Source organism: Malus domestica, chromosome 16, assembly GCF_042453785.1.
Source record: "Malus domestica chromosome 16, GDT2T_hap1".
NCBI lineage: Eukaryota > Viridiplantae > Streptophyta > Magnoliopsida > Rosales > Rosaceae > Malus > Malus domestica.
In genome coordinates this window covers 35,268,829-35,340,917 of record NC_091676.1, presented here as the reverse complement: position 1 = coordinate 35,340,917, position 72,089 = coordinate 35,268,829, and the positions used below count along the sequence as shown (strand labels likewise).

General features: G+C 37.6%; 2 protein-coding genes across 8 annotated transcripts; both read left to right on the top strand.

The window, feature by feature from the left end:
• The first annotated feature begins 21,224 nt into the window (after nucleotides 1–21,224).
• Nucleotides 21,225–48,005, top strand: LOC103440245 (AT-hook motif nuclear-localized protein 23-like). The gene is made up of 2 exons (XM_008378910.4): nucleotides 21,225–22,586; nucleotides 47,787–48,005. The coding sequence occupies exon 1, from the start codon at nucleotides 21,577–21,579 to the stop codon at nucleotides 22,456–22,458; it is 882 nt and encodes a 293-aa protein (XP_008377132.2). The 5' UTR covers nucleotides 21,225–21,576; the 3' UTR covers nucleotides 22,459–22,586; nucleotides 47,787–48,005.
• Nucleotides 48,006–56,831: 8,826 nt separating this feature from the next.
• On the top strand, nucleotides 56,832–61,801 carry LOC108170061 (uncharacterized). 7 transcript variants are annotated; one of them, XM_070815502.1, is made up of 9 exons: nucleotides 56,832–57,048; nucleotides 57,135–57,215; nucleotides 58,002–58,208; nucleotides 59,796–60,069; nucleotides 60,261–60,499; nucleotides 60,627–60,845; nucleotides 60,958–61,053; nucleotides 61,123–61,200; nucleotides 61,306–61,801. In XM_070815502.1, exons 4-9 carry the CDS (start codon nucleotides 59,796–59,798, stop codon nucleotides 61,693–61,695), a joined length of 1,296 nt encoding a protein of 431 aa, XP_070671603.1. In that variant the 5' UTR covers nucleotides 56,832–57,048; nucleotides 57,135–57,215; nucleotides 58,002–58,208; the 3' UTR covers nucleotides 61,696–61,801. The 7 variants fall into 7 exon arrangements, with proteins under 7 accessions (XP_070671603.1, XP_070671602.1, XP_070671598.1 ...); XM_070815501.1 differs by having other exon boundaries at nucleotides 59,789–60,069; XM_070815497.1 differs by having other exon boundaries at nucleotides 59,789–60,069; nucleotides 61,120–61,200.
• The last annotated feature ends 10,288 nt before the right edge of the window (nucleotides 61,802–72,089 follow it).

Sequence of the window (72,089 nt, the reverse complement as noted above, 5' to 3'; positions counted from 1 at the left end):
ACAATTACTTTAGTACCAATTAGATATGATCTAAACTTATCTAAAGCAAAAACAACGGCAAGAAGTTCTTTTTCTGTAGTGGAATAGTTCAATTGTGCATCATTCAACGTCCGTGAGGCATAGTAGATGACGTGTGGCTTTTTGTCCTTCCTTTGTCCCAAAACAGCCCCTAAAGCGTAGTCGGACGCATCGCACATAAGCTCGAAAGGTAGGCTCCAATCTGGTGGAACAATGATGGGTGCCGTGGTTAACAACTCCTTGAGTTGATTTAATGATGCCGTGCACTCCTTGGTGAATTCAAACGCCACTTCTTTTTGTAGGAGACGGCAAAGAGGTTGTGCTATCGTCGAAAAATCTTTGATAAACCTACGATAAAATCCTGCATGACCAAGAAACGAACGAACCTCTCTAACCGAAGTCGGAGAGTGACGTACTAGATCTATTTTGGATTTATCCACCTCAATGCCGTTTTCAGAGATAATATGCCCTAAAACTATGCCTTGTTTTACCATAAAGTGACACTTTTCCCAATTTAAAACGAGGTTAGTTTCCATGCATCGTTTTAAGATTAATGTGAGATTTTCCAAGCAACCATCAAACGAATCGCCAAAGACACTAAAATCATCCATGAATACCTCAATAATCTTCTCAATAAAATCTGAAAAAATACTTACCATGCATCGTTGGAACGTGGCCGGTGCATTGCATAAACCGAATGGCATGCGGCGGTAAGCAAAAGTACCAAATGGGCACGTGAAGGTGGTCTTTTCTTGGTCTTCCGGAGCTATGACAATTTGATTATATCCCGAATAACCGTCAAGAAAACAATAAAAAGAATGACCGGCTAACCTTTCTAGCATTTGATCGATGAATGGTAGTGGAAAGTGGTCCTTCCTTGTGGTGTTGTTGAGCTTCCTATAGTCAATGCATACTCTCCAACCTGTTTGAATACGGGTTGGCACAAGCTCGTCCTCGGCATTCTTCACCACAGTGACTCCGGACTTCTTTGGGACAACTTGAACCGGTGAGACCCAACGGCTATCCGAAATTGGATAAATCACCCCACAATCGAGAAGCTTTATAATCTCCTTTTTCACGACTTCCATCATTGGAGGGTTGAGTCGGCGTTGAGCCTCTCGAGTTGGTTTAGCCCCCTCCTCTAGAAAGATGCGATGCATGCACGTTGTAGGGCTAATTCCCTTAATATCGGCCAATGTCCATCCGATGGCTGTTTTGTGCTCTTTCAACACCCGAATCAACTTTTCTTCCTCTAATGCCGTAAGTGATGAAGAGACAATGATGGGCAACGTCTCTTCCTCTCCCAAGAATGCATACTTTAAATGATCTGGCAACGGTTTAAGCTCAAGAACGGGGGCCTGAATCACAGAAGGTAATAACGTATTAGTGGAAACGGGAATTGGAATTGGGTTAGACGGCTTACCATGATGTTTTGGCAATGATTCCAAGGCAGCCACAAGCTCGGCATGTTCATCATTTGGTACGACCATGTTGGGTTTTGTGCCAAATCCTTGTGCAATTGTCGTTTCGAGTGGATCGTCTTCCAACATATCAAGATAATCCTGCGCCAATTCATCCAATATATCAATAGAAAAACAAGAATGATCATCTTTAGGAAATTTCATAGCTTTAGAAATGTTAAAGTTAATAATCTCCCCATCAAATTCCATTGTCAACGTCCCTTTGAACACATCGATCTTGGTGCGTGCTGTTTTCATGAATGGCCTCCCAAGTAGAATTGGCAATGGGGTGACATTTGGTGAGTCCTCCATCTCTAAAACGTAGAAATCCGCTGGAAATATCAAGTTATCCACCTGCACCAATACATCCTCCAAAACTCCTTTCGGATATGCATTAGAACGATCGGCTAATTGAATTATAACACCATCGTTTTTAAGTTCTCCTAAGTTCATTGATGCATAAATTGAGTATGGCATGACGTTAATTGAGGCTCCTAGATCTAACATAGCATGTTCAAATTTAGTATTGCCTATAACACATGGAATTGTAAAACTTCCCGGATCTTTGCATTTAGGAGGTAATTTTCTTTGCAAAACAGCGGAAACATTCTCACTTACCTGGACAACCTCTTTGTTTGAAATTCTCTTTCTTGTTGTACATAGTTCCTTCAAAAACTTGGCGTACCTAGGTACTTGCTTAATTGCGTCAAGGAGAGGTATATTGACTTGCACTTTCCGGAACGTCTCTAGAATGTCCTTTTCAGCTTCTTCTTTCTTTGTTTGCTTGAACCTACTAGGAAAGGGGACATTCAAAGGAAAATCATTAGTAGGAATGGAATTGGACACGGTTGTACCTTTATTTGGCAGATTGGATGGCTTAGGAGCCATGGAGACTTGCGGCAAAGGAACCTCTTTCCTTGCCGTGGCCAACCCTTGTTCCTCCTCTTCAATTATCACTTCCTCCACCTTGTTTGGGGCTGATTTGGATGGTGGTGGGGCTGTTCCAACTTGTTTCCCGCTTCTTAACATGATTGCCTTGGCAGATTCAAAGCCTCCTTTTGGATTTGCAATCGTTGAGCTAGGCAACCTGCCTTGCTCTCGAAACTGCCCCATGAACTCGGCAATTTGCCCTACTTGTTTCTCCAACTCGTCCACCTTTTTGTCCCTATTTTGCATTCCCTGCGCCATAGAAGTTAGTAAATTAAAAATTTGATCATTATCAATAGACGAACCTGATTTTTGGGCAGGTTGTGCTTGGGGTTGAGTTGGTGCAAATGGCTTTTGATAGAAACCCGGGGGTTGTTGCCTAAATCCGCTTTGTTGTTGGCCTTGTTGGGGTTCTCGCCATTTGAAATTTGGATGATCACGCCAACCGGGATTGTAAGTATTGGAAAAGGGGTCATTCCTTGGTTGGTATTGGTTGCCAAATCCCACGGCATTGAGGGTCTCCCACCCTCCATTTTCTATCAACTGTGGGCACTTGTCCGTAAGGTGGCCTTGCATGGAACACACGCCACAAGCTGCCACGTTTTGCACTTTTGGACCTTCCACTACCTGAGAAAGCAAAGTAGTAAGGTTAGCCATTTGATTTTGAAGTTCGGTTATGGCACTTACCTCATTGACTTGATGTGGTCGTGGGTTACTCCTTTGTCCAACGCCTTCGTATTGTTGAGCATTCAACGCACGGTTGGAAATTAAAGTCTTTGCTGCCGTGGGGGTCTTGTCCACCAAGGCTCCTCCCGCCGAGGCATCTAGCATTTGACGTTCGATAGGTAGTAGCCCCTCGTAGAAGTATTGCAAAAGAAGTTCCTCCTTCATCTGATGCTGTGGACAAGAAGCAACAAGAGATTTAAAACGTTCATAATAAGTAGGAAAAGATTCACCTTCCTCTTGTTGAATTCCACTTATCCTTTTTCGTAGGAGGATGACTCGAGAAGTTGGGAAAAACTTCTCCAAGAATGCCCGTTTCATGCTTTCCCATGATGTGACGGTTCCGGGCGCCAATTCGTACAACCAATCTTTCGCCTTTTCCAAGAGAGAAAAAGGGAAGGCTTTCATCTTCAAAATACTCCCATCGACATTGACGGGGGTCATGCTCGAACACACCACCTCGAATTCTTTCAAGTGTTTGTTAGGATCTTCCATGGACAACCCATGGTACTTCGGAATGTGGTGTAACAAGCTTGACTTCAATTCAAATTCTTCTGTCTTTCCTCGGGCTGCTGCGGGGTATTGGATACATAGAGGCGCGGCATTGTCCAATCCCGAGGCTGAAAGTTCTTTGATTGTTCGATTGTCCACCTCCATGTCTTTTTCTGCCTCCTCCTTTTCTTCAAATTCGGATTCAGAACTAGAACTAGGTGGACTAGGTTCTGGTACTTTCCTTTTTCTTCTCAAAGTTCGTTCAAAATTGTCGTCAAACTCCGATATATGTGCACGAACTGGTTGAGAACTACGAGTCATAAACTAGTACCTGAAATAAATAAAATCAAATAAAATTAAAACTAAAATTAAAACACACATAAAAGAAATAAAAAAGAAACAATGGGGATTTAGCAAAGTTGCTAATCCCCGGCAACGGCGCCAAAATTTGATGCGAATAATATAAGCACACAAATTAAACCCTCTTTTGACAATTGTAGCAAAGTATGTAAGTATGGATCGTTCTAAACCGGGGATTAGGAGGGCTTGCTAAAACCTCTAAACTGACTCAAAAACAAAAAGAAACAAAGTTAAAAATGTAAACAAAAGATTTTAAAACAAGAAAGTAAAAGGGGGATTTGAGTTTGGTGAAGTTGAAAGTAAAAACGAATAAACTAAAAACTTAAATAGATTTTAAACAAATTTGGGTTGAATGGATAATGGAAGGCTAGCTAAGGGGTTCTTCTCCACACATGTCTTGCTTGCATACAAAATGATTTCCAATTGCATTTCAATAACTTATTAATTCTCAACGCCCCAAATTAACCATGAATTGCATAAATTAATTCTCAGATTTCCCTAGGTTCATTGAATTGAATGGAATACGCATTACAACCAAATTATTCTTATCAAGGACCCTAACTCTGGAATACGCATGATAGAGACACATATCAAAGATCATTAAGTTCAATGGAAATCATAAGCATTGACGAGGCATTCATAACTATGGAATACGCATGTTACTCTTGCCAAGGATTTACTTAACACAATCGTGACTAGCGACTTTTACTACTTATGAATATAAGTTCATAACGATTAGGTGAAATTCCCTTATACTCTAGCATCATATTTATGCATGCAAACAAAGTATGCATCCCTAATCAACATACATAAACATGTTATCAATCAAATAGATAAGTAAATCGAATTCATAACTTATGAAACGCAATTAAAAGTAATCAAATCATATTGCAAACATTAACATGGTTTCGAATCCCCCCCTAGCCAAGGGGGGGTTTAGTTCCTCATTATTACAAAACAAAGATAAACAAATTTAACCATTGAAAAACAAAGGGAAGAAAGCACCTAAACGTTCCAACGATCCATGTTGGATAGCAAGCGCGTCCAAGGACTTTTCTCCTTCTCCTTGCCGCAACAACAAGGTTGGAATGATGTTGAAGGGTTGGTTATTTGGAGGAATGGATAGGAAGGGGTTTAGATATGTAGGAGAGGCAAGGAAAGGCTTGGAGAATGGTTAATTTCTGGATGAATTGAATGAGGTTGCTGCATGGTATTTATAGGGAGAGGATGGACTTGTTTAAGCACAAATTTCTGGTGGAATGGGTAGGTAAACTCACGGCAATGGTGGAGAATTGTTGTTGGGGTAGGTTTTGAGTCATCCACTCACATGTCATGGTGAGCTAAGCATTGCATCATCCACTCACATGTCATGGTGAGTTAAGCATTGCATCATCCACTCAAATTTCTGGTTGCTTTGAAGTAAAAGCCACGGCATTGAGGTTTTTTGAGTGAAGTTTTGGCCAATCCTTCCAGAAACCTATCCCTTCTTGCACTTTGTATTTGTTTCACCACATTTTTAGCATGTTCCTAGCCTCATTTGACTTCAAATTCGTCCATCCTCATGTCTCCATGTTTACACCATCCAATCTTGGCCCAAAAATGCTCCAAAATGCTCCAAAATGCATCTTCTTGCATCCTTGGCCCATAGAACCTACAAACACCCAAAAATGGCTTAAACTACTAACATAACTAAGAACTAAGAACATAAATGCACGAAAACAAACATACTAAGTCGCATAAATATGCTCCTATCACCTAGACACCTTGCCCTTATTCTTACCAACCAGGTGATGAAATGTGAAGAAAGAACTCATCTTCATACCACCAACCAGGTGATGAAATTTACAACCTATACTCTCCTTCATGCCACCAACCAGGTGATGAAATGTACAACCCGTACTCTAATATCATTTGGCAACTTGCCACTCATGCAACCAACCAGGTGAAGAAGGAACTCATCTTCATGCCACCAACCAGGTGATGAAATGTACAACCTGTATTCTCCCCCATGCCACCAACCAAGTGATGAAATGTACAACCCGTACTCTAATATCATTTGGCAACTTGCCATTCATGCCACCAACTAGGTGATGAAATGTACAACCTGTACTCTAATATCATTTGGCAACTTGCCACTCATGCCACCAACCAGGTGAAGAAGGAACTCATCTTCATGCCACCAACCAGGTGATGAAATGTACAACCCGTACTCTAATATCATTTGGTAACTTGCCATTCATGCCACCAACTAGGTGAAAAAGGAACTCATCCTCGTGCCACTAACCAGGTGATGAAATGTGATGAAAGGTGATGAAGGAACTCACCTTCGTACCACCAACCAAGTGATGAAAGCAACTCACTATTCATTCTACCTACCAGAAGACGAGTGGTACAAATTGTACATATGAACTCCTAGCATTCACAAATAATCAAAATGGTACAACTTGTACATATGAACTCCTAGCATTCATAAATAATCAAAAACCTTAAAGCTTGACAACTTAACTAAGGGAGCACTTATGCCCAACAAGAGTTATAGTCACCAACAAAGTCTTATTGCAAGCCAACAACAACTTTAGTGCATGGCATACGAATATCAAGTTATTCAACCCTCTTGCATCTGCTTCAGACATTTCTCCTCTGTAACAATGCAAACACTACAACTCGTAGAAAGCTTCACACACTCTTGATCAAGATAGTATGAAGCAAAACCAATTTATGGTGCTAACAAGAGCTTCATCAATGGAGGGTAACCACAATTCTGAAAAGCTTCACACACTCTTGATCAAGATAGTGTGAAGCAAAACCAATTTATGGTGCCAACAAGAGCTTCATCAAAGGGTTAAACCATAATTCTCAAAAGTTTCACACACTCTTGATCAAAACAGTGTGAAACAAAACCAATTTATGGTGCCAACAAGAGCTTCATCAAATGAGTTCAACCACAATTCTCAAAAGTTTCACACACTCTTGATCAAGACAGTGTGAAGCAAAACCAATTTATGGTGCCAACAAGAGCTTCATCAATGGAGGGCAACCACAATTCTCAAAAGCTTCACACACCCTTGATCAAGACAGTGTGAAGCAAAACCAATTTATGGTGCCAACAAGAGCTTCATCAAAGAAGTTCAACCACAATTCTCAAAAGCTTCACACACTCTTGATCAAGACAGTGTGAAGTAAAACCAATTTATGGTGCCAACAAAAGCTTCATCAATGAAGGACAACTACAACTCGTAGAAAGCTTCACACACTCTTGCTCAAGATTGTTCGAAGCAAATTCAATTTATATGGTTCATCCAAACCTTCGACTACTATAAGGTGTGGCTTGCATCACAATCTCTTGCTCAACAGTGTGGAAGCAAAATTTGTATATGTTGTCTCTCCCACATTTTCAAACTTCTAGTTTCCCGAAAGAAAAAAATAAGGAGGGAAATTAGGAAATTCAACAAATTTCTAGTTTTCCCAAACAAAAAAAATAATTGGGAAATTCAACAAAGCTTCATCAATGGAGGACAACTACAAATTCTCAAAAGCTTCACACTATCTTGACCAAGATAGTGTGAAGCAAAATCAATTCATGGTACCCAACAAAAGCTTCAACTCTAAAGCTTCATCTACAAAGCTTCAACTCCAAAGCTTCACCTACAAAAGTTTCACCCACAATAGCTTCACCTACAAAAGCTTCACCCATAAAAGCTTCACCAACAAAAGCTTCACCCACAAAAGCTTCAACTCCAAGGCTTCACCTACAAAAGCTTCACCCATGAAAGCTTCACCAACAAAAGCTTCACCCACAAAAGCTTTCCCCACCATAAAAGCTTCACCCACCACAAAAGCTTCACCCACAAAAGCTTCCCTCACAAAAGCTTCAACTCCAAAGCTTCACCTACAAAAGCTTCACCCATAAAAGCTTCACCAACAAAAGCTTCACCCATAAAAGCTTCACCAACAAAAGCTTCACCCACAAAAGCTTCACCCACCACAAAAGCTTCCCCCACCACAAAAGCTTCCCCCACAAAAGCTTCACCCACCACAAAAGCTTCACCCACAAAAACTTCACCTACAAAAGCTTCAACACAAAAGCTTCACCTACAAAAGCTTCACACTATCTTGATCAAGATAGTGTGAAGAAAAATCAATTCATGGTACCCAGAAAAGCTTCAACCTCAAAGCTTCACCTATAAAGCTTAAAATATATATTTATGGGTAATAGACTGTTTACTACCCTCATGTTTCGTGGTTTTCAACATTTAGTACATCAAGTTTTTTTCGTCCTAGAGTCATACCTAAAGTGTTTTGGGACAGTCTCATACATCCGTTAGTCAAACTGTTAAGTATGCCGTTAACTGATGACGTGGCGCCTATATGGACAATGACTAGGGTGCCATGTGTCATTAAGGGATCCACGTGGAAATTAAAAATTAATTATTAAAAAAAATTCAAAAAAAAAAAACAAACAAACAAAAAAAAAAACTAGAATCCCTTCGTCTTCCTCACCCCCACCCGACATCCCTCCATCCCTAGAACCCCATTATCTTCCCCACCTGACACCCTCTATCCCTGCTTCCTCAATTTCCTTGTTATGGTTGTCGTCTGTAAATCACCATCTACATCTTCGTCCAGCAGTTGAAGACCTCGCCTCATTGTCGTTGCTCGAAGAGCAGGTGAAGCAGGATGAGCTCGACCACAACGTGGCACCGAATGACGACGTATCGTTAATAAAAGAGACGTATAAGGAGAGGAACGAGGCCATTTTCAATTACTAATCTAATTTGCAAGAGTGCTACTCGGAGGTGGAAGAATCCGAAACGATGAAGCGGAGAAAATCGAGAAGCGCCGCCTGTGCGCCGATGTCGGCGGTAGCTGATGGAGTCAAAATAGGTAAGCCGGGAGTCGAATCGGGTCACCATTGGCGGCTATAGGTCAAGGACAGGTCAAAAGCATGGTGGGACGAGTGCAACCAGCCAGATTTTCTGAAATCAGAATTCAAACCGTCCTACCAGATCTAATCGATGACGCAGCCTGTCTGTCCGTCCCTCACTCCCTCATTTCTTCTCCCTCCCTTCTCTCCTCTGCACGAACCCACTAAACCATCCTACCAAGTCCAGTCGATGACGCAGTCTGACTTGGGATGCTGCTACGAGCTATCTCGTCCTCTACGTCCAGATCCTGGACCCACCGCCTCTTCTCTGCCCTTCTGTCTCTTCTTCTTCCCTTCTTCTTCCTTTTTTCCTTTTGATTTTCCTTTTTTTATTTCCGTTTTATTTTCATCTCGAAAGAGACCCCAATTTTTCTGGGTTCACAAAAGAAACCCAATATTAGTTGATCTGAATATTTTTTTTCTTTTAACTTTATAATTTTCTGGAAAATTAGGAGGATTTGGGTTTCCTCCACCCGCTTCGAGTTTGCATTTTTTGGTCCAATTCGAAATGGCCTAGAGGAGGAAGAATTTGATTTAATGGTTTATGCCCCAGATCTCGTCAAGATTATTGAAACCTCAATCCACACTTTTCAGCTTTTCCTGAAGATGGAAGTCACTTGTTTCTTAATTTGCTTTAATTAAACTTCTTGTTTCGTTATTTGAGAATTGTGATAGATGTAGAGAGATTGAGTAGCGAGAGAGAGGTGGGTAAGATGGATTGAAGAACGATTCTAATTTAACTTCTTCTCTTTTCATGGAATAGGGGTCGCGAGAGAGGCTTTTTCTGGGTTTTTCTCCTTGGTTCACAAAGAGAAGATCCATACTTGAAAATACCAAATTCTTGTTGAAATAGAATTTCTTTGGGTGGGATTTTGTTGGGTTGGGTGTGCGGAGATGATGGGTACGGGTTGTAGAGGAGAGAAGGGAGGGTAGTGCAGGTGCAGAAAAGAGAATGGAGGGAAGGGGTGCGGGTTGCAGAAGAGAGAAGGGAGGGAGAGGGTGCGAGGGATGAGGGAGGAGACAGATGTTTGTTCTTTTCTTTTTTTTTTTTCTTTTTTTTGTATTTTTATTTTTTTAATTTTTTTAATATTGAAGTGGGCCCAAATTGACACGTGGTGCCCAATAATTGTCCACGTGGGCGCCACGTCATCAATTAACAGAAGTTCTAACAGAAAACTTAATGGATGTATGAGACTGTCCCAAAATTAACACTTTAGGTATGACTCTGGGATGAAAAAAAATTGATGTACTAAATGTTGAAAACCACGAAACTTGAGGGTAGTAAATAGTCTTTTACCCTATATATATATATATATATATATATATTTTCGGAAATTCGAAAATTCAGAAATTCAAAAATTCGAAAATTCGAAAATTCAAAAAATAAAAAATCGAAAATTAAAAAAAAAAATTGCGTAGGCCTCCTCTTCTTTGGGCCTAACAACTTTCATAACAAATATATATGAAGGGGGAGTTTTGGGCTACCACTTAGAAAGGAAAACAGTGAAGTTTTGTTCCCTTGGAAACTTGGCTACTAGCAAGACACCTCATTCGTCCACTCCCTCGACCGGAGACTTAGGGGACTCCTACCATATGGTACTGCACCTTGATACTCGGAAGTCTCACGACCACTCAGTGACTTGGATTTTTTCAAGTCTCCAACCGAGAAGTTTTCCTCACCCAGGAAATTAAGGGAGCACTACATCAACCTACATGCTTCACTCACAAAGCTTCAACATACAAGCTTCAACAAATGGAAAAATTCAAAGAACTTAGTGAAGAAGGCCTTGGTGTATTTAACACAATATGTTGAAATGAAGCAAAGCTTGTTTATTGATATCTCCGATAAGTTACAAATATGTATATATACATGAATCAAAATAAACAAACAAGAGGGAGCCTTCACAAAGGTTGCTCAGGAGAAGTCTTAGCAGTCAGCAGAGCCCTAGAAAGAGAAAGCACTAGAGGGTGATTATTCGGAGCCTCAGTACTAGGTAGAACCCCAGAAGGAGGAGGCACCGAAGGTTGATCATTTGGAGCTTCATTACGCTGTACAGCCCTAGAAGACGAAGGCAATAAATGACTTTGGAACAAACCCACAAACCTCTGATGATCAAGTAAAATCTGACCATCAGATTCCTGCAACTAGTCGAGCTTCCTCTTCATGTTTGTAACATAGTCATCTACGAGCCTGTGCAACTGTTTATTCTCATGCTTGAGCCCTCTGATCTCCTGTTTGAGACTTATCACTTCAGCCGCCAATGATTCAACTTGGCGGGTTCGAGCAAATAGGCGTTGGGCCATATTAGACACAAAACCTGCACACTGAACACTGAGAGCCAGAGAATCCTTAGCAGCCAACTCATCAGACCATTTGGAAAGTAGTCTGTTATTTTTTGGAGTGAGAAGGTTCATGGCCACCACCGCAGCGGTCATATCATTCTTCATCACAGAGTCCCCAACAGTAAGAGGACCAGTACGGGATAAGAAGGATGGGCGCCATATGTTGTCTTGAGAAGGCATGGCTGCCTCTTCACCAAAGTTCAAGTCAAAACGACGGTCGGATGGGCCAGACATTCACATAAATGATGAAGGAGAAATGAGGTGCAATAAATCTCTGAAGTAAGGGGAAAATTCCTACAAGCAATAACTCTCTGAATGTACTTCTTGCACTCAATTGGTGCTCTTATAAAAGAAAGGGCAACAGGGTCGTTGGTTCAAAAATCGAAAAGGCACCACTCTCCGGATTCCAAAGAGGCACCACTTTCCACATGCAATATCAGCTCCTCGGGTACCACAGATAACTTTGCCAAAGATCTCTGACAAAGTTTAGACACATAAATTTTGAACGTCCAGCTACCCTACTATTACCCATAAGGGTAAAGGAACAGCACCACTGCTTGATAACCAGAAAGTCCCAATGTGTGTCAACCTCCGTGCTCTGTGGCAAGGCAGACTGGCAAAAATGCCTAACCTTTACTCACATTCGAGAAAACACTCCCAACAAGATTGCTTGCTCAAAAATCGAAGAGGCACCGCCTTCCGAATCTTGAAAGCCAAACTCCCAACATGATTACTTTGTCAAAAATTGAAGAGACACTGTTATCCGAATCTTGAGAGCCAGACTCCCAACAAGATTACTTTCTCAAAAATCGAAGAGACACTGCTCTCCGAATCTCAAGAGTCAGACTCCCAACAGGATTGCTTTCTCAAAATTGAAGAGGCACCGTTTTCTGAATCTCGAGAGCCAGATTCTCGACATGATTGCTTGTTCGAAAACCGAAGAGGCACCGCTCTCCGAACTTTCTAAAGCCAGATTTTCTTGGATAAAGCTTGTATGCAATCTTCACATGCAACATCAGTTTTCCAGATACCACAGTGCACTTTTTCAAAGTGCTCTGACAAAATTAAAACACGTGAAACTTGCAGCTCCCACTACATTGCTATGACCAAGAAGGGTAAAGGAATAGCACTACTACTTGTTGTTAGGGAGACTCCTATATATGTCGACCTCCATCCTCCACAGCCAGGCAGACCTGCAAATAAAAAAAATGCTCAACTTTTCTTCACATCCAAGAGGGCACTCTCAGCAGAGTCTCTCGAAATACTCAGCTTCTTTTCCTCCTGATAATAGCTCTGCAAACAAGCCACACCAGAGCAAGAGTATCTCATATCATCAGGGTTAAAAGCAAGAGTATCCCATATCATGCTTTTTCCCTGTCTTTTCCTTTGGCCTTGTTCTTACCTGCAAAACAAGAAGAAAATGAGCAATCAGTCAACACTTGGAATCAAGCTTCCAATCAAGAACTGACTGCCTGGAACCCCTAGCCTGATTACTTACCTGGCATTCCTCTCGAGTACTCATCTTCAACATCTTATGCTTCCAGAGAAGATACCACATCTGCGTGAGGAACAAATAGGGCAAGTGAGAAGGATACAAGGAAGCATGTGGAGACAACTTTAACAGAACAGGTGCCGATACATCCACTACTTTGTCAACAACAAAAGTATCCCATATCATCAGGGTCGAACATACTCTAGATTTGATAGACTTGTTTTAACCCTCAAATTCTTGAGTCGGCCTTATACTCTGGAGGAAACCAGAAAACCCTTCAGCCCAGTTTAAGAATAAGCCTGTGGAAAGTTACTTCTTCAAAAGCAAAAGTATCTCATATCATCTCTTCTCCATTTGCTTCTCCTTATCCTTGTTGTTGTTTACGACACAAGGAGAAGGAGAACAATCAACCAGAAGCCGAAGTCGAACCTCCGATCCAGGTTGCTTGCTTGGAAGTCTGATTGCTTACCTTGTCTGTTACCTCATTCGGCAAATCTCCTAGCTCGGCGACTTAGGGGACTCCTACTACATGGTTTGTATCGCGCTTGACCAAGCCTGAAACTACAAATAAGCTTCAAGTGAAATTGATACATTACCTTGTGCATCTCCACCGGTTAAAGATACCACCCCTGGATGGAGGAAAAGTACTTCCAGAGAAGATGCCACATCTACAGATGAGACAGATAAGGCAAGTGAAAATGATACCACACTTCGGTACTTAGAAGTTTCGTGATTACTCAATGGCTTGGATCTTGCAAGTCCCCAACCGAGGAGCTTCCCTTACTCGGGAACTTAGGGGAGCACTATTTGTACCATACTTGACCAATCCTGAAACTACTGAGCACTGGTCAACGTTATACCGTCAAGGACCCAGAAAAGTTTCCCTCCAACCAGGAGGCCAATCACAGCGCGACACGTGTCGACATCAGAAGCCAATCATAGCGCGACACGTGTCAACATCATAAGCCAATCACAACACAACACTTGTCAATGTCAGAATGAAACTAGAAACTCTCTTCTATAAATAGAGATCATTCTCTTACAATATTTCCTAATGTCATTTGTACTAAATCATACACTAGTACTCACTAAAGGAGAGCTTGAACCTATGTACTTGTGTAAACCCTTCACAATTAATGAGAACTCCTTTACTCCGTGGACGTAGCCAATCTGGGTGAACCACGTACATCTTGTGTTTGCTTCCCTGTCCCTATCCATTTACTTACTTATCCACACTAGTGACCGGAGCAATCTAGTGAAGGTCACAAACTTAACACTTTCTGTTGTACCAAAGTCCTCAATGATTTTGTGCATCAACAATATAGAAGAGGGAGAAATTGACTAAATTTTGTTTCACAATTACTTCATACAACTTTTGGGTTTATTCTCCCCTTCCCCAAATATGAAAAAGCTCACTTCTTTAATCCCACTAATCTACAAATATTCAAAGGAAGAGAGCAAACAACAAATGGGTTTTCTTATTTTTGGTCAATAACAAATGTGTTTTGGTAGTGTTGACCCCTTCTGCCCAAAATGTTCGTGAAGAGAGAGAGAGAAAGAGAGAGAAAGAGAGAGAGAGAGGGGGGGAAGGGAAAAAGAAGGAGAGTAGGTTTTGTTCCCAACAGGCACCGTGTCTGCACCAGCAATTAATGACTGGGCTTTGTTCACACCCTCGATGCAAGTCTAGTGGTGGTGGTCTCGAGCCTCGATTGTTTGCCGTGTTGTTAGAAAATGGCCAGAAAACTCGCGACCTGCTTGAGTTTCGATCCCAACGATTATGGATGAGATTCGTGACAAGGCTTGGTGTTTTGGACTCATGAGGACGAGATGAAATTGATGGTGGCTTCATTTTTTTACGGTGTTAGTCGAGACTGTGCACCGTGGGTGCACATTGAGAACGAGAAAGATAGTGCTAGAGGGAGAAAGTGAGAAAAGAGAGAGAGAGTAGAGAGAGGTAGAGGAATAAAAAAAGGGAGGAAATAACTCATTTATATATGAAGGCAATTAAGTCATTTCAAGGTGTAGGAAAACTCTTATTTCTGTCCGATTATTGTGAATGACGTGTGCATCCAATTTCTTGATGGGATTTTTATCACCTGCAAAAGTAGGGATAAAAACACTTAAAAATACTTGCAAGAGTAGAAGGTAATTGTAGTATAATCGGCTCTAGCAAGGTCATTCTCCACAGGGATTGAATGAATAATTTATGTTAAATCAAATCTTAATTCATTATTTAAAACAAAGTTTGAGAAAATGTTGATTTTGTGATTTAAAATAATAAATACAAATTTAATAGAAATAATTAAATAAATCAACAAAACAAAATAACCTAAAAGAAAACGGTTTTTGAAAATTAAATTGTGAAAGCACTAGGGTTATGCCGTCACCTTAACAATCATACGTAGTTCTTCCAATTACTTATGACTTACACATGCATATTTTGAAGGTTAGGTTTTCCTAATATATGCCTACTTGGACCCCCAACATAGAGCGTATATCAAACATGCAATCCGTCGGTGGTATTCAGATCAAATCTAAACATGCATGACTCGTTCAGTTTTGTGAAACCTTTTGAAAAACCATACAATCCTTAAGACGTGGTATTCATCCTAAGTGAACTTCACATATTAACCACAAGAAGCCTTCGTCAATTTCAGGGACCGACTTCCGACCAAAATTGTAGCAAATTATTTTTCTAAATATCCTAATGGTGATCAAACATTAAGACAAGTAGATAGTTTAAACACGATGATTAATATATTCAAATCTGCATGCATAATATCATAAGTAAATTGAAAAAAAAAACTACATATTCTTGCTAAGGCTCGTGGCCTCATCCTAGCAAAAGGAAATTAGTTACGCACAATCATAAAACAAAAGGAATTTTATTCAAATAGAAAAATGATAGAAAACACCTTGAAATATAAATCGTCAAAGCCTAGCAAAGTTATCCAAAATTTATGCGTTCTTCTCCCCTCCTCTTGTTCATCATAGCTTTTCCCATAGTTTAATGCTTAAATCTAAAATCATTGATTTGTTAATTCATGTGCAGCTCGATTGATTCCAACAATTTAGAAAGTTTGCCCTCCACCGAAAGCTCTTGTGGTACATTAGGCTGCTCAATATGCTTTTCCAAACTTGGAGTGTAGAACTCTGAATAGGAATGGTTCCAATGCCTATTTTAGTCGATTCTCATATTGACATGCTTATGGACAAACTTAGGAAAATATTCTCTTTCAGGACACTGCAAAATATCAAGGGTCTTCATACAGCAAAGTGCACAAATTCTAGGTTTAAATCCATAAAATCTCCATTCTGCAAATCTAACCCTTAAAGGCAGTCCTCCTGGTTGTATATTGAATCCAAGAGAAGGTACAAATTCCATCGTTGCACTGCTCTCAAAACTAGCAAGTTGTAACCTAAAAAATATAATAAAATAAAAATTTATGTACAAAAATAATTAATTAAGAATATGATAAACACAAATTATTTAAAACAATGTGTGCACAGCGTGTGGATATTTGAAAAATTCTATTTTCTGTCCCAAGATTAAGAAAATTGCATATTTTTGTCTATTTCCCAAGAAATTAACCAACATGTTGTTGTAGGAAACATTGAATTCATGATGAGAACTGATAGAAGACAGGGAAAATAAAATGGTATAATGAATATAAATTAAAATGAAAAGATAGTATAAATAGGTAGGGTTTACATCTCCAAGTGCAAGAGAGACCTGAAAATCCTTAAAATTTATTTCTAGTACAAACCTACAACGTAGACAACTAGAAAAATAAAGCAACAAAATCTTAAACAAAAGCAAAGCATGAGTTCTCAACTCAAATTTCAATATTATAATTCGAACAATGTCTCTAGCTTTTCTGTCTTACAAATACTATAGGCTTAGAACTTAAATAAGAAACATAAAAAGACAAATAAAATAAAGGAAAACTAATTAAAAGGGTTTGAAAACTTTGAGTTTTAATGATAAGGACAAAATAAAGGGTAAAGTGAATAGTACCATATTTAACTTTTTAGTGTAAAAATGTGGCTTTTCGTTAAAGTGAACAGTACCGTGGGCTTTTCGTTAAAACTCCCATAAAATAAAGGCTTACAATAAAACTCCTTATAAACTAAAAGATTTTAAGTAATGTTATTAAATTAGAGTTAATACTGAAAATCCCATGAGCCAGAAATTTTAAATAGCATCCATGCCATATAAATCTAAAAATGCTTGTATTTTTAGTTGTGACGGGAACACAAGTGGTACACCACGTGTTTTAAGAGGATCTGTGAAAAATTTTATTTTTTAAGTTATTAATATTTTAGCTCATATCCCACTATTTGTACAATGACACGTGGTGTACCACTCCGTGAACCGATCATACTGAAAAATCTCTCGTATTTTATTATAACTAGCTGCCACTAATTTCATATAATAATGAGTTTAGTTGATGGTCTGCATCAAGAACTAAATTGTTTAATGATCCTAGACTTGTGGGTTTATTAGTATTGACTTACTTGATTTGAAAACCTCAATTGAAGCAAATATATTGTAATCTTCCAAACTCATCCTGGATTGAGATTGGTTCTCTGATATAGTGTTTATTATTATTTTTTTAATGATTATTGCTATTTTGTTAAAAAATAACTTTTATTTTATACTTCACAGCATTTTTTATATCAGTTTTTTTTTCTATCGCATGTTGTCGGTGGAGCGTTTACTATTATGAACCCGAGTACTAATGGTGTGCTCAAACTTAATTAATCTCAACATGAGGTAATGATAAATCCTTCACCACTTAACTTATTCTATATACAACTAATCACTTTAATATTTTATTTCATTACAAGTCCATGCTACAACAAATTGATCTTCACTTCCGCACAGTACATGTACATTAATGGAAAATTTTATGCTTGAAAATTTTTATTCGATGCGTTCAATGATATAATTGGTCATTGCTCTTATAATTATATTGTTTAATCACATCTTAGGACCAACTAAGTACTGGTTTGGTACTGAGGTTCTTTAAAAAAAAAAACCGAGTATCAAAAAAAGGTAGGAGCTTGCTTGTATTGGGTAAACATTCAACTTCAGTTTTTTTTTTTCACAGTTGCACAAACCTAATTTGCAAGAGGTGCTAAGCCCTTTAATGAAACTTTCAAACACCCAAAATGACCTTAAACAATTAAATAATTACAGATAATACCAACTGGAAAACATCGCCGACTTCAATTGGGAGGTCGTCCTCATCGATCCTGCCACAACGCTGTTCACTCCCAGTTTCAACAATCACCGTTATTGACCTTAAATTCCATACCCTAGGACATTGTTTCTACCTCTGTCCTTCCTCTCATCTCTTGTCCGTCCTCTCTCACTCCCATGCCGACAAAATCGCACCGAGAAATACCACCATCTTTTCCGGCGAGGACCAGATTCGGTTTTGGCATCATAGATTTGCCCAGATTTGCCAGATTGCACCGCTTACAGGCGACTGATCTTCGTATTTCTGCAAATTAGAAGAGCCCAGATTGCCCAGACGGACACCAAAACTCAATTATTCCAAATACCCAAAATTAAATACAGGAAAGTACTTCGTATGATCAAATTCACACTATACAGGTTCAAAAAGAAAAAATGATTAGTCCTGAAAGAAGAAAGAAACCAGCATCCTGGAGTGTTGGCCCTGCCCGATGTATATAATGAACTCCTTGAGCAGCTAGACCATGTATGTACTACAAATCAGATGATAGGTGAGAGAGATTGAGGAACGGAGTAGAAAATAAAAAAGAGGAAGACGGAGCAAAAAAAATAAAAATTGAGAAAATTGGGGTTGTGGATGAGACTTTTAGAGAGATGTTTTTGGTTTTTGGAAAGTCTGGTTTAATAGTGGGGTAGTGGGAGAGATTGAGGAACGGAGTAGAAAATAAAAAAGAAGAAGACGGAGCAAAAAAAATAAAAATTGAGAAAATTGGGGTTGTGGATGAGACTTTTAGAGAGATGTTTTTGGTTTTTGGAAAGTCTTGTTTAATAGTGGGGTAGTGGGAGAGACTACTCGATGTAGATAGAGAAAATTAAATTAATGGTATATCTAGTATTATATCATTTTTGGTCATTTCACAGTCACAATTGTTTTACATAAAAGTTTACCAAACACTACTGCTTTTTTTTTCATAAACACTTTTACAAAAAAGTTTACCAAACAGTCTGCTACTTTATTTCACACGTGCTTATTCTCACAGCACAGCAGAAGCAGTTTTTTTTTTTCAAAGCACAGCAATACCAAACCAGCCCTAGGTCGAGGAAGGAAGAAAATTTTCAGTGTGCCATTTTAAGTGTGTCAAGAATACAATTCGATAAAGATTATATCATAATATAATTGGTTGAAATTTTTTAAAAATTTTCAGTAATTACATTATTATTTTTTGTGTCCAAAACGTATTATTGGCACACTAAATATCTATTCAAGAACAGGAAATTGTTCAATAACGAAAATACGGCCTTGTACAATGAAAGGTGGCTAGAGAGAAAAGGAGAGGGAGCCGTCCAGGTTGGAGGAAGAGAACAAAAGTGGGACCTATCCGCCGCAGCAGCATCTCCCACTTGCCCATCCATCCCTCGTTTTTTGTTTTTAATAACAATTTAATTTGTCTTTTCCCCTCACGTTCCAAGTTAACTCAACCTGGTCAAGTTTCCAAATTAACCATGGTTACTTGTTGCAGACAGAAACCCTAACCATGGCCAACATCTTCAGACTTGAGCTGCGGTGCGATCCGCCATCTAACCCCACCCACACACTACCTTCCCCCATCTAAGGTACTTTCTTTTCCTCAAATGTTTATGCATGATGTATCATCAGATCACTCAAACCTTTGAAATACACTACCTTCCCCACGCTCCCTTTTTTCTTATTTTGTCACAAACTCACCCCATCCACAAGTTAAGTATCTTTCTTGCTACCACATCTTTTTCGATCCATCTTCATACACATTTTATTTTCTCATGTACTATTAAGTAGTAAGTCCCTATATTTTTGCCCAAACTAATGATAAGACAAGACAAGAAACATGTTTTATGTCCATCACATTTTGGTAAAATTTTATGTTGTAATTTGAAAAGCAAAAAGTCTTAATTTGACTCTGCAAATGACAAGTTTGAACTAAATTATTGTTGGTCTGTTGAGAGACTTAGCTCAATCCAGTTCTCTAAATCGTTGTATGACAAACTATTAGTCTCTGTAATTTGAAAAGTAGGTCCAACCAAGATATTGCTATCATGAGAAATGCTAAGGAGACTCTCTCAAACTCAGAAGTGGGAATCTATATGGACTCTCTATCACCTCATGTTTTTGACACCTAGTTTATAATGTTAGTACTAGAATTAACGTTGAACTGTGAGATGACAAGGAGGCCACGTAAAGTCCCACTTTGACAGTCTCCTTAGCATTTCTCTTGTTAACCTTGTATTATAGTTGCTTCGACATTGTTTCATGTTTCACTTATTCCTTCTCTTGTTAACATTGTATTATAGTCGCCTTCACATTGTTTCATGTTTCATTTATTTCTTATTTGGACTATATTAATTTTTTATGAGGCTATGTTTGGGCGATGAATTTTCAAGTCTCAAGAGAATGAGGTAAAGTTATTACATAATATAACAAAAAAAAATTATATAGAAGGGATTATAAATATCGTTCATGATTATTAAAAAAAGACGTGTAAAAGGGATTTGCAAATCTCTACTTGGAGCAAGTCAATTAAAAATCTCTCTCTTACATTTCATTGTAATGCTACATTTCTGATCACTTTCAGAAGTTAAATTGAACTCCAGTCACATAATTAATTAATTCTCTTATATTTGAGTTTTAGGTTTTATATGATCGAAATTGTAAATTTATGGGTAATTAGCTACTCAATAGTTCACATGCTAAAATATACGAAATATAATTAAATGCTCATATATATATATTTGTCAAACGATAGATTTGTTACTTCAAATCCTATCTTGATTGTTGTTGCGCGTTGATTGTGTTAACAAGCTATACTAGCATACTAATTCGTGGATTAACTCAAACCCTAACCTCTGTTGATAATTAAAAAAAAAATTTTAAAAAGCTTTTAGCCTCCTATTTCAGACCCCAAGCAAACATCTAAAATACATTAACTTGTAAATATTAATAAACTCTAAAACTCGAATGAAAAAAATTCTATGAGACTAACGGAATACTAGGGTCTAGTAATTTTTTTATCTGTTTTCAAGTGCGAATTCTTAAATTTAACTTTTATAAATGAAGAGTTTCATACCGAATTATAATAACTGATACATTGTGCAACGTATAAATTTTTTTGAAGATAGCGTCTACTCTACTCTCTAAGGTCGAGAGTCATAGTTGCAACCATACCCTCTTCCGCAGAATAGGAAATCAATATTAAAACTTTCCTCAAATCAATATTTTAGTAGTATATTTAAGCTTTTAGTGTGAGAGAAATGACCGCGTTTTGAGTCCTTGTCGCCCCCAACCCCAACCTCTCATCCCTCCTCTTCTTCCCCTTCCCTTTCTCTGCACTCGATCTTCCTGGTTCTTGTTGTCGTTGTTGCTTTTGTTTTCTTTGAAAACATCGAGTACTGGAGCAGACCCTCTCTTTATATATCTCCCTTCTTTTTTCCGTTCTTTTTTTTTTCTATATATAAAATTTTCCCACTTCCATAAAATAAACAAAAGCTGAAAAACCACAATCAGTTTTAAATTTGCTTCCCAGTTTCATAAATTAATTTTATATAAAAAAACATTTTTAATATTTTCCTCCTTGTTTTCTGTTTTTCTTTTGATGTGCCCATGGCTGGTTTGGATTTAGGCTCAGCTTCTCGCTACGTTCACCAGCTTCACAGGCAAGACTTGCAACTCCAACAACAACATCAACAGCAAACCGATTCTGAAGACGATGCAGTAGCCAACAGGTCAACGGGCCGGTTCTCATCAGGAGATGATCATCAGGGTAGCCTCAACCTCGGAGGCATCAACGGTGGGTCAGGAGAGATCGTGGCCCGCCGGCCTCGAGGCCGTCCACCAGGATCCAAAAACAAGCCAAAACCACCGGTCATCATCACAAGAGAGAGTGCAAACACTCTTAGAGCACATATTCTGGAGGTAGGCAACGGCTGCGACGTCTTTGATTGCGTCGCCACGTACGCTCGGCGCCGCCAGCGTGGGATCTGTATTTTGAGCGGCAGTGGCACCGTTACTAATGTGACCTTGCGGCAGCCGGCCGCAGTAGGGGCCGTAGTAACCCTTCATGGAAGGTTTGAGATTTTATCCCTTTCAGGGTCATTTTTACCACCGCCCGCCCCGCCCGGGGCCACAAGCTTGACCATATTCTTGGCCGGCGGGCAGGGACAGGTTGTCGGGGGAAGCGTTGTTGGGGAGTTGACCACGGCAGGGCCTGTTATTGTGATCGCCTCATCGTTTACTAATGTTGCTTACGAGAGGCTGCCTTTGGATGAAGAGGAGCAGTTGCAGGTACAGGATCCCCAGGGATCCGGGGGTACTGGTGGCGGTGGTGGTGGAGTTGGTGGTGTTAGTGTTGGGAACAATCCTTTTCCAGACCCGTCTTCGGGGCTTCCATTCTTCAATTTGCCGCTGAATATGCAAAATGTTCAGTTGCCATTCGATGGGTGGGCTGGAGATGGAAATAACTCAGGGGATCGTCCACCATTCTGATTTTCTGAAGGATCATCGGCGATGTTTAATTTTAGAACCTTAATTAATTTAGATTCGAAGCTGCTTCTGCGTGCGTTGTGGAGGGCTAAGTGCATATTGGATGAGAAGAGCTTTGTTGGAGATAAAAGGTCAGCAAATCGTTAACATCACGCCCATGTTTTGCAACTTAATTTGTTCCTGTTGGTTCAAGCTAGTACCACTTCCCATGTTTAAATTTTATTTATTTTTCTTTTCTGAACCCCATATGTTCTTCTTCTTCTTCTTCTTCTTCTTCTTCTTCAGCTTCTTTTTTCTTATGTCTTTTGTTTCAATGAATTTTCGATCGGTCTCTTGGATTCATGGAAATAGTCTTCTGAGTTAATCATGATTGTGGGAATTCACTACTCTTACTTTCCTTTATTTGGAATGGTTTGAGGTTTCAGCTTTAAACGGCTAGCTACCTGGCTATTATTTTTCTACGTTCAGAAAGTAGCAGAAGTCCCTGAATTTAGGGGGTTACTAATAGATCCACCAGATTTTTTACGTGCCTTTTATTTATTTTATGCTTATTTTAGCAGGATTATCTTTGGAACACTTACACACACACACACTTTGTCACCTTCAACAGATCGCATAGTTTTCTATCATTCTAATTTCTATGACTACATTATAAGACTGTCTGAAGTAAATCTTGTAGGATATGTGACTTGGTATCTGTTTTTCTTTTTCATTGTTTTCATGAAACATTAATAAGAAATAAGGTAATTTAGCCAAAGGTCAATAAAACCTTTACTATTAAGTTATGACATATTTTTGCTTTGGACTTAATCACAATAAAAACTTTACTAGTAAGTCATATATCAATGACATATTTTTTTTTTGGACTTAATCAATGATTTATTTTTATTAATTAGGCATAAGTCAATGATGAATGTCACATAGGGTTTAAGTCATTATAAATAGTTATAATTTGACTATTCTCTCCCTATAAATGTTATATGGGCTTAAGCTAATATAAATATGGATTTAGATCATCTCCAAATCAATTTGTGGAGATCCTTCGGGTTGATGGATCTCATCCATTGGTACAAATCCAACGGCCAAAATCTCTTATCCTTCCTCTTTTCCCCTCAACTCTTCTTTTTCTCCCTCACTTCGAAGCTCTCAACCTCGCACCACCAACTCCTCAAATTCCAAATTAAATTCAACCCTACCTCAAAATCAGCCCCAACATTACCCCAACCCACCCAACCCACAACCACCAATTGCAAGTCTCTCAACTTACCCTCTCCAAAATCAGCCCCACCACCACCACATCCCTCAGTTGCAAGTCCCTTAACCTTAAAATCACATCCGATGTTAATGAAACAATAAAGAGAGGGGTCGTGCAAACCAATGTCTTTTGGTTGTAGAGATCTTTTTCATAACTATGGAAGAATTAGAGAGAGAGAAATCACAAAATGAAGAAGAAAGAGATGACAAATAAAAAAACTAAAACAGTAAGGGATAGTGAAAAAATAAATCAGACTTAGAGCATAGATGACTTGCAATTGAATTTGGGGTTTGTTAACAACGGTGGGGTGTGGGGGTGCGAGGGAGAAATAGTAGTTGAGGGGGAAGAGGATTCGACCGTTGGATTTCTATTCATATAGAACTGATCTTGAGAGAATCTGAATCCAATGAATAGTTAGAATATGTATATTCTATCACTCTCTCTCGCCCTATGTTTACATGAACGAGTCTACACAAGTAAAAAACAAAAAGAAGGGGGAACCAGGAAATAGACATTGCATTGTAGTGTCTAAATCAAATTGTTAAAAAAATAAAAAATAAAAAATAAAAAAAAACCGGGAAATAGACACTGCATTACAATGTCTAAATCTAAATGTAAAAAATAGAGCTAGGAAACAGACATTGCATTACAGTGTCAGAATCTAAATGTAAAATTAGGAGTCGCGTGAGGTGTGAAGTGTAAGAGACGTGCAAGTGATGGAAAAAATTAGAACCAGGAAACGGACACTGCAATGCAACATTTGAATCCAAAAGTGAAAAACAGAACCAGGAAACGGACACTGCAACGCAGTGTCTGAATCCAAATGTACAAAGGAACATGTAGAAGGCGTGTGAGTGATAGAAAAAATGAAACCAATATATGGACACTGCAACTCAGTGTCTGAATCCAAATGTAAAAAACATAATCAGGAAACAAACACTGCATTGCAGTGTCTGATCCGTATTGACTTATTCCAAATATAAAACTATAAGAAAGAGAGTTAGTTGAAGTGGGTGTCAGTTGTAGTTGCAGATTTTGTAATTTTTGTTTATTTTAAATGCATTTAAGTATCACAATACATGATTGACCTATTTATAATTAACATAAATATTGTTGATCTATTGTTAATATTGTAACTTTTTATTGATTTTTTTTTTCACAAAATCACCCTAAGAAATAAGACACTTCCATGACAAATGAGTAATTAAAAACGAAAAGTAGAATTCCCGTTGAGAAAACCCTTGGTCCTTTTTTCATTGTTTATTGACCCAACCGGGACTTGTAAATGGATTTATGTGTGTTGGTGTCTATATGCTGAACATAAGTTGCAATACCAATAGTCATGGCCCTCCCTTGATTAACTTTTCTCATTTGGCATTTAGAAGATTTTAATTAATACAAAACCTAATTAAGCGAGTTTAATTTCTACTCCTGATTAATGATTAAATATTTCTTTAATTATATATTTGGGTGGGACACCTTCAAGTCCTAAAAGGATTGAGGCCAAACTAATAAGAAAATGATCATAAAGTGTAAGATGAGAGAGATTAGGAAACATCATATGACCCTTACAAAGCATGAAAGAATATTTTGCAAATCCCTACTTGAAAGAAGCTATTTACAAATTTCTTTTACATGTCTTTGCAATGCTCATATGAGATTTTGGTAACCACTCCTATCTAACATTTAATAATCCATTTCTTATTAATTTACTGTCAATCCCATGGTATCCCTCACCCAAATATAGCCTTAAGAAGTTTGTGCTTCCCAAAGCTACTTAATTTTGTGCTCCATATATGTTATTTCCTAGCTACCAATCTCAAGTTTATATAGTTATACGAATTAAAAAAAAATAGGAAGCTAGATATTAATTGTGACAGCCTGTCCTGAATGTGTATATTATTTTATCCTCGAGAGCATGGAAATTACTAGAATACCCGTGGACGTTGAGTTATATTGTGTGGTGGTGTGGTTTAAGCTTAGGTTTGGGACCAATCTAGTTTATTCCTAAGTTTTTGGAACTTAAAGTTAATTGTTTTGTTGTTGTTTGGTACCCCAAAGTTGGACCGCACAGACACATACGCACACGCACACAAATCGCTGACTCCTTCTCTCTCCTTCCCTCTCGATTTTCTTCCATTTTCCGTACAACTCGTATGGTCACCATCAAACTAACTCCATCTCTCATAGATCGAGTTCGTGGAGACCATTTTCGAGTTCCTTACAATCTCAAGAGTAGAGCTATACCATTTGTTTGGAGGAAGAACCTCATAAACCCGAGAAACCAGAAGTTCCGGCGTGAGGTAAAGTGCGTCAAGTGTGATCGCAGACGTTTCATCGAGTTTTAAGGTTCTAGTGAGCCTTAGAACTTCTTCATGAAGCTCGGGGAAGAATTTTGGAAGGTTTTGAACGTCGGGAAGCTCAGGTTTGACGAGTTGCAGAGGTGGTCGGATTATCAAAGTTTTCCCCGCGAGATTTAGTGGGTTTTAGGACCTAAAAGTGGTAAGGATGTGTTTTTCTCATCCTAAGCTTCATTTTGGTACAAATTTTATGAATTTTGGTTGAGAAATGGATGAGATATTGAAGTTCTAAGTTTTTCCAGTTTCCGGCGATCGCAGCGGCGACCAGCGCCAGACTCCGGCGAACCAAGGAAGAAGGAGACGAATATTCCGTCAAAGTTGACGAAATATTCTAACGGCGTCAAGTATCTTTAACGGCATATGCTTTTATTTAACGGAATATTCCCTAACGCCATTAGGGAATCCGTCAGTGTGCCAGGCATGTGCCTACGCATGGGGGGAGCGTGTTGCCGTGCCTTGGCCGGCTCGTGAGGACGCATGGGACATCGAAATTTTTTTCTAAAAATATGGAGTTGTTCGTCGGGCTGAGTAGATCACGTTGGTATATTCAAATACCCCAATTGAGCAATGTATGAGAAGTTATTACCTAATTTTGGTTATGTGCTTTAAAATAATGTTTATATAGTTGTTTCTAAAGGAAATTTTGTGAAAAACATGTTCATTTGAGCAACATCTATGGCATGCAATTAACATTTCAAGGCGGAATCATGCTTGTATGCACTAAAAAACAAAACATTACCCATGAAATTCAAAGCCTAGTAGAAGGGTGAACCAAGACTCAACTCAAGAACAAAGTGAGTTGAGAAATCTTATACCTTTGTTGATTCCACTTCGCATAAGCAAAGGCTAATCACCCAAGGAGAGGGCCTTCATTCCTTGCTTCATAGCTCCATGGATTTCTTGGATGAGGATGGTTGAAAGGATTCTCCAAGTTCCCAAAGTTGAGAACCTCTAAGTCTCCACACCAAGGAAAGACTTGAAGAAGAGATGAGTGACCTAGAGGAAGTAAGATTGCTAGCTAAAATCCTCTAGGGTGGCCGGCCTCTTAGAGAGAAAAGGGAGAGACATGTTCTCATCCAATTTTCTCCAAAAGAAACCCTAATGAAGAAAAGGCTAAAAAGTCACATTTATACCTACCTTCATTGGAGTGGCAAACTTGTAATAAGTCCAAAACCCACTCCTTTATCAATATGGCCTGCCATAGGGTTTTATTGGGCTATTTGGGCCTTTGTGAATTATTAATCATTAAGTTGTCATACAACTTAAGTCAATGGGCTTGACGTTCGAAGCCCATTGGGCCTTAAGGCCCAAAACTAACCCGAGGTCTTTAACGAACTTTGTTCATTTGATTAATTAACATATTAATTAATCCTTGCCATAAATAATTAAACCATTTGATTATCCTTACTCATCTCCGTTGTTTCTTCAATCTCTACCTTACACGGTGTACGATCCATCAGGTTCCTTTTAGCGAGGCAGTGGGCGATTAGAACTCTTTCAAATCGATTGTGAATTGAAACTTACTTTCAATTCTCCCTTTAGTGATTATACACGTTTAGGGCTTCCACAAACCATGAGTGACACCTAGCAGTATGTCATGGTTACCCAAGCTAATCAGAAGAGGTGGAGAACCTATTCAGTTTAGGATTACAATGCAATATGGTATTTCTCTAATACAATACTCTTGACCACATTATTTGGTTTGATAGTTTATTCATGTCTACTATCCAATGTGATTCTCTTACTTATATGATTACCCTGAATGTGATTTGGAATGATTTCCTAAATCTCATTCATACTCTGGCCAGAGATTCTTAATCATATCATAGAGTATTCTCCCTCAAACAGTTTGAAGGTTAGAGATCCCTTGTTGCGCATTCACTTGCCTCCATGGCTAAGTGGCTTAACCCCAACTATGTCATGGACACCCTCGGATGGAGTGACTTTGACATAGTCAAAGATCAAGGACCTAACCACAAGACAACTATTATGCCTCAGGTCAAAGGACTACTTTGCATTATCCCAACCATGAGTTCTCATGTGACATGAGTATGAGAACTCTTTGTTGATCGCATTCAGTGAACTCATTCTCTATTGAGCACCTACGTACTTGTCTTGGTGTCAGTCGCACCAATGACTTGAGACCAGTCACTCTCCCTAAGAGAAGACATAGCACGTACTGATCTTAACGGACTGTCAATGCCCAATTGGCAATCCTATGATCAGGAACGTTTAGGATATGTATACGAAAGAGAATGGTCTCATAAATCTAACTTCTTTAGATTGCATTATCCCAATTACATATTCTTTGGACTTATCATTTAAGCGTATAACATTTATATGAGACGATTTCAAACAATAATCTTTGCCCTTTAAATTAAACTATATTAGTTTCACATGTGAAATGTCCATAAAGTATCATCATATGATTGGTTTTAGGGCACATTTCCAACAATCTCCCACTTGCACTAGAGCCAATCAACTTGGTCATCAATGATGATACCTCTTCTGTAGTCATTTCAAAAATGGCTGAGTAGTAGGCCTAGAGAATGGATATCTATATGTTATCCATAGAAGCAACCTTGAGAATAACGACGTCATCATTATACATGATTCTTAATCGTGTGGTTTAGTCTCTCATTTGAGTTCGGATCATGATGAGACCTTGATTCCCTGGCTTGAGCTATCGCCCCATTAGTGTCGTAGTGTCGGTACACTAGAGACACTTTCTGGTTGGATCCGAATAGAGAGTTTATGAATGAACTTTCTCATCCAAACAACATTTTTGTAAGCTTCTATATGGCAATATATTTTGCATTCACAATGGAACACACTAAAGTCATTACTTTTAATGTTTCCATCCAAATATCTCTTTAGTCATAATAAAGAGATATTTGATTATCTCTTCATTTGATAATGAAGAAACATCCAATGATGGATTAGATTCATAATCTAATACATTTACGTTTCCATTATGTTACTTTAATTCTTCCTCATTCTTGAGGAATCCATCCTTTATTATTTCTCAAATACTTAAGGATTCACTTGACAGTTGTCATGGTTCTGATCCTAGGCTTGCATTGATATCGTCTTGCACCGATCTTGGTACAACTCATATCAACGTTTTTCATACAATATGAAATACATAAATCACCTTTCTGCGTATACATAAAGGATTCTATTTACGCATTATTTCTTTGGGAGTCAAAGGGTACGTTCCCTTTGAGAAGAGCTACCTCCTAGTCTTACTAGAGTTGTTCTTCTGATTGAAGTTTATCATCATATGAGAAACTTCCTAGCATCTTTTGTCTATCATTAGGGCTTGATATAATCCAATTATATCCTGAAATCTATCATTATAGATTTCCATCCCATGTTTATAGACTATGTCTCCCATATACATTCTATCGTTATAGAATGTTTAAAGTCATAACTTTATCGAAGAAGTATTCTTTTCATTTCCAAAATTAATATATCATATATGTGTATATATATATTCAAATTTAGGAACATGATTAATTCCCACTAATCTTTTGTAAACCTAGTAAACAAAAGATTCATTTACATCTTTATGAGAAATCAAAAGATTTGATCTTTCTCTCATAAGACGCTTGTAGCTCCCACTAGCTTGCTAAAATTCATGATGGATGGATCTCTACAACTTACATGTCTTGTGATTCATAGTTTTAGACATATATTATCAAGACTATCTTAATAATGGTTTCGGAAACCCATATTATCTCCAAACATTGAATCACCATTTAGTTGTAGCTAACAATCTTTGAATTAATTGAAACCAAGACTACGTCAAAGATGGTTTCTTCCAAGTCAACCAATCTCTTTGATTGCAGTCACCTTAAGCTACCAATTAGCTATGAAGGTTTCATTATTTCGGGTCAAATGGTACTTTACCATTTCCTTGAGTATATAACGTATGTACACTCAATGTAGTCATAAGGATTTTCATTCTTATTTCTTTCGTATTAAGAGGTGTAACTCTATGACATAGTCATAAAGTTCAAATCATTCAACTGAGATGGTTTATAAATCCTTCTCGACTACCATGGAGCTTGTGGTGTAGGAACTAGGTTGTTATATTTGTTGATTACCATCTTGTCTCTCAAAGAACCCATTCTTTGAGTTCTATCTCTCGCTCATTTGCTCTATCTTAGGCAAATCCTATGGTAGGATTATAATGAACTATCCAACAATCAACATTTGTTAGTTGGTTTATAGAAGTGATATCCAAAAGTTAATTTAAGGATATCCCACAAGATTGTTCTAAAACAAATATTGCTTATTAGCACACAACCCCAAATCTTAACACGATTAAGACTTATCTTTCTTTCCAACTACATCCTATGGAGTCATGAAAATTTTGGAAGATCCTCTAATTGACAATCATATTGTCTTAGAAGTATATATCCTATATATGGGTAAATTGATAACATCCAATGAACTAAATCTTACTCAAGTTTGTTCTTCTCCTAATGGAGAAATCCATTATCTTATGATGCATCTTTCCTTGATATCTTTCAAGGAAACTGTGTAGACATCGAAATTTCGGTGAAATAAATGTTGATCAATAATTAGAATTTCAACGTTCACGTGTCACATAAATTTTACACATAGCATGTGTCTCAACAAAAAATCGAGAATCATCAGAAAAGTCATCAAACATGACACGTGTCAATGCTTGGCAGAAATGATTTATTTCATCTGATTATTTAAACCCAAAAATAAAATTTTGGAATTCTATAAATAGGAAGCCAAGGCATTCATTTGGGACACCAATTGATAACCAATTCACCTTACACCAAAACCTTGAAGCTTTGAAACTCCAAAGCTCCCAAGCAAATCCCGAAGGATCAAGAAAGCTTTCTTTGTTCTTCATCAACCCAACCTTCAAGATCAAGCCCCAACGGCCCTTTGAAGGAACTTCCACCAATTCAAGATCAAGCGTCGACGACCCCTTGAAGAAAACGTTCATCGTTCATCATCCGTTCATTCAAGAAATTCAAGCACACTTCCAAAATCAATGGCATCAAGCAAAGGACAAGCCGTTCTCACAAAGGGAAGAAGCCTGAGCACTTCCGCCATGAACGAAGCATCCATTAGCGCCACAACTACTCTTCAACAAACCACTTCAAAGTCGGTGCCACTGAGGGAGCAAGTGGAGCATCAAAGACGCAAGCCCGTCATCAACCTAACCTCGCTGGGGGCATCGAAGCATGTCGTTGAGGCACATCAGATGACATCCTAAAGTGGCCAACGAGGTCCTTCATCAGCACCCTGGATGCATGATGAGTCGCGTATGATGGTTGCACAAGTCATGACCATCGGCATTACCTCCATTGAAGAACAGCTGGCTCAAATGAGTGAAGCAATTGCAAAGCTCACAAAGACCGCGGAAGAGAAAGACTTGAAAATTGCCGCACTCGTCAACAAGTTAGGGGCACGGCATGATGAAGGATTCGGTTCTGACTCCAAGAAAGGTGGCGACGAAGAAGAAAAGCCTCAAGTAGAGAAGGTTGAAGAAAAGCCGGAACCAGACCAAGCAGCGGCACTCATGGGATCTGTATCCATCAAGCAGTTACAAGAGATGATCGCCAGCACCGTCAAGGCACAGTACGAAGGGAGCTCAAATACCTCCGGGTTGTACTCGAAGCCTTATTCAAAGAAGATTGATGCCCTGAAGATGCCGAGGGGATATCAACCACCAAAGTTCATGCAGTTTGATGGAAAGGGAAACCCGAAGCAGCATGTCATCCATTTCGTTGAAACTTGCAACAACACAGGGACCAAAGGGGACTACCTCGCCAAGCAATTTATGCACTCGCTGAAAGGAAACACCTTCGACTGGTACACCGACCTTGAGCCTGAATCCATCAACAGTTGGGAGCAATTTGAGCGGGAATTCCTCAATCGCTTCTACAGCACCCGTCGTACTGTGAGCATGCTAGAGCTGACGAGCACAAAGCAGTGGAGGGACGAGCCAGTCATTGACTACATCAACAGATGGCGCACTCTAAGCCTCGACTGCAAAGACAGGCTCTCGGAGACCTCTTTAATCGAGATGTGTGTCCAAGGCATGCAATGGGGTTTGCAATACATCCTTCAAGGCATCAAACCATGGACCTTCGAAGAGCTAGCCACCCACGCCCATGACATGGAGTTGAGCATCGCCTATCATGGGAAGAATAAACTGATCTCTGACTACAAGACTGACAAAGTTGTTGGGCCAAAGGTGGAGAAGACTGCGTGGAAACCCACCAAGGAAACAATGACGGTCAACACAGCTCCCGTCAAAGTCTCTACATGAGGCAAGACGATTCAAAGCGAAGCTTTTCATGATCAAGAGAGGCATAGACGCACTTTGAAAGAGTTTGAGGAGAAGACTTATCCATTCCTAGACTCTGATGTGGTTGCCATGCTGGATGACCTATTGGACAAAAATGTGATCGACCTGCCTGAATGCAAACGGCTGGAAGAGATGAATCGTACCGACAGTCCAAGATACTGTAAATTCCACCGCTTCATCAATCATCCGACAGAAAAGTGCTTCGTGCTGAAAGATCTCATCATGAAGCTGGCTCAGAAAGGAATCATCGAGCTAGATCTTGACGATGTGGTGAAGTCAAACAATACCACCATCACTTCTGGCTCTTCCGACTCAAAGTTTTCACCTCAATCGCTGGGGGCATGCTCCGAGTCAAGCAAAGTTGAAAGATGGATTCATGTCACTCCGAAGAAATTACACATGAAGCCTACATCTCTTCCACAAGTTCGCCAACCGAAAAGGGGGCAAAGCAGCTTTTGTCAACCTCAAAAGCATCGGGAAATTGTTAAAAATGATGAAATTTCAACACAAAGATCGTCCGTCCCCATCACGATGCGCGATTTCTTCCCTGAAGACTTCTTCAAACACTCAATCAAGACACCTTGCTATGAAGATTGCAAGGAATGCCTCTCCAAGATCATTTGACAAATTCACAATGCTCCTTGTTCGCACGAGCCTAAACTGCACGAACCAAAGCTCCTTGTCCGCACGAGCCTAAACTGTAGGACACGTGGCTCCTCGCCTGCACGAGCTTAAACTGCATGGCACTAAGCTCCTGGTCTGCACGAGCATAAAAGGCAACACCAATGTCCTTGCCTACATAAACTGAAACTGCAACACGGCACAATGTTCCTTGTCTGCACGAGCATAAAAGGCGACACTAACAAGCGCTCCTTGCCTGCACGAGTTAAAACTGCGAGTAGCACCAAAAAAAAAAAAACTTGAATATTCAATTTCAAGTTCAGTCACATCAAAATAAAAAAATAAGTGTTTTCTTAAATAGAGTTAATTTTATTACAAAAAAAATGAATACATATGTTATTATGTATTTACAAAAAAAAAAAGGAATATACAAGTATTATATATATATATATGTGTGTGTGTGTATATATATGCATATACATAACTCAAAAGCCGAGCCCTCATCAGCGACCTATCCTTATTAGTGTCTCGGCCCAGCAGCAAAAGGGCTCAAGCCACAACGGGCCCAAACTCCAGCTTGTCTTCTTCCCCATTTCTCCTCGGCCTACAGTGCGGCCCAGCAGCTCACACTCTCCCATTTCCTCACGAGCCACGCCTCGAAGTCAAGTCCCCAGAAGCTGCACCAGGCTCGGCTTCTTCTTCCTCAACTCGCCATCAACGCCTCCACCAATCGCAGCAGCAACCATGTTTGTTGTCCTTACCGCAACGGTCTCACCCAGCGCTAGAGTCAAGAAGTCATCCGCGATGCAGATGAAGCTGCAGAGGCTGAGCCGAAACGTGTCTGAGGCCATCTCGTCGCTCAAGAACTCGCTGAATCTCGACTCGACGAGTAACACAGCTACGGCGTCATTGGATGGGCATCTTGCAATGTTGATTCAAGAGGTGTCTGAACATGAGCCTCAAGGTTGCCAAGTGTGGTGCAAAGAAGAGGGAATTTCTGGCTGGATGGATGAACTTCCCGATAGGGTCACAGTACATCGCCTCTTTCTTCAACCGCAATAGGGTGGACTTTGCTACCTGCCTTGCACGGTGACGCTTCATCAAGACCCTACCACGCTCGCCGTGCACACTCTTCTTCTTTCTTTTCTCTGTCGTGATCGTTCTCCCCCATTCATGCTCTATGTCCATCCTTGTCCTCATCTGGGCATCCTGCCGTCGTCGGAGTCGAGCTAACCGAACTAGTTATGGTACAAAATGAGGGCATCAGCAGCAAGAAACACGGCGGGCCCATCAACAATGAGCGGCACTCCCCTTCGCAGCAAACGTGTCCCTTATAGTGAGCAGCAACGGCAGTTCAATAGCTCTTCATCTCCATAGCCCATCTTCTTCTCTCTCTCATCATCGAAGGTATGCATGGCTTCCACCCGTGCCTCATAGCCACCTGGACCTGCAGGCTGGGAACCAGCAGCAGCAGTGACGGATGCACACGCCTTGCAACGACCTCAAGCTCCAGCTACTCTCTCCATCCCTTGCTGGGTATCGCTGCTGCCTTTGTCTCCTAGCCATATTCGACATCAAGGTCACCCTCATCCTTCTCGTCTTCATCATCAAGGCCAGACCCTACATGGTTGTTAAAAATCCTCCACTGCATCTGCACCTCTGTCTCTAGGACTCGGCCTGGGTTTTCACCCACAAATCCAGCCTTGCAGCAGCCTTCGTGCAGCGAGCGTAACAAACAGCAACGGCAGTGCATCATCTGAACACCCTCTCCGTTGTGCAATGCCTAAGCCCAGCGAGGAACCCAGCTCCTAGGCGTTGGCACCGTCTGTCCACATCTCTTCCATTTCTTGCCTCCTACAGCTCCCCGCCTGTCTTTTCCTCTACAAGGCAACCAAAAAAAAATGCAGTGGTTGTGCAATGGCGGCGGTGCAAGGCAACAAGAATGCAGTGGTGGTGCAATGGTTGTGTAGTGGCAGTGGCAAACAGTAATGGCGAAGAACTTCAATAACCGCCGTCAAACAACTAGCCAATCATGAAGCCTTGACTGTAGCTCTCCGTCCGTGGCAAACAGCAATGGTGAAGAACTTCAATAACCACCGTCAAACGACTAGCCGTTCATAAAGCCTTGATTGTAGCTCTACGTCTGTGGCAAACAGCAATGGTGAAGAACTTCACTAACCGCCGTCAAACGACTAGTCGGTCATGAAGCCTCGACTGCAGCTCTCCATCCGTCTTCGTCCTTCCCTATAAATTCCCCAGCCCATCATCAAAATTTATACAAAAAAAATATAATAAAAAATGAGATAGTGGAGCAAAGTGGTGGATCAGCACCACAGAAAGCAAAGAAAAAAAATGATAATAATATAAAAGAATGATGGTGCATCTGGCACCATGTGCAAGAAAAAGAAAATATATATATATATATATGTATATATAATGGATGGTGCATCTAGCACCATGTGCAAGAAAAGAAATGAAAAAAAAATATATATATATATATATAAATGAATGGTGGATCAGCACCATATGAAATATGTATAGATATATATATACTGAATGAAGAAAGCCTCATTTATTGATTTCTCTGAAAATTTACATAAATGTACATTTTACATGAGACAAAAAAAAAAAAAAAAAAAAAAAAAAAAAAAAAAAGCAAACAGAAATGAGCCTTCACGAAGGTTGCTCGTGTGAAGCCTCACCACTCGGTGGAGCTCCAGGAAGAAGAGGCGCCAGAGGTTGACTATTTGAAGCCTCACCACTCGACGAAGCTCCAGGAAGAAGAGGCACCGGAGGTTGATTGTTTGGAGCCTCAACACTCAGTAAAACTCTAGAGGACGAAGGCAATAGGTGCCTCTGGAGTAAAGCCACAAACATTGGTCGAGCTTTCTCTTCATGCTCATCGAGTAACTATTGGCAAGCATGTGCAACTCTCTGTTTTCACGCTTAAGCCCTCTAATCTCTTGCTTAAGGCTCGCTACCTCAGCCATCAGTGACTCGACTTGACGAGTTTCAGCAAGAAGGCGTTAGCCCATATTTGATACAGAGCCTGCATACTGAACACTGAAAGCCAGAGAGTCCTAAACAGCCAGCTCATCAGACCGCTTGGAAAGGATCCTGTTGTCCTTGGGTGTGAGAAGATTTATAGCTACCACCATAGCGGTTATGTCATTCTTCATCATAGAGTCCCCAATTGTAAGAGGACTGGTGGCGGATAAGAAGGACGGGTGCCATATGTTGTCTGGAGAAGACATATCAACATCTTCCCCAACATTCATATCAAGACGACGATCAGATGGGCAAGCCATTGGCAAAAATGATGAAAGAAGAAGAGGTCGTGTAAGTCAAATTCTTAGAAAATACAAAATGAGGGAAATTCCTAATAGGTAGCAACTCTCTAAATGTGTTTTTGAACACGATTCATGCCTCTTTGTGTAAGTCAAATTCTTAGAAAATACAAAATGAGGGAAATTCCTAATAGGTAGCAACTCTCTAAATGTGTTTTTGAACACGATTCATGCCTCTATAAAAAGAAGAGGCAACAGGGCCTATTCAGAAATAGAAGAGGCAATGTGGTCGTTCAGAAACCAAAAAGGCACCTCTCCCCGAATTTCAAAAGTCGGGCCGTTTGTTCAGAAATCGAAGAGGCAACAAGGCCACCGATTCAAAGATCGAAGAGGCACCACTATCTAAATTTCAAAATGACCAGCTTTTCAGGATTTGTCGCCATCCTTCACATGCAACCTCAACTTTGCGGAAATCACGCGCAACTTTGCCAAAGATTTCTGACAAAGTTGAAAACGTGTAAATCTTACTGTTTCAATTACCCAACGGTTGCCGACAAGAGTAAAGGAATAGTGCCACTACTGGCTGTTGGGAAATTCCTATATATGTCGACCTTCACCCTCCATAGCAAGGCAAAGCTGCAAAAAAAATGCCGAACCCTTCCTCACTTCCAAGAGTGCACTCCCAGCAGAGACTCTTGAAATACTCAAGTTTCTTCCTCTTCGGAAATACCCTTGCAAACAAATGACACCAAAGCAAAAGTATCTCATATCACCAGGGTAGAAAGCAAGAGTATCTCATATCATGCTTTCGCCCTGTCCTTTCCTTTGTCCTTGTTCTTACCTGCAAAGACAAGGATAAAGAAAGCAATATGTCGGAACCTCCACTCAAACTCTGGGTAAGGAACCGACTAGCTGGAACCTTTGCCTGGTTGCTTACCTGGCATTGCTCTCGAGTACTCGTCTTCAGCTGCTGATGTACTTCCGAAGAAGATGCCACATTTGCCTGGAGAACAGATAAGGCAAGTGAAAATGATACCTTGAAGCATGTGGAGACAACGTGCTGATTTCCTTCAAGCATAAGTCTCCCCTTCCCTGCACAATCAACCAACCTAGCAGAAGGAGTCTAAGTTGAATCCAAGAGCTCGAGAAGCTTCAATGACATATTGACGGCACCATCACCGAAGAGCAAAGCCTTGCTACGCAACGCTGTCAAAATTGCCACCACTTCTTCGAAAGCAAGAGTATTTCATATCATGCTTTCTCTATGTCCTTGTATTTGTCCTTATTCTTACCTGCAAGACAAGAAGAATGAGAGCCATCAGTCAGAACTTGAAAGTCAAACTCCAAGTCAGGAACCGACTGCCTGGAACTCTTCCCTGATTGCTTACCTAGCACTACTCTCGAAGTACCCATTATCTCAACATCTTATGCTTCCAGAGAAGATACCATATCTGCTCGAAGAACAAATAAGACAAGGGAAAATGATACATTGAAGCATGTGGAGATAAGCACAACAAAGCACGTGCCGATTCATTCGCTACTTCTTCAAAATCAAAAGTATCTCATATCATCATGGTTGCAATCACTCTGGGTATTGGACTCGTTTTGACCCTCAAATTCTTGGGTCGACTTGCTAGGCATTGTGGGCTGCACGTGCCGATTCACCACCCTTGAATCAAATCCTTAAAGATCAAGTCACCAACTGGAAGAAGAGCCCATCAATCTTGAAGATTATATCGTTGACCAAACTGCTCAGGTGTGAATTAGAAAGATTGAACAAAGCAACAAGTCGTCACCTTCACCTCGTGCCTGCTTGCCATTTGTTCGAGTCAACCTTCAAGAATCAAGCCTCAACAGCCCTTGAAGAAATCTCCAGCCTAATTCAAGATCAAGCCTTGATGGCCCTCGGATCGACATCTACATTAAGGGACTTCAAAACGCATCTCCTACACGTGACAAGCACATGTATACAGCGCGCCTTGAAGTGGGGGCATTTGTAGACATCGAAATTTTGGTGAAATAAATGTTGATCAATAATTAGAATTTCAACGTTCACGTGTCACATAAATTTTACACATAGCATGTGACTCAACAAAAAATCGAGAATCATCAGAAAAGTCATCAAACATGACATGTGTCAACGCTTGGCAGAAATGATTTATTTCATCTGATTATTTAAACCCAAAAATCAAATTTTGGAATTCTATAAATAGGAAGCCAAGGTATTCATTTGGGACACCAATTGATAACCAATTCACCTCACACCAAAACCTTGAAGCTTTGAAACTCCAAAGCTCACAAGCAAATCCTGAAGGATCAAGAAAGCTTTCTTCGTTCTTCATCAACCCAACCTTCAAGATCAAGCCTCAACGGCCCTTTGAAGGAACTTCCACCAATTCAAGATCAAGCCCCAACGGCCCCTTGAAGAAAGCATTCATCGTTCATCATCCGTTCATCCTAAAATCAAGCCCCAACGGCCCTTTGGATCAACAACATCAACAAATCCACACATCCAACCGTTCTTCAAGATAAGCCCAAAAGCCCTTGAAGATCTATTCATCAACTATTCATCAAGATCAAGCCCCAAAGGCCTTTGAAGCTCCGTTCATTAACAGTTCTTCAAGATGAAGCCCAAAAGACCTTGAAGATCCATCCATCAACTGTTCATCAAGATCAAGCCTCAAAGGCCCCTTGAAGATCTGTTCATCAACAGTTCTTCAAGATCAAGCCCAAAAGTCCTTGAAGATCAGTTCATCCATCAACCTTCAAGATCAAGCCCAAAAGGCCCCCTTGAAGAAACTTCCAACCATTCATCCAAGATCAAGCCTCGACGACCCTTGGATCAGCATCACAATCCACAAATCAACACCTTACGGAGATCGAATCAGATGATCAAATTTGAGAGAGATTGTAACCCCTAAATCATTAATACAAAATATTATTTTGTACACGTGTTCTTGTCTCGTTTGTTTCAGGAAAATTTCCGTGTTTACAAACTGTTCTAAAGTGTTACCTTTCCTTGGATCAAATCTAAGGAGGTAAATACTTTAGACATCTTACTCATCAACTTACATTCTTGAATTCTTTAAAACCTTTTGCAAAGTATTTGGACTTGTGTTTATTCAAAATAAACGATAGTCCAACCGAGAGCGATCTTCGGTGAATGTCATACAACATGAGTAGTTTTATGTTGTGGGCAAGTGCCACTAACATCTAAGTGAATTAACCTCATTCTTTTTTCCTTTCCAAAAGAATAAAGATTCAAACATTTTGCCTCTATACAATTTTAGAAAGAAGGCATTGGATCCGGATCTAATGATCCAAAGCATCCATCTATGACCAACTCATAATTTATGTTCTAGAGGTATCACAACTCAGTTGGGATTAGTCATTACCTCGCAACCTTTTGGGTTTGAAGCATCGTTATATTCTAAACAGTTAACACTACCATATCATCTCTCCTATAGAGATAATCAATTAGATTACAATAATCTAATCATTCATTAATAAATAACAATGTTTTGTCAAACAAAAAATTCATCCATTTCTCATACGGAATTAAGTTCCTTTATTCAATTGGAATGTAAAGACAATCTTTATTTTTTCCATTTTCTTTGGTAGTTCATATGAGGAAGTAAGTACTACCTGCTTTCGCAGAGATCTACATTTGATTCACATTCTGAATGTGAAGTACTTTCTCTTCTCTCATTAATCTTCTACTTCTTATTAGCCACACTTTTACAACGATTGTAAAACATAGTTACTAATACGGAATCAAGCATTCAAGTAGAAGAACCAATTGTTTTGAACTATTCAAGAACAATTTACAACACCTTCAAAAGGTGTGTTCTTGACACTTGCAAGACATTTCTTGCAAATACCCCTTCCAATGTCCATCCTTTCATAAAGAAAGTTTGTTCCCTTGGAGTTATTTCGCCTTCTTCATTTGACTTCTCCTTTTACTACAATAGTCATGGTCCCTAAACTCCCACTATCTCTCTTGAAACTTATTTCAATTGTGTTATATACATCAAACAATTTGGAGAGCGTGTGGTTATTGTTCACTATATAGTTTACAATAAACTTAGTGAACGATTTGGATAGGGACACAAAAGTGAAGTCCTTGCCTAGTTTCCGTCTCGTGAAGTGGTTTAACACTTCAACACTCAATGATTCAAAATCATCATAAGTCCATGTTGATGGACTATTTTTGTCAACCAACCATTATGTTCTAAACATAATTACAAACTTTCAAGAGTTGTTCAAGGCAACTCTCATTTCTTCATATAACAATTTGTAAGTGAAGAATCATGGCACATAAAGTGTCCATGCCCTTGTGCTTACTTCTCAAGTTCTTTGTTCATTTAACAAAGAAACAAGCACTAGTGTTTGCATTAACTAAGTGTTGTTCAAAGCAACTCTTACTTCTTCATACAACAATTTGTAATTGAAGAATTATGACATTAAAAGTGTTGTCCTCTTTATGATAGACTTATCTAACATGTTCTTCCAATGATATATTATCAATAGGAAGATTGCGAGGATGAGACTACTTAGGTACATATACAAGCCATTAAAGTCAATCTATGGGATTGTAGTACCAAGTCCGGAAACTAAAGCTTTCGGCTTTTCTTTGTCAAGTTATGGATAGCGTTTGCAAATATATTGGTAAATAAATACATAACGAATATAAATTGATTGATTTTAAGCCATTTGATCCGGGTCTTTAAATCAAATAGCACCACCCACTATTTTTGGCAAATTCCATATCCCTCATCGGAATTCGAGAGTTTTGGAGGAAACTCTTAGTAGGGTATGGGAGACTCATCATTACCAAGCCCACCTCACAATGATATGATGTTGGCTAGTATCAATAATAATGAGAGAGTACGCTTACTCATTTGCATCTCTTGCAAGTACCCATCTTATTTGGCCTCTAGAGAATGAAGCCTCACAATGATATGATGTTGGCTCCATTGCACTTAGTTAGGTCATTCCCACCAAGTAGGGGTTCAAGAACAACCTCACAATGATATGATGTTGATCATTCTCGTTGCCTACCTTCACAACATCATGTATGCATATAGAACTCCTCCTGAGTGTAAGCACGCACTTTGTACTCCCCCATGATAGGGTGAAGTCAGTGTACGAGTCACAAACGATTGGAGCCTACCACGGTGGAAGGCCACGAAAGAGTGTTCAAAGCACTCTCACGCTTATCAACTTAATAATGGTTTGGTTGAGGGTTTTAGGTCTCATCACATATAAGCATGCATTTTAATCTTATTAAAACAATTTGGTCCTATTACAACTATTGGTCCATGTGATTGATTTAGTTGTATATAATACTCCCACTATGCTTGCAAAATGGTTTTTAAAGCAAGAGTATATGGTACTACTAACATAAGGTTTGCATTCATTGATGGACTATATAGTTGCCTTAGGGCCTTAGGATGACTATGAACCTTTGATTAGATCCAACACGAGCCTAATGTTGGATCTCGGTCTAGAGATGGTGATTGATTTTAGTTACGCGTTTAATCATATTAAGGCGTGTTTTTCCTATTGGGCGTTAGACCCAACTACTCCAATTTCATGCATATCAAATAAAACAAGAAAGGAGTACTTCAAAGTAAAGAAGAGCTTATACTCTTTTACAACATTTGATCAAAACAAATTACTTTAAAGTAAAGAAGAGCTTATGCTCTTTTACAATATTTGATCATAACAAATTACAACCAAAATCTAATCTACACATTCCCATGGTTCAAACAAATTTGAGACGGTCTTTCACATAGCTCAATTATCGTAGGCTTAGGTTCATAATCACCCTTTTCTTTAATTAATTAACGCTTTAACTAATTAAACTTGAATGCAACATTTTTCATTTGGTTTTTGTATCCATATAATTGATTTAAATGGAGCTAAAATGAAATGAAAATCCAATTCTTATTTAAAGATACAAAACTATTTTGTTCTCAACTAATTTGGGCCGAAAAGCAATAACCTCAACCATTGGGCTAGATTGCAAAACATAAACTTTTGAGGTCCCTTTGTAAAAACACAAAAGTCCACTACTTCATGTAATTACAACTAGAACCCAAAAAATTTCAACAAATGCAAAAACTTCATTAAAGGAGCAAAACAATTTTGTCCTTTAGTGATTTTGGGCCTTTACGTAAAAACGTAAACTTTCAGGTCAAAGTACAAATACACAAAAGTATCAAAACTTTATGTAATTGCATAAAAGCCCCAAAAATACCCTACTTTTAGGGTGGCCGGTTTTGGTGAGAGTTTTGTCATAAAACTTTTAAAATTTTTCAACAAAGTGAAAGGTGATGGGTTGAAAAGGTGATGGGTTGGTTTGAAAAAGTAGGTTTCCATAAAACATAGTTCCTTGAAACAAGGAAAAGGTGTAAGTGATTGGTATGGGTATTGATTGAAAATTCAAACCATCCATCACAAACAAAAACTTTATGTAAACAACCAAAAAATTTGAATCAAAATACCCAACCTTTTTGTTCTTGCCAAAAACATAACAAGAACAATGAAGAACATCCATGAAAACCCATAAGAGCTCCATGAACATATTTCACCCAAAGACACCCTAAAAACTCTCAAACTTAAGGGAAGAAACATATTACCATACTAGGGTACTTAGGGGTTCCTAATGTCACTTTAAAACACTTTTAACAAGACAAACATGAACCCTAAAATCCACCCTTTGGATTTTGCCGAATTTCCCCAAAAACATGGCACCAAATTTTAGCTCCAAAATTCATGCTCATATGAACTACATCTACAACATTTGAGATGGCAAATTTTCTAACAAAATTTACATTCAAAGAAGCAAGAATAAAGCTTGTAACAATTACAACATTCAAATCATAAACTATGAAAATACAAAACCCAAAAGGATTCACCAACTACTAGACCTAGGCTCTGATACCACTTGAAGGAAATTTTGTGAAAAACATGTTCATTTGAGCAACATCTATGGCATGCAATTAACATTTAAAGGCGGAATCATGCTTGTATGCACTCAAAAACAAAACATTACCCATGAAATTCAAAGCCTAGTAGAAGGGTGAACCAAGACTCAACTCAAGAACAAAGTGAGTTGAGAAATCTTATACCTTTGTTGATTCCTCTTTGCATAAGCAAAGGCTAATCACCCAAGGAGAGGGCCTTCATTCCTTGCTTCTTAGCTCCATGGATTTCTTGGATGAGGATGGTTGAAAGGATTCTCCAAGTTCCCAAAGTTGAGAGCCTCTAAGTCTCCACACCAAGGAAGTACTTAAAGAAGAGATGAGTGACCTAGAGGAAGTAAGATTGCTAGGTAAAATCCTCTAGGGTGGCCGGCCTCTTAGAGAGAAAAGGGAGAGACATGTTCTCATCCAATTTTCTCCAAAAGAAACCCTAATGAAGAAAAGGTTATAAAGTCACATTTATACCTACCTTCATTGGAGTGGCAAACTTGTAATAAGTCCAAAACCCACTCCTTTATCAATATGGCCGGCCATAGGGTTTTATTGGGCTTTTTGGGCCTTTGTGAATTATTAGTCATTAATTTGTCATACAACTTAAGTCAATGGGCTTGACGTTCGAAGCCCATTGGGCCTTGAGGCCCAAAACTAACCCGAGGTCTTTAACGAACTTTATTCGTTTGATTAATTAACATATTAATTAATCCTTGCCATAAATAATTAAACCATTTAATTATCCTTACTCATCTCCGTTGTTTCTTCAATCTCTACCTTACACAGTGTACGATCATTAGGTTCCTTTTAGCGAGGCAGTGGGCGATTAGAACTCTTTCAAATTGATTGTGAATTGAAACTTACTTTCAATTCTCCCTTTAGTGATTATACACGTTTAGGGCTTCCACAAACCATGAGTGACACCTAGCAGTATGTCATGGTTACCCAAGCTAATCAGAAGAGGTGGAGAACCTATTCAGTTTAGGATTACAATGCAATACAGTCTTTCTCTAATACAATACTCTTGACCACATTGTTTGGTTTGATAGTTTATTCATGTCTACTATCCAATGTGATTCTCTTACTTATATGATTACCTTGAATATGATTTGGAATGATTTCCTAAATCTCATTCATACTCTGGCCAGAGATTCTTAATCATATCATAGAGTATTCTCCCTCAAATAGTTTGAAGGTTAAAGATCCTTTGTTGCGCATTCACTTGCCTCCATAGCTAAGTGGCTTAATCCCAACTATGTCGTGGACACCCTCGGATGGAGTGACTTTGACATAGTCAAAGATCAAGGACTTAACCACAAGACAACTATGATGCCTCAGGTCAAAGGACTACTTTGCATTATCCCAACCATGAGTTCTCATGTGACATGAGTATGAGAACTCCTTGTTGATCGCGTTCAGTGAACTCATTCTCTATTGAGCACCTATGTACTTGTCTTGGTGTCAGTCACACTAATGACTCGAGACCAGTCACTCTCCCTAAGCGAAGATATAGCACATACTGATCTTAACGAACTGTCAATGCCCAATTGGCAATCCTATGATCAGGAACGTTTAGGATATGTATACGAAAGAGAATGGTCTCATAAATGTAACTTCTTTAGATCGCATTCTCCCAATTACATATTCCTTGGACTTATCGTTTAAGCGTATAACATTTATATGAGACGACTTCAAACAATAATCTTTGCCCTTTAAATTAAACTATATTAGTGTTGGAAATGTGCCCTAAAACCAATCATATGATGATACTTTACGGACATTTCACATGTTAAACTAATCTAGTTTAATATCAAGGGCAAAGATTATTGTTTGAGCCATCTCATATAAATGTTATATGCTTAAACGATAAGTCCAAGGAATATGTGATTGGGAGAATGCGATCTAAAGAAGTTAGATTCATGAGACCATTCTTTCGTAGACACATCCTAAATGTTCCTGATCATAGGATTGCTAATTGGGCATTGACAGTCCGTTAAGATCAGTACGTGATGTGTCTTCTCTCAGGGAGAGTGACTAGTCTCGAGTCATTGGTGTGTGTGACATCAAGACAAGTACGTAGGTGCTCAATAGAGAATGAGTTCACTGAACACGATCAACGAAGAGTTCTCATATTCATGTCACATGAGAACTCATGGTTGGGATAATGCAAAGTAGTCCTTTGACCTGAGGCATCATAGTTGTCTTGTGGTTAAGTCCTTGATCTTTGATTATGTCAAAAGTCACTCCAAAAGGAGGGTGTCCACGGCATAGTTGGGGTTAAGCCACTTAGCCATGGAGGCAAGTGAATGCGCAATAAGGGATCTCTAACCTTCAAACTGTTTGAGGGAGAATACTCTATGATATGATTAAGAATCTCTGGCCAGAGTATGAATGAGATTTAGGAAGTCGTTCCAAATCACATTCAAGGTAATCATATAAGCACACGAATTACATTGGACAGTAGACATGAATAAACTATCAAACCAAACAATGTGGTCAAGAGTATTGTATTAGAGAAAGACCGTATTGCATTTGTAATCCTAAACTGAATAGGTTCTCTACCTCTTCTGATTAACTTGGGTAACCATGATATGCTGCTAGGTGTCACTCATGGTTTGTGGAAGCCCTAAACGTGTATAATCACTAAAGGGAGAATTGAAAGTAAGTTTCAATTCACAATCGATTTTAAAGAGTTTTAATCGCCCACTGCCTCGCTAAAAGGAACCTAATGGATCGTACACCGTGTAAGGTGGAGATTGAAGAAACAATGGAGATGAGTAAGAATAATTAAATGGTTTAATTGTTTATGGCAAGGATTAATTAATATGTTAATTAATCAAACGAATAAGTTCGTTAAAGACCTCGGGATAGTTTTGGACCTTAAGGCACAATGGGCTTCGAACGTCAAGCCCATTGACTTAAGTTGTATGACAATTTAATGAATAAAGATTCACAAATGCCCAAAAGCCCAAATCCCTTATGTGGCCGGCCATGTGTGTTGAATTAGGTTTTTTGGTTCTTTAGGTCATTTAAAGAAGTGACTATATAAAGAACTTTATAGCCTAAAATTCAAAAAGGGTTTCTTTTAGGAAATTAGAGAGAACACAAAGCTCTCTTTTCTCTCTAAAGAGGCCGGCCTCCTTGGAGGGGATTAGCTAGCAATCCCACTCCTCCAAGGTCACTCATTTCTTCTCCAATCTAACCTTGGTGTAGACACTTAGAGGTTCTCAATTTTGGGAACTTGGAAAACCATATTCTTCCATCCAAATCCATAGATCTAAGATGCAAGGAATGAAGGCCCTCTCTTTGGGTGATTAGCCTTTGCTTATGCAAAGAGGAATCTACAAAGGTATAATTTCTCAACTCACTTTGATTTGAGTTGAGTCTTGGTTCACCAATCTACTAGGCTTTGAATTTCATGGTTAATGTTTTGTTTTTAAGTGCATGCAAGCATGATTCCGCCTTTAATTGTTAATTGCATGCTTATAGATGTTGCTTAAATGAACATGTTTTTCACAAATCATCCTTCAATTAGTTTAACATGTGAAATGTCCATAAAGTATCATCATATGATTGGTTTTAGGGCACATTTCCAACAATTTCGCATATAGGTGAGATCTATCCTGAGGACGAGCACAGTCAAGCGAGACTCGGAGGCTACGACCCTTCCACATATCAATGAGTGGGCTTTTGGTTTTCTGTATATACTTATATACTTGGTATTTTTCCCAGAAAATGTGTTTAAATGAAATTATGTTTTGAAATCCCATGCCTATTGAGTTATGCTTAGATTATGAATTTGTATGGTATGCATAAATGTGATTTGACGTTGTAGACTCTCAGGTAAGTACCATGTGAGTTGTAGATTGTTTATATGAATTGATGATTATGTGAGATGTGTTGAGAGCTCATAAACATGCACCCCAGTGTTAGTGCTTCTGCTCGTGGTTATGGCACAGTCTTTCACGTGATGTTCACCTTCCGCACCATATGCTCACCTTGGATCCAAGTTAGGTGCATAGTCTTGTCGTACAGACCACTTTAGGTGGTTCCGACTCATAGGTGACCCACGATTATTCGCACAATCTTCACGTGATCATAGCACTAGAGTGTATTTATTTACACCAAGTCTTGTCGTACAGACCACTTTAGGTGGTTCCAACTCGTGTGCAGGCATACTTTTTGAGCTATAGATTCAACCGTACATGCCACTTTAGGTGGATCCAGCTGATATGTTATTTCTCATGAGTTAATTCACTAGAGTTACCTATTCAGTTATTTTGAGATATTTGGCATGGCATATTTTTGAATATTACGATTCTGAGCATGGTTTTGAGATATGTATATATTCTATTTCCTGGGAAATTATACAGGTTTTACGGTGAGGGGTTACTAACTTTGATGTTGAAATGGTTTTGAAAAGCTTTGTTTTTGCCCACTCACACTTTCTGTTTTGCGCCCCTCCAGGTTCTAGTTAGGAGTGCTTGTTGGTGGCTTACAAGGATTTGACGGAGGTTCTGACAAATTATCACCGATGTAGGATCACCTTTGGATGTTGTATAATTAGTATTTGTCCTACTGGACTGCACTTAGGCTACTTATGCTCTGGTTGTGCAATCACACTTAACATCACACTTGCACCTTATCTTATCTAGCTAGTGCTCTAGTTGGTTTGGTTTTTGTTTATTCGCATTTCTAACATTAATCTTGCTTCTGCACTATGCACATGGCTACATCACCCTCATGTGACGACCAGCATGCCTCGATCTAGGTCGAGGTGTGTCATTAATCCTTGAAAAAAAATTAATTTAGAATAATACCGTATGCAAGACTAACAATTGAATTAAGTTCCTGACCAAATAGCCACGTCAACCTACATAATTCTACATTAGGTTGTCATTTATTTCTTTCTTGGCTTCTGTTTTATACTTCCAATTATACCCTTTTGTGAATGTTTGTAACAAAGACGGTTTTTTTTTTTTTTTTTTTGTTAACAATCATAGGACGTCATTTATTATAGTTTTTTTAAGATGTATAATGTATATGATACTTTGCAGTAGTTTTTTTTATTCTCATTCAAATTTCAAACTAATTTTAGTTCATATTCTAAATATTAGTAATTCTATTTTTAAAATTAAGAGCGCTATGTATATAGTATATTTTAATGCCATTACTTTTTTATTTTTTTACCATGGAACCTAAGGTACGAATGTTTAAGTGCATTCAACTATATATTATGATTTAGGTGCGTTCATGTAGGTACTATGATTTAGGTGCATTCGTGTAGGTACTATGATTTAGGTGCATTCGTGTAGGTACTATGATTTAGGTGCATTCAAATAGATATTATGATTACATATTTAGATGCATTCGACTATATACTGTGATTTAGTTGCATTGTAGTAGGTACCATAGTTTAGGTGCATTTTGACTTGGTACTATGATTTATGTGCATTCGACCAATGGCATAGCCACCCACAAGGCTAAGGTGGGCTGTTAGAATCGAATGACTTGGTACAATGATCTATGCACTCATTTTTACTTCTCACATACCCCTCTCAATTTTCGGTTGTTCGAATCAAATGAGTTGGAGATGATAACTGACAGAAAATTAATAAGGTTGTGTTGGAAGTAAAAATGGGTTTGTGAATAGAACTATTCTTTTGTAAAATCATGTTTATAGCTTACTTAATTTCAATAGAGATTATTATTTAATGTATATTTTATAGAGGAAAGGTAATAAATAATACGTTTTATGCTAAAAATTATAAATCAGTTATATCTCCAATCCCTCTTTACCATATTCTTTAAGAAAAATACCATTTACCCTAGGTCAAGGGAAATATATTGGAAAATCGCATTTGATACCATTTGACATATTATTTAAATCTTGATTTAAATCTTTAAATCAAGAAAGTGTCAAATGGTCTAATAAATGTCACATTTGATACTTTCAAGAATAAGTAAATATAGATTTAATTAGTAGGTTAATTATTTATGTTGTCCATGAATTTATCGGTTAAGATGATTTTTGACACACCCCGACCGAGGTCAAGGCATGCTGGCCTTCACGTGAGAGTGACGTAGCCATGTGCATAGTGCGGAAGTGGTAAATATAGCAAACATACGAATAATTAAAAACCATATTACTAGTGTGCACTTCGAAACAGAAAGTGGTAGGAGTTAAGTACAACAGTAACACTCCTAATGAGAGCATAAAGCCTAGGTGCAATCCAGTAGGACAAGTACTAATTATACAGTACCAGGAATGTCCTACTCTTATAAGAATAAGTCAAAACTGTCGACGTCCTCCCTAGCCACCAACAGCAATCTTACTTAAAACCTGGATGGGCGCAAAACAGAAAACGTGAGTGGGCAAAAACAAATGTTTTACAAAATCATTTCATTTATCAACATACTAACCCCTCGCTGTAAAACATATATTAATTTCCCAGAATCAAGATGTAAGCATAAACACATATATAAATATCTGACATCATAACCATTCAATTCATGCTTCACATAATCATTTTCATATGTATGCCATGCCAAAATATAATAAGTAACAATCCATGTAATAATGATTTCATAGAAGTATGACATGTTAGCCGGAACTCCTGAGTAGTCTGTACGGCTGAATTCACAGCTCAAACTCAATCTAGCCGGAGTCACTACTATAACCTATACGGTAATATACTGCACATAAGTCGGAACCACTAAAAGGGGTCTGTACGACAAGATTTGGTGAGATACAATTATGCTCAATTCTACTTTCTCAATACTAGCTTTGCGATAATACGTTAGTCATCTACGAGTCGGAACCGCCTATAGTAGTCTGTATGACAAGACTGTGCACCTAAATTGGATCCAATGTGAGCATATGGTGCGGGAGGTGACATAATATACAGGCCTGTGCCAACTCTCTCTGGCTAAATAGCAATCACCTGAGGTGCAGGTTTATGAGCTCATCGTTTCTCAGTCACATCTCATATATCTAACCAAACATGTTTATCACGCTACTCAATTCTTCAAATAAACTTATATCTCAATTATTTCACGTCATATATTGTATGGCTGCACCTAACATTTCATTAGGCTGCCTACGTACCCTAAACAGAGATCAAGCCGTTCGTAGTTCACATATACCAAAGGTAACTTACTTGTACTTACCTGTGCCTCCACAGCACCACAATTATATATATATATGCAACCATGAAATGCATATTCAAAATATAATGGCATTTGGCATATTATTTCAAAGTATATTTTCATTTAAAACACATTTCTGGGAATTATATCAAGTATATAATTATATACTGAAAACAAAAGCCCACTCACTGATAAGTCAAATGGTCGTAGCCCCCAATTCGCCCGTGGATACGCTCGTCCTCGAGATAAGTCTCACCTATATGCGAATAAACTATAAAAACGTTATTTTAAAACACATAGGCAAAACTAGCTAATAACTTCTCATACATTGCTCAATTTGGGTATATGAATATACCACAGTGACCTACTCAACATCACGGACGTCAAGATATTTGTAAAATAATTTTTCATCGCCGCACGCGCCCCCACGTGCCGGGAGGGGCACGGTGCTACGCGTCCCCACGCGCGTCATCCCTTACCTCCAGACGCCGAAAAATCTCACCGGCGCCGGAAACTGGGCAAACCTGTAAATGCCGATTTCTCACTCGTTTCTACACTGTTTTCCATGAACTTTTCACCAAAACTTCACAAATTTCGAGAGGAAGAAGGCTATACCTTTTAAAACTTCCAAATCCTTCGAAAACTCATCGGGATAATTTTGCCAAAACTGGCCACCTACGAACTAGGGCTTCTCGACGTCCAAAACTTCCAAACAAACGTTCCCGAGCTTCGTGGGAACCTCCTAGAGCTTACTGTGAGCTTGGATTGTCCTAAAAACCAACCATTACAAAGTTCGTGAACAGTGCTAAATTCGGAGTTGATATTTCGACGTGAAATCGAAAGGTTTCTTACCTGAAAATGATACCCATGGACTCGCCACACCATGAGGAATACAATGGTACCTTCAACACCTTCGATCTGTGAAAATTTAAGGGTCTTTGGGTGTGGTCCGTACGTGAGGGAAAAGAGAGAGAGAGAGTTCTGCGAAAGAGAGAGGTACGGGATAGGAGAGAGAGAGAGAGGGTGATAGGGATTTGTGTGGTCCAAAAAGCCACCAACCAAAACTAAGAAGAATCTTAGTTCTAATTGGTTCCAAAAATCCCAAAATTAAACCAAACATAACTCACACCCCAAATAACGTTTAAGGGTAATTCCGTCATTTCACATTTCCCGATGAAAATCTCGGGACGGGCTATCACAATTTTGAGAATAGTTTATATTATATTGTTGTTCTTTTATATTGATTATTATATAAGTTTATATAAGCAAAAAATAAAATATGATTTTATAGTACTATTTTCAATTAGCCCACCCAAGGAAAAAATCTTGGCTCCGTCCTTGCATTCGACTACGTACTATGATTTAAGTACATTAGGACATGATTTAAGCGCATTCGGTTATGTATAATATATGATTTGGGTATTTTTATTTCCTATATGCTTTGGATGATGGTAATGACCAATTTGAATTAGGTATTTGTTTAGTTCTTGTAACATATCACTAATTGTTTTTTGAACGTCTAGATGAGGTATGTTTATCGTTTGATAAAGTCAAAAAATAGTCAATGCCAAACAATATGGAGCAAAATAAAACCAAATATTTAATATGGGCATTATGGGAACAAAAAAAAGGCGTTAAATCTTTTAAAACGAGAAAGTATGAATTTTAATATTTATGATGACATGGAAATATAGTCAAAGGACTATAATGAATATATAATTCAACATAAGGTTTTAATTTAATTTCAATCTTTATCAAATTTTAAAATGGAGAAACCCCTTAAAAAAAGGAGTCGTCCACACTAGTACAAAAATCAATTTGCGCGATGAAAATTTGCACAACGAAGATAATTTCATCGCGCAAAGTATGTTTGCGCGACGTTAAACACAAAGGGTCGCGTAAATGGCTTTTGCGCAACGACACTTTGAGCGACGTTGGTTACGTTGCGCAAAGCTACTTTGCGCAACATTATCTTCGTCGCGCAACGCGTTGTCGCGCAAAAGCCATTTGTGCGACCTTTATGTGCGTCGCGCAAGATTTTGGTGCCAAATGAAGGATCTTTACCCTTTTTTTCCCAACTGCGCGACACAGGGGTCCTTCGTTGCGCAAAACGGCTTTGCGCGACGCAGGTGGGACTTCGTCGAGCAAAACTTCTTTGCGCGACGAAGTCCCACCTGCGTCGCGCAAAGTGTATTCTTACACAAGTCAAAACCAAAACAGAATAGGAAAAAATACAGACATCCGAACTCTCTCCCTCACCTGCAAAGAGAACAAACAGTTGTATATTGCTTTTATAAGATTACTTACACTGTATCATCTAAGTTAGTTACTGATACTCAAAATCGGGCTGAAAATATGTGTTAAATGAAGCTAATTGTGTTGGATCGGTGTCGTATAAAGATTGACTAGTTGCCAAAATGTCTTAATCTTGTTCTTCAGAATTGTTTTGATACACTGTTATACCGCGTCATGGTTATAATCATGTGTTGTTTTCATGCCTATGTTTATCAAGGGGGGCCATTTCTATGGCATTTATGGGAAGGTTCAACTAAAGCTACTAACGTGGGTTAAAGTGGCAAAAAGTAATGGTGAAGGTGAGGAAGAACGCCCAGTTGAAAAGCTTTGATGGTTTTTAAATATGGGGGTGTCCTTACACATGCTGGAAGAAAGCAGGTTTGATTTATTTTTGTTTTGTTCATATGTTTGTAGATGGTAATTCTAGAGCCCTCATTATCCTGAAATCACAGTGTTATATTTCATTTTTCTTGTTTTTATTCTTTTCTCCTTTCACTTGTTTGCATGCTGAGGAGCTGTACGTACGTGTTATAAATGAGAATGCTTCTTCTTTAACATTTCCTCACCTACAGTTTTATTTGTCCTCGTATCAAGTATGTTCTTCCTCATTTACTAGCATGCTAATATAGACTTTATGAATTATGACAATTGCAACAGTTCTGTTTTAAAGCCTTCCAAACAATCATTTACTTTACCGGCCTTTTTTTTTCTATTAATGTTTCGTATACGTTGAATAAGTAATACAAACAAGTTTGACGGTTGGATCGTTGAAACTAATTTCGTACAATGTGTTTCCCATCAAGTTCAATGGTATATATATTTACTAAGACCAACTCCAATGGTGGGCTAAAAGCCAAATTACCCCCCAAACCCACTCCAACCCAAGTAGATTTTAATTTATTTATTTTTTACTCATCAGGAAAAGAGCAAAAATAAAAATAAAAATAAAAAAATAAAAAAATACAAATAAAAAACCTTTGCACGACGTAGGTGACTGTGTCGCGCAAAGATGTTTTGCGCAACGTACCTGGACCTACGTCACGCAAAGTTTTTTTTTTTGTTTTTTTCCATTTCCTTTTCTTTTGAGGTTCTTGCATTGTCTTTTTATTTTGTAGTATCCACTTGTGTAAATGTTTTAAATTTACGATCAAATTAGTTCATTGTATTCATATAGGTTGAAAGAGTATAACTGTAAAAAATTATCAAAATCGGAGTTAAAATAACCGTTAAATCGTGAATTTTCGTTTACAGCCGTCGAAGAGGTTTGTCCCGTTACATAATCTCTGAATGTTTGTTTTTCGTGGTTTTTGGCGTATGCGATCTTGAAACATATACAAACAAGTTTGACAGTTGGATTTTAATTTATTTATTTTGTACTCATAAGGAAAAGAGAAAAAAAAAAAAAAAAAAAACTTTGCGCGACGTAGGTCTACGTCGCCCAAAGATGTTTTGTGCAACGCATGTGTACCACCGTCGCTCAAAGTTTATTTATTTATTTATTTTCCCCTTTTGCTTTTCTTTTGGGGTTCTTGTATTGCCTTTTTCTTTTGTGCTATCCACTTGTGTAAATGTTTTAAATTGACGATCAAATTACTTCATTGTATTCATATAGGATCAAGGCATGTATTTGTAAAAAATCATCAAAATCGGAGTTAAAATAACAGTTAAATCGTGATTTTTCGTTTATAACCGTCGAAAAGTTTTGTTAGTTACTTGATATCTGAATGTTTGTTTTTTGCGAGTTTTTGCGTATGCAATCTTGTAGCATATACAAACAAGTTTGACGGTTGGATTGTTGAAATTAGTTTCGTAGAATTCGTATCCCATCAAAATGATAAAATCACTAACACTTAAAGTTTATTTATACTTTTCTTAGGTATAACATAAGATTTTGTGGTATCCACTAGTGTGAAAATTTGAAATTGAAGATCGAGTTTGTTCATTGTATTCATATAAGGTCAAGGAGAGTAGCTGTAAAAAAGCATCAAAATCATAGTTAAAATAACCGTTAAATCGTGATTTTTCATTTATAACCGTCGAAATGTTTTGTCCCGTTACTTCATATCTGAATGATTGTTTTTTACACTTTTTTGTGTATGCGATCTTGTAGCATATACAAACAAATTTGACGGTTGGATTGTTGAAATTAGTTTCGTAGAATTCGTATCCCATCAAAATGATAAAAGCACTAACACTTAAAGTTTATTTATACTTTTCTTAGGTATAACATAAGATTTTGTGGTATCCACTAGTGTGAAAATTTGAAATTGAAGATCGAGTTTGTTCATTGTATTCATATAAGGTCAAGGAGTGTAGCTGTAAAAAATCATCAAAATCGGAGTTAAAATAACCGTTCAATCGTGATTTTTCATTTATAACCGTTGAAATGTTTTGTCCCGTTACTTGATATCTAAATGTTTGTTTTTTGCAATTTTTTGTCTATGCGATCTTGTAGTATATACAAACAAGTTTGACGGTTGGATTGTTGAAATTAGTTTCGTAGAATTTGTATCCCATCAAAATGATAGAATTACTAACACTTAAAGTTTATTCATACTTTTCTTAGGTATAACATAAGATTTTGTGGTATCCACTAGTGTGAAAATTTGAAATTGAAGATCGAGTTTGTTCATTGTATTCATATAAGGTCAAGGAGTGTAGCTGTAAAAAATCATCAAAATCGGAGTTAAAATAACCGTTAAATCCTGATTTTTCATTTATAACCGTCGAAATGTTTTGTCCCGTTACTTGATATATGAATGTTTGTTTTTTGCGCTTTATTGTGTATGCGATCTTGTAGCATATACAAACAAGTTTGACGGTTGGATTGTTGAAATTAGTTTTGTAGCATTCGTATCCCATCAAAATGATAGAATCACTAACACTTAAAGTTTATTTATACTTTTCTTAGGTATAACATAAGATTTTGTGGTATCCACTAGTGTGAAAATTTGAAATTAAAGATCGAGTTTGTTCATTGTATTCATATAAGGTCAAGGAGTGTAACTGTAAAAAATCATCAAAATCGGAGTTAAAATAACCGTTAAATCGTGATTTTTCATTTATAACCGTCAAAATGTTTTGTTCTGTTACTTGGTATCTGAATGTTTGTTTATTGCGCTTTTTTGTGTATGCGATCTTGTAGCATATACAAACAAGTTTGACGGTTGGATTGTTGAAATAAGTTTCGTAGAATTCGTATCCCATCAAAATGATAGAATCACTAACACTTAGAGTTTATTTGTACTTTCATTAAGTATAACATAAGATTTTGTGGTATCCACTTGTGTGAATATTTTAAATTGAAGATTGAGTTCATTCATTGTATTCATATAGGATCTAGGAGTGTAGCTGTAAAAAATCATCAAAATCAGAGTTAAAATAACTGTTAAATCGTGATTTTTCGTTTATAACCGTTGAAAATGTTTGTCCCGTTACTTAATCTCTGAATGTGTTTTGCGATTTTTTATGTATGCGATCTCGAAGCATATACAAACAAGTTTGACAGTTTGATCGTTGAAACTAATATCGTAAAATCCGTATCCCATCAAGTTCAATAGTATATATATTTATTAAGTAGCTTTAAATTTATGTATTTATTTTCTTTGGAAACTTAAATTTATTTATTTTGTTATAACACTTAAGAAATTGAATGATATATATATTTATTAAGGTAGTTTTAAATTTATTATTGTAGTTTGGATTGGGTTTTTGTTAGAAAAATAATTTTCAACAATTTTTAAAGGATTAAAGTGTGTATATATATATATATAAATATATATTATTGTAGTTTGGATCGGGTTATTGTAGTATATATATTTATGAAGTAGTTTTAAAGGATTAAAGTCACATTTTCAATAATGTTTATAATTTTTTTTTTAAATATAATTTGCGCAACGGATGTCTATGCATCGCGCAAAAACTGTGGCGACGCACCAACATATGCGTCGCGCAAATGAGGTTTGCGCGATGTCAGAATGTATACCTACGTCGCACAAAGTCTTAAAATTTTGGCGGTCCAATTGTAAATAATAGGCGAATGTTTTTTAAATTTTTCCAATTTTTTTTATAGGACAAAACATCGACCTTTTGCTCTTATTCCACTCGGTCTCTCTCTTCCCTCTCGCCCATCTGCAAACAAATTTCCCTTTCCCTCTTTTTTCCTACTAACAAATTTCTCACAAATGTGGGCAGTTTTCTCCACATATTTTCACTAACTTTCTCAATTAGGTAAATCTGGTTTCTGGGAAGAATTGCTGGCATTTTTAGGCAGTTTTCGTCTCAGGTAATCCGGTTTGTCTTCTTCACAGATTCAGCTAAAGTTTCAATCTTTAATTTGTATTTTCCCTCAATTTAGCTACTTGTATGCAGGAAACGAACCCTTTCGCTCATCTCGGTCTCTCTCTTCCCTCTCGCTCATCTCGCTCCTCTCACTCCGTCTCAATTCCAAAGGTCCCTTTTCATCTCTCTCACTCTCTCACAATGTTTTGCTCTTTTGCTTTAATCGTTCAACATATGATAATTAGGGTTTTATTTGGTCCAGATTTCAATTTTAGTTTGTGTATCAGATTTCAATACGATGTGCACACCCCTGTAAAATTTGACTGAATCGCGAGTATGAGCCAAGATACAATACGATGTGCATAATATTCCATTTCATATTTCTAGAACTGGGTTTTAGCTATTTCTGTGAACCTTAAAAGCATGAATCCTTACTCTGTCCTCCCTATTACAAAATTTCAATACATGGGTTTTGTTCAGTCCCAGTTTTCCACATATGGGATTTCAATCCTTTGATCCGTATTGGAAGCTCATGCACTTTGAGCTTTAATACATGTAATATTTCTGATACTTGATTCATCCATTTAATTCCTGCTTAACTGTTGATGTTTTAGTAAAGAATGTTTCTTTGTTTAATTTATTAGTAGAAATTGAAATTTGATACCATAATCCGCTTGAAAACCTTGAACTTTGGGCATCTTAGTCCCCAGTTTTGTTGGTTCAATTGATATCTGGATATATTTTTTGTCAATCTGCTCTGAAATTCAACTATATTTTAGAACCCAGGTGATTTTTCACCCAAATATAGTGTTCAATTTCGATTTTTCATTTATAATTTGCTTTAATCTATACCCAAATGTGTAGTTGTTGAACTGTGCCAACCCAACGCAGTAATTGTTTGCTTAGTTTCAATGTTGTAATGGTTTGCTTACTAGTTTTTCGTGATTTCGCATCCAGTTCTTGATATTTGCTTACATTGCTTCACATGTGTCCATGTCAATCTGCTGTGGGATTCCTATCTATGTTTCGGAGTTGCAACATGGTTGAACAATGGACCGGATTTGAACTTCTGCAGAAAGCGCTTTCTGTATTTAACTTTTCCGAAGCTGGCAACAATTGAACTAAACTTCTGCTGCCTTTCAAATTTCTTTAATTCTAAAGGAGGTACTTTTCTATGATATGCTCTGAAAATTTTGCCACTGCACCCAATTTGTCTGTTGGAAAGAACAAGCTGCGGTTGTTTAGAGAATTCTGGATATCATTTTGCTTTCTTGATTTGGATATGATTTGGGGTCTGTTGATTTTGTTATATGAATGTTTAAATTTTCTCTAACATCATCAAATTCTCATTTGCCTAGCAAAATCTTAGTTCTCTGACACTAACAAAGATATGAACAGAACAAAACAAATAAGCTTTTGGCACAATTTTTTGTATACACTCTTTTAATTGCAATCAACTAGGTCTATATATTTCTAATTCAGGCTAAAGCTATATGAGTAAATATCATTTAGTTAACTGCCACATATTTAATGAGTGTTTGAAAATGACATGAATGGTATAATAAAAATTACTTCGAGCAAATGGACATAGTGTATCTTTATTTCTGCAAACATGGTCAACCAAACTAGTTTACTGAAATTATTAGTAATGAGATTATAACAGAAAAGCGCAACTTAGTATAAAAGTTTACTGTCTTTACTTTGTTTTCCCATGAAAGTTGACAGTGAATGATCAAGAACAAAATGCAACAATGTCGCAGAAAAAATTTAAAAATAACAATAATTCTATATAACGATTAATTGGAAATACTGATGAATATAAATTGTCCAGAAGAGCACACCTTTGGCTTCATTTTCTGTTCAAGCTCTTTTACATCATTCAATTCCTACACATCACAGATTCACAGATAACAATGAAAGGCTATGAAAAATAGAAAGCGGAGATGAACAGATTTTCATTCTAGACAAGAGCCTAAGAAGAAAGTGACACTACATTAGCATATACATTGTTTTCATGACAACAGTGGCAGTGATATGACTTTGGATAGGACTGAGGGAGTCTCGGAGATGTGATATTTAACTAATATTTACAATTGCCCTTTGTCTGTTTTGCTGTGATTGCCCTTGTGTGGGCTTTCTGTGTTCAGTTGGCTTTTGCCCTGTGTTCTTATATAAGCTTCGAGTTTCCAAAAAAAAAAAACTAATATTTACAATTGCTGTTGGAGTGGCATTATTGCTTACAAAAATCATTTTCTCGGACTCCATTATTGTATTGCTGTTTGATCTTCTCAAAAAATTATTGTACTGCTGTTTGTTGGTGATACTTGATATATATATATATATATACTGTATACATAGAGTTCTATATATTTACGTAATAACTAAACATTTCCTTTCTTATCTCTGCACGTGTCTCCTTATTAGTTCGAGAAAATGCATTTAAAATAGTGCATGTATCTCTACATGTGTCTCCTTAAAAGTATAGGCTTTTTCGTATAAGCTTGAGGCACGACGTGAGGTAAAAGTATATTAATTTTGAAATTTTTACTTAGGTACTCAATTTCTCTCCCTCTCTTTGTCCCTCTTCAATATTGTCTCTGTAATTTCTTGAACCATTGGTATTTTAAATAATCTTGTATTGATATTATTGCTCTAATTACTTATATTACTTTGGTTGCTAATTTATTAGTTTCAAATGCAAGAAGGGATTAGTTTATAATGTTATATTTTTATGGTTCAAAAAGTGTATAGATGTCGCATTCGATCACTCGTCGCCGGAGTTTGTCCAATGCGGCCCCTGCATTATCAGCATCTACTGCTCCAGGAGTGAGTGCTCCATTGATTGGGGAGCCTACACCCCTTACTGAGGCTACTCCTACGGCATCCCAGGTGCCCGTATCATCAACATCATCAGTGTCAGTTCAGCCCCTCAGTGCACGGCGGCCACACCGGCGCCTCTGCGAGCCGGAGCCTTATGATCACTCTTCCTTGTCCTCCAGAGTCGAGGGTGAGGCCTCCCAACCAGGTAGTTTTTTTCTAATTCTCACTACGTTGTATTTATTTTTCATTTTAAAACTATTACTTTTATGATTGTGAAAATGTGTTGTGGGTTGTTAATTACTGTTTTAAGGTACTTTTATGATTAGGGGAGGTTTTGCCGAATTTTCTGTACAAATTTAAGCTTAGGGTTTTTACCATTTAAGTTTTTTTGGGCAGCTAAAAAAAACACCAGGGGGCCCAATCGAATGCTGAAGGAGGCACAGGCTGTACGTTTGTCCGCCTCCTTGATCAAGATTGCATATGACTCGCGATATCTTGGAGCGGCTACCTCACAGCAGCATAGCAGCGTCATTAATAGCTGTGGTTTTGTTATTTGGTATTGTTGTCCTATGCAGTGGAAGAGTTGGGCACAAATTCCCGAGGAGACAAAGGAACTGGTGCAAGACAAGTTGACGGTTAGTATATTAATTTTTAGCCTTTATCATTTTTTTTATTTTTGTTTACAAATATTATAAACCAAAGTATATTATCTTAATATTATTAAATTTCTTAATATTATTTTATTGTTTTTCATATTTGTAGGTCAATTTTGATCTTGAGGACATATCCCCTGAGGTCAGTGCCTACTTAGAGGAGACCTTAGCAAACCGGTACAAAGATTGGAAGTGTGCTTTTCACAAGCATTTTCAGCTATGGGATGATCCGGAGATTGCTCGCCTACAGGGTTGCCCAGCTGAGTTGAAGGACCGGCTGGAGGATTGGGAGTGGCTCTGCAAATATTTTACGGACCCAAAATTTGTGGTATGTACATAATACTTTAATAATGATTTAGTGTTTGTTATTTTTTTAAGCTTTTTTAAATAATTTATTTCGAATATTTGCACTAACATGTATATTGTATGATTAACAAAAGAAATCTGTTGCTGGCAAGAAAGCTCGGGACTCAAAGACACTTCTCCACCATTCCGGTTCAAAGCCCTTTTCGTATAGGCTTGAGGCACGACGTCAGGTAAAAGTATATTAATTTTTAAATTTTATACAATTTATTTTTTATTATTAATGTTTTTTTCTTCAGCAGGGTTCTAAGTTCCTACAGATTGACCTGTTCAAGGATGTTTACATTCGACCCGGCAAAGAGATCGCTGAGCAGCTTCTTGTAAGTATATGTAATTGTTATTATTCTTATTTTTATGAATTGTTCAAATATTATTTATATTTTGTTATTAAACATTATATGTTTTTTCTTTATTAATTATTACAGGAAAAGAGCACTGCTATTCTCCAAGAAGCAACATCGCAGCTTCCGCCAGAGACCTCGATCGAGGACGTCATTGTACCCGAGGATGCAGATCTTAAGATCGTGACTGAGGTCCTGGATCAGAAGTTGGGTCGTTGTCATGGCAAGGTTGTTCGGTGTATGGGGAAGGCGGGGGTTCGTGAGACGGGTGCATCCTCTTCCATATCGTCCACATTAGAGGTCAATTCCCTGAAGGAGGAAGTGACAACCTTAAGAGGTCAGCTTGTGGCCCAGAACGAGAGGATGAATATGATTGTTCAGGCCTTAGCGATGTCCGGCCTCCAAATCTCGATGCCAGAACCTAATCTTGCTCCACCTTCGACTTCTCAGCCACTTCGCCCAGCTGATACCTAGTAGCATGATGTATTAAACCTAAAGACCTGTAGTTTTTCTTTTTTGTTCGAACATCTTGTATGTACATTTTCATATATTGTATAATTAAATACCTTTTCTTGGTTTATTAATTATTGTTTAGAATTTAATTACAATATTTATTAAAAATTAAATAAATTGCCCAAAAAAAAAAAAAAAAAAATTTGCACGACGTAGTACTGTGTCGCGCAAAACCACTTCGCGCGACATAAAAACAAGTTTTGCGTGACGCAGACCTATGTCGCGCGAAGTGGTTTTGCGCGACGCAGACCTACGTCGCGCGAAGTGGTTTTGAGCGACGCAAACCTACGTCGCGCGAAGTGGTTTTGCGCGACACAGTACTACGTCGTGCGAAGTGGTTTTGGGCGAAGCAGACCTACGTCGTGTGAAATTGTTTTGCGCGACGCAGACCTACGTCTCGCGAAGTGGTTTTGCGCAACGCAGGTCACTTCTACATCGCGCAAACCTTTCCTTCACTGCCTTGACGCGACGGTCAGTGCGCGACGTGGGTGCGTTGTGCTACGTTTTGCGCGACGTTTTTTGACTTTGCGCGACGAATGTCCTACGTTGCGCAAAGTCTTTTTTGTACTAGTATTAGGCATTCGGCTTGAGACACAAGTTCTTAATTAAAGCGGTTTACTAAGACTAAAACACTTCTTTGCTGATAGTTTCTGTAATCCCCTATTAGATAGGAACTGGGATACATTGCACATATGAAATAATTAATATCCATCTGTCGGTTGATCACACACTTGCTTACTTGCAACTTGCAAAACAACAAGTTGCTTACACTCACATTAGCTAGATAATTATCAGGAGCCAGAACAAATAAACAATTGACAGATCTTTATAAGCATATACATATTGTCATTTATATATAATAACCCTCTTAATGCAAGGTTTATACAATGCTTGAAGTCTTTGAAAGGAAAAGGCTACATCAATAATCTTCGACCATTTTTTTAAATTAAAATAATTCCACTCCAACATTGCTATCATGGAAAAAAGCATTATTGTGAATTTATTGAAGAAAAAATAAAGATAAAATATGTTAGTAAAATATGTTAGAGAGAACATGAAGCCAAACCCTAAAAAGAAGTTGAAAATTATTTGAAACAAAAATCAATTAAGACAAGAGAAATGAAAATTTGGATGCCCTGAAAGTTTATTAGCAAAAGCCGCAACTACATACATCAAGAATCTCACCAAAGAACATCAACATGATCAACACTATAGTTTCCCAAACAATCCACCACATAAAATATGATAAATCGGCCACCTAATTTTCTTCGACCATGTTTGGCTTCATATATATATATATATATATATGCTCCATCCACTTCAATAATTAATTAAGTATTAGGAATGTTGCATATATATGCAAGACGTTGATGAGTAAAGTGGTCGCATTTTGGTATTCGATGAAATCTGTCGATACTCCACACAAAGCAATATATATATATATATATAGAATGGTAATCTTAATTAGGAGAATATATATTATTTGATTCCTTAAAGCAATTTATATATAGGAGAAATTAGGTTTTCATCCTTCATTTTGCTACTTCATTGATTAAATCCTATTCCCTTTCAATTTTTGATCAAGGTCCTTGGGTATTAATAACATCATTAATTATTTCAATAATAAAATATTTTTTTATTTCTAAATATATTCATTTAATGTTAAAAATGTTACAATTAGTATATTTATATTTATGACTAAATCTTTTATCATATATTTTTAGTTTTAGTTTGTACCCATTTTTAATTTGTAATTCTTTTTTAACTTGTACCAATTTTCTTTTCATTTTTAATTTGTACTCATATATTAATTTCTTTTTGTGCCCATATTTTTTAAAGTTTATTTGTATTTGTACCCATGTATTTTTTTTTATTTGTACTTTTTATTTTGCTAAATGTACCCATGCTAATTATATGTACCCATTCATGTAAAACTTTTTAATATTAAAATGTATTCATTCTTATATATACCAATTTGTTATATGTAAAATGTACCCTTTTTTCCATATAAAATCTATTCAATTTTTTTCTAATCCATTTTTAACTTATATAGGTACATTCTTTTTCTTTGATTTTAAAATGTATCCATGTCAAGTTTAATCAAAGAAATTTACTAATGTTATTAAGCCTAATATCTTTTTTTTTTGTTGTGATTTTTGAAGAATGTACCCATGTTTTGATACATTAATTTTTTTGGTTAATTTTGATGAATGTACCCATGTATACACACACACACACACACACACACACAATAGTATATTTATATTTTTAATCCCACAAATTATGTTTTTTTATTATTTAAAATCTCATTTATATAAACAACTAAAATTTCTAATTTATAATTTTAAAAAATATAGTAACGTACAAAGAAATAAATTATCACATTAATTTCAAGGACCTCGATCAAAAATTAAAAATCAACAAAGTTTCAATCAAGGAATATTCATAACTAAGAACCGTATCCAAAGTCTCCCTTATATATATATAGTGGTAATCTTAATTAGGAGAATATATATTATTTGATTCCTTAAAGCAATTTAGCATGAAAACATGCTTACAAAATTCCTTTAAGTGGATTCTATTGCTTACATTTATAATGTTTAGGGCTTTGATATCATGTAGAAGTATGACTTCTTGAACTAATTTTTTTTTTTTGGTAGAACTTCTTGAACTAATTTGATACAATATATTGTAATATAAGGTTTGACAAAACTCATATGTAGAAGGAACCTAAAATATATACAATAAAAAATTACATTTTTATAATTACCCGAATGATTCTGAATTCATTAATTAAATCTATTTTAACAGAGACACACATTGAACTTTTGACATTAGTAGTCTGGCAACCTAAGAATAAGACTGTATTTCCAGCTTTTACGATATGTATAACCTTTGCCATTTACTAGGACAACCCTACATAATCCATATATATGCTTAGAGACATTTTGGATGCGGTCCTTAACTATCAATATTTTTTTATTGAAACCTTGTTAGTTTTTAGTTTTTTATTGAGGTCCCTGACATTAATGTAATAATGTAAGTTACTATATTTTTTAAATTAAAAATTAAAAATTGAAATTTGTAATTGTTTATATTAATGAGATTTTAAATAAAACCCATAATTTATGGGATTAAAAATAATAAAATATAAATTATACTCTCTATTATATTGTGTGTGTGTGTGTGTGTGTGTGTGTGTGTGTGTACATATATGTATGGGTACATTAACCAAAATTAACAAAAAAAAGTTATTGTACCAAAACATGGATACATTCTCAAATCAACGAAAAAGAACGTACCCATATAAGTTTAAACATGGATTAAAAATTTTGAAAGGATTTTATATTAAAAAAAGGGTACATTTTACATATAACAAATTTTTGATATATTTGAGAATGGGTACATTTAAGATTAAAAAAATTGAAAAATTATATGAATGGGTACATTTAAGATTAAAAAATTGAGAATCTTTTTATATATATAAAAAAAAAACTAATAGGTACAAACTTAATTTAATTTAATTTTTTTATTATTTTGGAAATGTTTGAATTGAAAATTAATTAGAAGTTTAATAGAGGTGTGAGTATTAAACCCTAAATTAATTACTAATTTTTATATTAAAAAATTATATAATAAACATGTAAATTCATTATCACATTAATGCTAGGGACTTGAATCAAAATTTGAGAACTAACAAGGTCTTAGTCAATGAACAGTAAGAACTAGAGACCGGATACTAATTTTTCCATATGCTTAAGTTGACATTAGTACATAAATTTTAAGTTGTATCTGTCTTGCAACCTATTTGATTTTCTTATTATATACGAGAAGATTTTCACACACAATCACAAGATTCGGAGTAAAATCTGAAAGATGTGTCAAAAGCATATATGAATACCAATGTAAACAAAATGTTGGAGAAAAACAGGAGTACAGTGAACAACTTATCAGGAAAATAAATGAAAGTGCTAAACGAGATCATATCTTGTGCACCTAAATAAACTGTGGTCTCCCTAAAAACGCGACACATGTTCACTCAATTACCTATCCTTAACTCTATTACCCTCTGCACTCTCGCCGACTCCACTTCTCGCTCTGGCTTCCAAATTCCCAACTCCCACCCAGCCTCCATGTCCAAGCACTGAACTATGGAACAAAATATCCAAATGCCAGATATGGACGACGACACTTCGAATCAGACATGGTGGCGGTGAACGGCAACGCTTCGGAGCAGCCGAATTTGAGCGAGACCCAGGTGAACAAACTGGAGGTTTTGGCGGTTTCAAGGCCTTTGAGGCGGACCGGGATCCCACCCAAGAATACCCAGATGACCTAGAATTTGGTTCGTCGATTTTGCCAGAGTTTCGTTGTTTGAAGCTTCGCGTCTACAATTGCAGAGTAGACTGCTCATGTGCCGTTTGTGGAAGAATGTGATGGCCAGAGTGCAAGCTTTGCTTAATTTCTTGGGGTTTTTTTTTTTTTTTTTTTTTTTGTTTTCCAAATTTAGGAGATAACATAGGGAGTTAAGAGGTTAAGGTTCATAATTGAGTATACAAGTGTCATGTTTTTAGGAAGGCCACATATAGGTCACAATCATTTTTGGGCTCAGAAGATTTGAACTCTTGCTAAACAACTCACTTCAACAATTATAGCCATAGGTTTCCCACAACTACTTTTTGTCGTTACACTGGCAATCAGCACACGAGCTCGGTATGCACAATTAAAATTTACTTTTATTATTAACTAGATGAAGCCCACACACATGTGAATATATAAATTTAATATATATCGATAAGTTAGGGATACTAAATGTGTGACTAAATTTTGTGAACTAAATAACATAGAAATTGATGATATGTTGATTAACGTGCTTATTTCTTATTGGTGACACATCATTTAAAAAAAAAAAAAATATATATATATATATCGATAAGTTAGGGATACTAAATGTGTAGACTAAATTTTGTGAACTAAATAACATAGAAATTGATGATATGTTGATTAACGTGCTTATTTCTTATTGGTGACACATCATTTAATTTGCAAATTTAGTCTACCTAAAATTGTCTGGAATCAGAGTGGGAATTGAATTGAGAAGGAATTGGAATGAGGAGGAATTGAAATGAGGTGGAATCAGAATCAGATTCCTGTTGAAGTTGTTTACTAAAACTGTCTGGAATTGGAATAAAAATGATGTTGAGTCCATATAAGTTGTTAACTAATTCACTTTAATCAGAATGAAAACTAGGTTGATTACTATATTTCCCTTACATAAATAAATTATTTTCATATTAATTAAATAAATTTATATAATAAAATTCATCTATATAAAAATATATAAATAGGTTTTATTTATTTATTAAAAGATGGCAGGAATGATGTTGTGTGACCACCCCTAATTTTCATATGTAATTTCTCTCCGAATATGTAATTTGACGATTGTGCCCTTATTGGCAAGTGACGTGGACTTATTCTTATCGCTTTCCTTTTTATTTCTCGCTATCGCATTTAAATTGTACAAGCTAGTACGAGTCGGCGTAGATTTTAAAGTGTAAAAATATCTACTTCAGATAGATTTCGATTTCCTTTTACTGTAGGAAATCTGAAATCATATCCTTTGGATTCCCTTTTATCCTGCCCCTGCATCCCCTCCATTATTTACTCAACCAATCCCATCTATCCCTACACTCTAGCAGCCAATCACATCCCATGCTATCTCTCATTTCTGTCACCAATCAGAAAAAGGAAAAAAAAGAAAGGAAAGTGGAACTCTCTCCCCTCTTTCTCTCTCCCTCGCTGAGCTCCCTCTTCCTCTCTGCAACCTTTACAAAAACACACCTAAACTCACAAACGTGACAAACCAACTACATCATTGTGTTCATCTCAGTCCCACGATCATAACCATGTCCTTGAAATCTGGTGTAGACGAGTTTTGACTCACCAACTCGGAAGGTTTGACTCTGCGAGTTAGATATAATGATTTTTAGGTCATTCATGGCTTAGATAAGCCTCGAGAAACCCTTAGAACCTTCATTTCAATTCTATGGGTTGGTATTGATCTCTTGTTTGTGTTTTGAACGTATGGTTTTACCCAGAAAACTCAAGAAGAAGAAGAACCTGCACGTTTTTCAGTCAAGGACCGTGACCATTTGGTTACTTTCAACCCATTTTTCTAACTAACCTCGACCACAACTGGATTCCTACTAAGTACAAACTTGTTCTCTACATTCCTAACTTCAAAATGCTTTGAATCACTGAGTTTGGTTAAGTATCGAGTTAGAAATCAACTCTGGAAGTTGGGAAGAAAATTCCAGTTTTCTAGAAATTTACAATCGTGGTCATTTGGCCACTTTCAAGCCAAATTTCTGAATAACATGGACCATATTCGAACCTTCTGTGAATTGGGATCAATAAATCACATTCCTAGCTTTAATTTGGCTTTTGTAGAAGTGTTTTTGGTCGAGAATCGAGATCATTAGGAGCCCTGGAAGTTGGCCCAAAAATATGCAAAACTGCAGAAAATCACGAGGAAGGCGAGTACACCTGTACTCGTTGGCGCGTGGGCGCGCGTGACAAATTTGTGCAACCTCTTTGGGCGGCGTGTGACTACGCGTCCGGCCTCCAGCCGGCGTGTGGTCAACACGTGTGTGTTCGTGTTGTCGAGTAGATCGATTTCATATATTTAAACCCTAGGTTTGAGCAAACTATGGGGGTTTTATTTAGATTTCCGTTATGTGCTTTAATTAATGTTATTTTAATTATTTCAGATATAGGGGAAACTTATCCTGAGGATTTACGAGGCCAAGCTAGGCTCGGGGGCTACGACCCAGCAACGTACTTGTGAGTAGGCAGTTGTTTTATACCTATACATATTTATAGTTTCCATAAATGCGTATTTACTTCACTTTTATGCTTATATTGCCAAATATCGTTTTTGTGATATATATTGTGATAAATGTTGCTATATGGCTGAGATATAATTGTCATGACATTCATACATACTTGTGTACATGCTCATCTTGCTGCACCTTGGTGTTAGTACTCGCCCCAGGGCCGGGCCAATCCTTCACGTGTATGTTCACATCGCACCGTTCGCTTACCTTGGATCCAAGTTAGGTGCTAGTCCTGTCGGGTAGATTGCATTAGGCAATCCGACTTGTATGTGACCGTGCTTCTGCACCAGCCTTTATGTGATCATAATACTAGAGCATATGGATTACACCCAGTCATGTTCGTGTCCGAAACTATCTGTTTGAACTTGTGTGTCAGCTTAGATGGATGAGCACTTAGTTATACTTGATTATCACATGATTATTACTGTGGCATTTGATACATCATTACTTGGCATATTCCTGGCTATATTACTCCTATAATATTATCGAATTATTTTTTATATACCTGAGTAGTATGATTTAAGGAAACTATACTTGTTTTACGGCGAGGGGTTAGCATTTTCAAAGTTAAAGGTTTTCTTGTAAGCATTGTTTTGCTGACCCACTCAACTTTGTTTTTCGCCCCTCCAGGACCTAGATAGTTGTATTCTTTGTGGCACTTGAGGAATCCCGGCAGTTCTGATCTATTTTAGACGTTCAAACTTATCACTATTATGTAATAAGTGTACTTTGGTTGTTTTGACTACTCTTCTGTAGTCTCATTGTCTATTATGCTCTGAATAATCGTAGTGGGTTCAACCCACGATTGCGCACTCTTTCACTATTTAGTTCTAATTAGTTTTAATCTTATTCACTTTTTGCATCACTTACCCTTATGGTTACGTCATCTCACGGTGATGGCCAGCATGCTTCGACCTTTCCAGGTCGGGATGTGTCATGTTGAGTCCATATAAGTTGTTTACTAATTCACTTCAATCGGAATGAAAACTAGGTTGATTACTAAATTGCCCTTACATAAATAAATTATTTTCATACTAATCAATTAAATTAAATTATCAATAAATAGGTTTTATTTATTTATTAAAAGAAGGCATAATAAGTGTCAAATGAAGGGCAATGTTAGGATAATCAGAAACAAGTGAGGGCATAATTGGTAGAAGAAATCCATTCCGGATTCCCCAAGTGTCAAGGAATTGAAATACCTCCCTCATGTAGGGAGTCCAATTCCTCCAAAATTAGGATTTGGATTCCTTAATGCGGGTGGACCCCACATGTATTTTGATTCCCTAAGATTACGTAAACAAAGGTGTATCCCGTAATCAGGATCCAATTCCATAAATTGATTCCAATTACGGGTACGTAAACGTGCCATTCAACAATTATAGCCATAGGTTTCCCATAACTACCTCTTTTTCGTTACACTAGCAATTAGCACATGCGCTCAATATGCGCAACTAAAGTTTACTTTTATTATTAACTAGATGAAGCCCACACACATGTAAATATATAAATTTAATATATATATATATATATATATATATATCAGTAATGCTAGGGACACTAAATGTGTAGACTAAATTTTGTGAACTAAATAACATAGAAATTGATGATTGGATTATAACTTACATGTTGATTAACATGCTTATTTCATATTGGTGGCACATCATTTAATTTGCAAATTTAGTCTACCTGACATTACTCTAAAAGAGAGAAGTTGGAGAGAGAGAGAGAGAAAGAGTGTGTGTGTGTTTTTCTTTATTTTTTTTTCAAATACGAGATGCTATAAAATGACATGCGTGAGGAAAAAAAAAAGCAAAATTTGGTTTGTATGTGTTTATACCATACTTGACCAATCCAGAAACTACTGAGCATCGGTCAACGTTATACCGTCAAGGACCTAGAAAAGTTTCCCTCCAACAAGGAGGCCAATCACAGCGCAACACGTGTCGACATCAGAAGCCAATCATAGCGTGACACGTGTTAACATCAGAAGCCAATCACAACACGACACGTGTCAATGTCAGAATGAAACTAGAAACTCTCTTATATAAATAGAGATCATTCTCTCACAATATTTCCTAATGTCATTTGTACTAAATCATCCACTAGTACTCACTAAAGAAGAGCTTGAATCTATGTACTTGTGTAAACCCTTCACAATTAAAGAGAACTCCTCTACTCCGTGGACATAGCCAATCTAGGTGAACCACATACATCTTGTCTTTGCTTAGCTATGTGAGCTTCCACGATCACTCGATTGGTCAAGGACGATGACACAGCTTCCACGATCACTCGATTGCTCGATCACTCGATTTCCCCTCTGATAAGCTTCTCCGGTGATATCGTGTAACCTTTGGGGAGCATACACTTACCCTTCACCATTGGTACAGGCCCTTACACAGCTACCATTACCACTAACTTCCTGGTGGTTGATTGCCCAACGGCATACAATGTCATATTCAGACGCATAGGCATCAATGATCTCAAGGCCATGGTATCCACACATATGTTGTTGATGAAATTTCCAACCCCCTATGGCAATGGTTACATCAGACGAGATCAACTTAGTGCACAATCATGTTACAACATTTCGGTCAAGCAACAGCACCTGCATGTGCCCAAGGAAACCTTTTCTATACATGACCAAGTCATAAAGACCAGCCCAAACGAAGCCAACTTGGATCTTCACGGTGGTAACAGTCAACCCGACGATCCTCGAGATGACTCTTTCACCCAGCAAGCATAACCCGCTGAAGAGTTGGAGAAGGTCTCTATCTCAAAAGATTATCCAGATCGCATGGTGAAGATTGGCACCACATTGTCACCACCCATTCGGTTGGCATTGATCTCTTTTTTGCAAGAGAACACTGAGGTCTTTGCCTAGTCATACGAAGACATGCCAAGCATCTCTCCCGATATCATCTGTCATCGCTTAACTATTGACCCCAAGACCAAGCTAGTGAGACAGAAGTGAAAATCTTATAATGCTGAATGGTACGAGGCAATGAAGGCAGAAGTTGAAAAACTCAAAGGCATAAGCTTCGTCCACGAAGTCAATTATCCAACGTGGGTAGCAAATGTTGTCCTTGTTAAGAAGAATCCGACCAAGGAAAGTCTCCTGCTAAAAAAGGTCTTGTGGAGAATATGTGTCGATTACACTGACTTAAACAAAGGATGCCCGAAGGATAACTTTCATCTTCCTCTCATAGACAAACTTATAGATTCTACGGCAGGGTGTGAACTTCTGAGCTTGATAGATGCTTACTCAGGATACAACCAAATCCTCATGAACCCTCCGGACCAAGAACACACAGCCTTCACTACTGACAGGGGACTATATTGCTACAAAGTCATGCCCTTTGGCCTAAAGAATGTAGGAGAAACTTATCAGAGACTGGTAAATTCAATGTTCACCGAACAGATTGGGAAGAGCATGGAAGTTTACGTTGATGATATGCT

Excerpts from the sequence above, each read along its gene's own strand:
- LOC103440245 (XM_008378910.4), top strand. The coding sequence starts at position 21,577 with ATGGCTGGTTTGGATTTAGGCTCAGCTTCTCGCTACGTTCACCAGCTT.
- LOC108170061 (XM_070815499.1), top strand. The coding sequence starts at position 59,796 with ATGTCGCATTCGATCACTCGTCGCCGGAGTTTGTCCAATGCGGCCCCT. Across the intron at positions 61,054-61,119 it reads GGCTTGAGGCACGACGTCAG|CAGGGTTCTAAGTTCCTACA; the intron begins GTAAAAGTATAT and ends TTTTTTCTTCAG. Across the intron at positions 61,201-61,305 it reads AGATCGCTGAGCAGCTTCTT|GAAAAGAGCACTGCTATTCT; the intron begins GTAAGTATATGT and ends TAATTATTACAG.